This window comes from Rissa tridactyla, chromosome 13, assembly GCF_028500815.1.
Source record: "Rissa tridactyla isolate bRisTri1 chromosome 13, bRisTri1.patW.cur.20221130, whole genome shotgun sequence".
Lineage (NCBI taxonomy): Eukaryota > Metazoa > Chordata > Aves > Charadriiformes > Laridae > Rissa > Rissa tridactyla.
In genome coordinates, this window is record NC_071478.1 from 14,599,168 (window position 1) to 14,669,853 (window position 70,686).

General features: G+C 44.2%; 2 protein-coding genes across 10 annotated transcripts; one reads left to right on the plus strand and one right to left on the minus strand.

Moving 5' to 3' along the window:
- Positions 1-11,272: 11,272 nt before the first annotated feature.
- On the minus strand, positions 11,273-22,000 carry SPRING1 (SREBF pathway regulator in golgi 1). Of its 3 annotated transcripts, none has more exons than XR_008469176.1 (6): positions 21,683-22,000; positions 20,913-21,069; positions 19,510-19,661; positions 18,878-18,991; positions 17,612-17,833; positions 11,273-11,915 (listed from the first exon to the last, which is right to left on the minus strand). XR_008469176.1 is itself a non-coding variant. In XM_054219755.1 (5 exons), the coding sequence occupies exons 1-5, from the start codon at positions 21,791-21,793 to the stop codon at positions 17,750-17,752; spliced, it is 618 nt and encodes a 205-aa protein (XP_054075730.1). In that variant the 5' UTR covers positions 21,794-22,000; the 3' UTR covers positions 15,460-17,749. The 3 variants fall into 3 exon arrangements, 1 of the variants encoding a protein (XP_054075730.1); XR_008469175.1 differs by lacking the exon at positions 11,273-11,915 and adding an exon at positions 15,460-15,704; XM_054219755.1 differs by lacking the exon at positions 11,273-11,915 and having other exon boundaries at positions 15,460-17,833.
- A 43-nt stretch (positions 22,001-22,043) lies between these two features.
- RNFT2 (ring finger protein, transmembrane 2) lies at positions 22,044-53,362 on the plus strand. 7 transcript variants are annotated; one of them, XM_054219627.1, is made up of 11 exons: positions 22,044-22,096; positions 22,830-23,017; positions 25,222-25,717; positions 28,490-28,968; positions 30,121-30,197; positions 31,764-31,864; positions 34,614-34,767; positions 45,308-45,457; positions 49,910-49,975; positions 51,018-51,119; positions 53,153-53,362. In XM_054219627.1, exons 3-11 carry the CDS (start codon positions 25,635-25,637, stop codon positions 53,285-53,287), a joined length of 1,347 nt encoding a protein of 448 aa, XP_054075602.1. In that variant the 5' UTR covers positions 22,044-22,096; positions 22,830-23,017; positions 25,222-25,634; the 3' UTR covers positions 53,288-53,362. The 7 variants fall into 7 exon arrangements, with proteins under 7 accessions (XP_054075602.1, XP_054075604.1, XP_054075603.1 ...); XM_054219629.1 differs by lacking the exon at positions 22,044-22,096 and adding an exon at positions 22,116-22,375; XM_054219628.1 differs by lacking the exon at positions 22,044-22,096 and adding an exon at positions 22,419-22,469.
- Positions 53,363-70,686: the final 17,324 nt, after the last annotated feature.

A 70,686-nucleotide genomic window follows, 5' to 3' on the forward strand; every position in this document is an offset into this window, starting at 1 on the left:
GATCTCTGTCAAAAAAAAAGATAGACAAAACCCCACAGAAAATCATAAGTCAAAATGGCTTTTGAGTATCCACCAGTAATGTAAAGTTTTTTAAAAGGAAGAGGGAATAGAATGAATGAAGAACTAAAATTCTGAAACTGTTTGACTTTCACACAGGAATATGGCATCACAGATTTTTCACTGACCACCACTTTCTATAAAGGGAATTTAAGGGCAAAATTATGTGGAATTCATATGAAAGGAAAAATTGGAGAGAAAACAAAAATGGGAGCAAGTTCAGAAATTTTAGAGCAAACAAACCAAAGCAGGTCAACAAGCAGAGAAGTTCTGAGAGAGAAGGACTAGCTGGGGAGACTGGAAAACTTCGTGTCCTGTTTGACCATATTGCTTGTGCAGCCTGAGCAGTAAGTATTCATTCCATCAGCTGAGCTTATAGTTGAGTAACCAGATACCTTTGGAAGGAGATGATGTTCTACTTCACAGATCTATGAGAAATAATTCTAATTTATTTGATTATCCTTAAAGTTCCAGCTGGGATACAACAGCTGTTTCCCAGGGAAGAAAACTCTAACCTACCAAGTGACCGTCAAGCACACCAAAAAGTTATCAGAGTAAAAAACCTATTATTTGTGACTCGGACTGCATTTAAGCTGGCACCTCTGAAGTTCATCAAAATTACCTTCTCAAAAATTACTAATTAACAATTTTCCAAAACTAAAACAAATTTAGTAATGCTTTTGATAACCCTGATAAGACTTTTCAAAAAAATGTTATGGTCAACATTTTCCAGATATCCTGTCTCTCAGCTGCTAGCACTTTAAAAATAACAAAGATCTAGAATCGATTTTTTTATTGTAAATAAGTTATTTTACTCCTACAAATATGATACACTATTTCCTATATTCATTTTGGGTTTTTTTAGGGGTTAAGAACAGTGACAACATCAGCATAACAACAAATAAGAGGGAACCAGTTAGGAATAGATTTAGAGACAAATTAGGAAAAGGTTCCCTAACCATCAGACAGATGAGGTTCTCTAACAGCTTTCCAATTCTGCAGTGCTATCAAAATGGCACAACTGTTTGTTAAAAGAAGTCAGTAAATTTACTGAAGACACTGTATGCCTTGACATCAGGTGCCTGAACTTGATGACATTGGGTGACACAGCTAGAGCTAAAAACATGCAACGATTCTTCTTTACAGCCACACCATGGGTCTGATATTTGATCCTAGGCAACTGACTTAACTTCTGTATGGATCTCTCTTTCATAGGGATCTTGGAAAGCTTCACTGGATAATACTATAAGCAGGTTAGGACTCCTCAAGTATAAGTAAGGTGGGAGAAGAACAGATTTACTTACATGTATAAAAATACTTGACTAGTGCTGACAGCTGTTAATTGCCACCTCTATTATTTTTTCCCCTCCCATTAGAAAACACGGTTCTCAACAGAATTTAGTCAGAATTTATTGAATAATATTTTGAGGGGAGAGAGAGAAAAGGCGACAGAAAATGTTGCAATCACTTGCAACTGTTAAAATGTGTCTTGCTGGCAGCTTCATTTGGAGGAAAAATATAATCTCCAGTAAAAGTGATTTATCACAATGACACATCTCAACGCAGAGCTCAGCAAGAGGTACTTAATACACACACAAAAATGAGAATGAGAGGCAGAACACAGAAGAGAACAAAAAACCTGCATTTCTGATACCTTCAGAAATGACAGTCCTCTTCTCCATTTCCCAAAAAAAAGGTAGCCTTCTCACCAGGCTCCCAATCCAATCCTCTGTCAATTCCACATTATCCATTCATCTGATTTTTTTTTCATTTCAAAGGACTAATTCTTTTATGTTTGTTTTTTATTCAGAGTAAGTTAAAAAAAAAATTGTATCACATAAAAATTTTAAGAAAAAAATACCAAATATTCTAAAGGTTTAGGTTTCTAATTAAATCACAATGGAAACATCTGGCTACCATTTTTTCTCCCGGAAATTAATATTCTTAATCCAAAACTGACTTTTCCCTTTAGCATATTCATTTCATCAAAAAATCAATTTTCTTTGGAAAGAAAGGATAGACAGCTTTTGATGAGACATTTTTACACAAAACAAATGTATTAGTAAGTCCTTACGAACTTCCTGGTTAACACTGTATTTGTCATGATGGCAATAACAGAAACACAAGCTTTGCTCTCGTGCGTAACAGCCAGTTTTCACGAGGTGTTAGCAGAGGAGGACCAGACACAGCTGAAGAGGTCTGACGGCACACAGAATGCTGAGGGACGCATACCATCCTTTGCACACCGTCTTCTGGTCACGCAACTCTAGCAACGCTGCTCCTGTCTAAAGACAGCGAGGGTAACGTCGTACAAAAGTTACTAACTTTTCTCAGCACCTAGCACTCATACAACCTTTCCTTATGTAAAAGGAAGACACAAAAAGAAAGAACAATCTTTCCTTATGACATTGTCCAGGCTCACAAAAGCTTAGAGGGCGGCACAGTTAATGCCGTATACATCTGATTCTGTGATGCGCTCAGGGCCCAGACAGGACCGTTAGAGTGCTAAAATGAACTAGAAGTGTGAGACGAAAACATACTCACAGCTCCTTTCCCCTCTGTGAATGAGTTCATTAAAATATTTTTCAATGCAAGATGAAAACTGGCCAGATGACAACTCAGATTTAAGTCATCAGATGCTGTCAAGGCTTCTTAAGGGGAAAAAACCTCAGTTGTCACACTTATAAAGCTCAGCATCTTGCCAGGAACAAGATTCACTAGTATCCGACTACCTGCTAAAGAATCGTTCCATTCTCTCACCTGCAGCATAATCCTTATAACAAGGCCAGCTATTCAGTCTTGTGCCCTAAGTAAAATCATATAAAGGAAGACAGTTTTATTTGGCATCAGTTGCTATGGGTATCAGTGCATCTTGCTTTTAAATTAGCTCAGGTGTGGTTTAAACAGTAGAAATAAGGGATGTTGTGGAATTTTAGAAAGCCTGAGGACACAATTCCCTTCAGAGATCAGATTTACAGATGTTATATTCAACAGCATTTCCTAAAAAAGAATTCCTCAATAGACACAAACTCAGCTACTAGTTGCATTGGGATAAAATTACAGTAATTCCACAACCTTAAAAGTCCTTCTCAATTTAAATCACTAAAAAGATTGAGATTTATGCAGCTTGGTTCTAGATTTTCAGTTCTGTCAAAAAAAGCTGGGCAAAGAATAAAAATAGCAGCAAAGCTATGCAGTGAACACTGTCTTTGTCTACTACTCTACAGGGTGCGCTAATATAAAACAACAGAACTAGCAATAAGCAATCACAGAGCAGCAGAGTTTGTGGGAATTAAGTAAAACAAAGCACACAAATTAAACAAGGAAATCAGTAAAGCATCAGAAAAAGCTGCTATTTGAATACTGCATAGTAAACACTGTTAATATAGTAATATACATTTATTTCTTCAAATAAATCATAAGTGACCAACAGCAAAATAAAGATCAATGAAGATCTTAATCGTAAGCAACTGAAAATGACTGCAGTTGTATCTTTTGCTGCCTTGTATACAAAATACCGAAAGAATTGCCCAACAGATGCAAAAATAAACAAACTAACAAATGATTAAACCGCTCCCTGGCTGGGCTTTGTCTGCCAAATCTCTGCCTGGAGAGGACTTTTATGTCCATGTAATGAACCCTCAAAATTATGGACTTACAAAGGAAACAGCTGCTTAACCATAATGGTAATTACCCTGGTCAGATTGCAGAGCACCCAACCTTGAGGCTGTGGCTCAGGGCACCCGTCTCATGCAACACACGACGACACAGAGATGGGACTGAATTAGTGTCATTGCACAGATCTTGTAGCTGACTCATCTGTATTGTTTGTCACAAGACAGGTTGAGGAACAGGACGAAGCAGTATGTTTGGCTGATGGTGCGGCGGACGCTTCCAGGAAGCATTAAAGGCTGAGAGCGTGCTTGATACAGGCCACGTGGCACCATCATAAGGCAGTGTGGGCTATCTGAAGCGATCTGTTGTGGCCCAACTCACACATTCTACAGCTTGTGGCAGTCTTTAGCTCACACAGAGCTAGTGGGGACCAAGTTCTTCTCCCACTGCCCTCTGAAGCTCACCCAAAAACCACACTGAGACACCACCTTAGGCTCCAGAAGGAGACATACTCCCTAATACCTGCAGTATTAAGCTTGAAATTATCACTATTGCACTTCTGTCAGCCCAACATCTTATGGATCTTAAAGCAACTCTGGGTGCACTGCTGTTCATCTTACTAAGGAGTCTCATTGACCTCCACAGAAGGCGGTACAGGCCCATCTGTTTCAGTAGCACTGGTTATTTGAAGAGACTGCAGAATGCGTCCTATCATGTGTACAATATGTCCTTCTCTAGCCAATGTTACAGTTGGGGCAAACCTAGATAAAAACTAGTTGAGTGTCTTTCTCATGGTCATCTGGCAACTTGGGAGTGGTCAAGCCTAGAGAGCATGAATCCTGACTCTCAGTTTTCTATTCAAGCTACCAGAAAAAACACTGCTTCCCACAAGTGCTATTTTCCATATTTATCTTGATTGCCTATATAACTATGAAGAGTCACAAATAGAACATGCCCTAAATTTTTCTTGTGCTCATGTTATGTTATCCAATAGATGGAAGCTGAGACTCCCATTACCACAGATCCTGCTCTAAGCAGTGGAAGCCACCGAACTGAATTGGACAAGTGCTCTGGCTTGCACAGAAATTATCATTTTGACACATATATACCTGAGATAAAATCATCAACTATTTATTCGGCAGCTGACAAAGGGTACCACTTGCTAACAACATCTGCCCTGTAATTCCATACTGGCATGACCATCTTTGGCTCAGTGATCTGCAGTGTTAACTGCACAGCACCACCTATGAAGTGCATCCACGGTGCACAGAAACGTTTACGCATAAACCTCTTATTCCAGCTAAAACAGTACTCAGGCTGTAGAAGTTGCTAAAATACTCATATTCACAATAGGGTGCTTTTAAGCATATCATCTGCCAAATACATTTTCTGACAGAAAGTGATTGCTGATATGATACTAGATAATTTCTGTCTGAATGGAGTTAAGCATGGCTTGTAAGAGACCAGGACAGCAGTATTTCAAGAAGCAGACAACAGATTAGAGACAAGTGACAAGGCTGATCTCTGCAGCTGCAATTAACTGTCTTTCCTTCAGTCTCTCTTGCACAGCTCTAAGAAGGGCTACGTTTTCCTCCTGCTGATGAAGGTTGATTAGCAGTCAGGTGGGGAGAGGCTCTGGGGATGGCATGACGCATTAATTAAATCACTTCTACCAGCTAAGTGATGACACTTTGATTTATAGCAGAGCTCATTCAACTAGACACTGGCATTTCCTGGGCACCAACATGAGGAAAAGCCAAGCTGGGAAGCAGGTGGGAGAAGAGGGGATGTGCACATAGAGGAAAAAGAACAAACTGTGAAGTAAATACCTGCAGCTGATAGAGACTGTTTTTGAAACAGAGTGCTTGCAGGAGCAGTAGGAACGACCATGAAACATGAGCTGAAAATTATTTAATTCATGTGGCTTATACAGAGAGTATTTCATTTTTTCTGCCTCTATAAGAAAAGCTGCTTTAGGATAGAGTCTTGTAAAAATCTCTCAAATCAAACACAATATGAATTATTACATAAGGCACATTTCAACCTGACATACTCAGTTTGTGACTACAGACATGAGTCAGTGCTATCTTCAGGCATAACAGCAGCAATCTCAGAAAGAGGAGGTAGAAATCTCCAGAAGGCAGAGCAGGACAGCGGTCCAGAGGCCAGTTTCAGATGCTGTGGCCCAGCCTGCTCCTGCTGCATCATCTGACAAGACTGATGTCTCCTTAACACTGTGTTTCAATTTCTCCCTCTGCCAAAGGGCAATAATGTTATTTCACCAACCTTTGTAAAGGGTTACCTTTATCCAACTTTATCTATTTTGTTTAGGATTTTGACATTTGAAAAGGCTAACTTGAACAGTCTTCCTATTAGAAAGCTTCTCTTTTGGTGACAAGTCTACATATTCTTCCTTGTGAACTCTGTGGTCAAAATCACAAACCCGCATAAGGGAGAAAATACTTCTGCACCCCTGAACCCAAAAGAGGTTAAAGCATATTATCATTATTATAATTTTTCACTCCCTCTTCTGAGTCAACCATGCTTTGGTAATTCTTGGATTATTTTTTTCTTTGAAAACCTAAAGCAAGCTTTTTAGAACATCTGGGGTCTAAAACATTCCACTATACGGGTCAGCAGTATTTTTTAGTAAGACATAAGTTTATATTTTTTTTAAAACAAAGGAGGTTTGTTTGCTCACAACAGTCTGGGGTGACTTTTTTTTTTTATAAAAGCTTTTTAAAATACATGCAAATTTTCAGCAAGAGTTTCGTACCTCTTAAACTACACCAGGCTCTGTCTAGTTTCATACATGAAGAGGGAACATTTAAGGAAAACATCAAACAATGAGATTGATTCAGAGGATGCATTCCTTTTAGTCCGTATTACTATCTTTCTAGTTAACTTGTGTTGCTACAGCAGACAGTGGCCTCAGACAGGACTGAGGCCACATCATGGCAGCTGCTTATAAGATGATTTAATAAAAAGAGAATTCTTACTCTCTAAGCTTTCACTAATAAACAAACAAAAAAAAACCCACAAACAAACCACCTCTACTGATACAGCTTCCCCAGCAGTACCCAGTAGCAAAATAACTGCTCTTACTGTAAATCCAAATTCTGATCAGTAAGAGATCTCATGAGCCTCTTTGCTTGGTGCGTGCATCATGTACACTTGTCTTATCTCATTAACTTTTGCTTATCTAAATTATATTTCTTCTTTGAGCTCAAAGCCTTATGTGTCTTCTATAAACAATTTCCACCTCTCTCTCAATGCTTCATCTCATTTATAGGTGCGATTACTGTTAGACTTGATATCTTGAACTTTCCTAGCACACCCCCTAGGACCTCCAAGTGCTTTATGGATAATTTATCGTGGGAGTCAGATATGACAAAAACCTCTCCAGAAGCAGCAGCAACACAGAAATTTGGGTCATAAAGGAACACTGTAGCACACCAGTACAAAGCTCAGTGTTTAACAAGGACAAATGATATTGGTTAGTGCTGTATAACAAATTTGGGGTTTTTTGCATCTTCAGCTCTTAATAACAAAAGACTTTATTTAACACTGAATTTGGTAGGTAACTAGGTGGGGGTTGGAAAAAAAGCTATCTTGCTTTTAAACAGATCCACATGCATCTCCTTTTCATCATTAGAATAAATTTCCAGAGAGGTGAGCAGAGGTTTAGCTGCATGACTCTCATTAATGTTAACTTTATTTCAGTAATGAGGTGAAAGTACAATCACTGGAGCTAATATAATCAGAGTGATGAGACAAGTCTGCTGCCGTAAATACTGCTGAAAAAGATGACATTGACAATACTGATAGGTAAGGAAAAATAGGTGTCAGCAGCAAAATGATGCAGTGAGGGTAAAGACCTTGCCTTTAGGTATAGCGGTAAAACTTAAAACTGAGAGGAACTGTTGCACTGATGTGGATGCGCTGACACTGGTCAGAAGACTGTCTGGCAAGACACCGAACACGCCAATACTCAGCTTTGCTAGTTCCTAGCAAAAACTGAGGAAGCAGGGGGCTAGACGTCCTGTGCCCTTAAAAGTCATTTAGGAAAGATAAGGAGGATTAACGTAGTAGCAAAAAGGGAATATTGAGATAAAAGAAAACAGCAGGTGCAGAAAATCAAAAGCTATTGGTGACAGCCCCAGAAGACAATCCCAGTAATATATTGCACTAGAAAGACCTAATATAATGAAAAGTGTGAAAAGCCATCATGCCATTGCACTCCATTACTTGTTAGCTAACAGAATGATCTGAACAGAACAAGGCTGGGAAGAATTTTATAGTAATTAGCAAACCTGTTACTGCCCATTTTTCTTCTGCACAACACACGAACAAAAGAAAAGCAGACACAGCTATTAAGGGAAACTCACAGGAAGGAAAAGTGGGAAGACAGACAATGAGTTGGGTACCTCTGCAGAAATGAAAAATAATAATTACTTTTTTTTATTACAAAATTGGTATACGAGGATTTTTAGCTTTACACTAGAAAAATACACTGCAATATGAACACTACTAAATATATAGCATGTAATCATCCAAATCCAAGTATTGCTGGTAGAGAATGAACAGAGGAAACATAATGTATTCATTCACTCCATATAATTCTTGCAACATTCAGTACCACTATAAGCAGCTCAGTATAACTTTATCCAGAAACCATAAACACGGGGTTTTTTAAATCATGTGGAACTGATCCATTGCAAGCTGTTTGTACTGAATTCATGATTTTAACCTTATAGCTAAAAATGAAGTGTATTTATAATGACATGAACAAGATGTGCCCTTTTCACTTCATTTTGGTATCTTATTGACCCTTTGAAGACCGAAGCAGAATTGCTCTGAAATTGCTGATGCTCAGCAGCGAAGCTAGGTAGTAAGCCCTCTCACATTTTGGATTAAGACAAAGCATATTTGGTTTTGCCATCCTGGTTTGCGGCATTGTCCTCGTCATTGTTATTGCAGATAGCCAACCATAGCAAGAAGAGCCATGATCAATATGTCTTTGTTGTGTAGACCTGAATTAACTACATCTCACTTTCCTCTGACAGCGACACAGATCACATGCAGCTGCTGCTTCCACTATGAGAAACACGAATTCTAGAAAGCATATTCATTATCTGGTTGTTAAAAGCAACGGAGCATGCAAGCCTCACCCTGCCTGGGTTACCTGAGAAATCAACATCTCCATTTGATTAAGTGACTGCCAGCTAGTCACCTTCTCACTCTAACCTTGATGTGGCAGGACTGTGACAAGTGCATATAGTGTAACATCACAAAATGTTTCGCCAATGCTTACAAATAGATAGCTTAATTTGTTTTAATAGCCTGGTCCCTTGCAGCATTTCCACTGCAAACTCTGGTTTTGAGGACAGAATACATCAGCTCTTCACATGGAACCAACCTGAAAGCCAGCTGGGCAAGAAGCCAGGGAGAATCCTGATGAGGTCCAGAGCTCTCAGTCTTTACACAACTTACAGCACTTAATAAATTACAAAAGAATTCCACCTCCCTCACCCCCCCCCTTTTTTTTTTTTTTTTTAAGTTTTAGGACTCAGGATCAGAAAAAATGACTTTATAAAAATTACAGTTCCTTAACAGATCTTCTATAGCTGAGTATTAGTTATGTACCAAAAAAAACCCTGAATGAATTTCCATTTTACATACAGAAGCAACTAAATCCTTATAGGGTGAAGTTTGATTTTTATTTCACTCATGCTGCAGAAATAACAGGGCTGTCAGTCACCACAATGTTTTCATAGGTCTCATAATATTTGTTACTTTCTTCCATTTGCAGCTGCTACAGTTAGGTGACCATATAGAAACCTCCGTCTTTACACGAGAAAGAAAAATGAAACCTCTATAGCTGTAGAGAAGAACTCAGAACTTTGAAACTTCATTAGTCCACCTTCAGATGATAAACAAGCACAGTTCTCACTTATTTTTAAATTTATTGTGGTGTTATGAGTGAACCTGGCTCGTGATTGCTGAACACTTGGAGTTAGAACCCTCCACATTCAACACCGCTGTTGGGCTCATGTGTGACCAGTAAATCATCTCACCTCCAACTGCAAAGCTTTTATAAACAGGAATATGCACGACAGAGATAGAAGCCAGCTTGAATTCACAAACTAGCAGGACAGGAAAAAAGCATGTTGAACACCGAGCACTAGTCTTCCCAGGTGCCACAAACCAAAGAAGGAGATCATTGTTTATATCTTTTTTTTTCAAATTACTTTTAAGCACAGGGCTGGGCTTCCATACAGTGAGATGAAGGTTCATGAGCACAACTCATCTGGGCTCATTTTGAGATAATAACAAAATTTTAAGTAACTACTCAAAAAAAAGTTTAACTGACATCAGAACAAATTCTAAATATAAACTTTTCACAATGAAAGACTGAGATCAAACAGCACGTACACCTTTGTTTTTCATAAGTCATATTTCTCCCGCAGCAAGCCTCATCTGCTGTTGGCAGCAAGCTAGGACATCGTAATTAGGACAAATGCTTTCTTCAACAACCTAGAGATCTTCAGTAACTTTCAAATAGATTTAGAACTCTTGTATGCTTATCAAAGCAAAACCCATATATTTGGGATGCATTTGCGTAACAGGATCCAGGTCCAAGATCTGAGTTCTTAAGGACAAAAACAACATAAATGGGAAGATTCATACTCCGCTCTCTAGCCTGGCTGACAGCGCAGGTACCGAGAAACACTTCTTTTGTCTCCTGAAATGTGGGATGGGTATGCCTTTTAACACGCACTGCAACCACGTTAGCATGAAATTTTGCATAAATATTCAAAGCAAAGGTGGACTGAGATGCTGGAAAGCTACAGCTAGCACCAGATTAAAGTGGGGGTGAAGAGAAACTGAGAAGGGGAGAAGAAGAGTAGAGAGACGTCCTATTACCTCAAAAGCAAGGGGGGCGTGCTACACTACCTCTCTTCACCAAGAAAAGCAAAGTTTCCTCCAAGAGGGTGAATTACTGCTATGCTATTTCAACCTTCAGTAACTGCGGCTGAGACAGATCCAAGGCAAAACAGTGGAAGGGGGTAAAGATATAGGGGCCTGAGGAGAGGAGGGACAAAAAAAAGGAGAAAAAAATTAAAAAAAAGGAGAAACGAGAGCATTCAGTCACTCAGTGAGCTCAGGAAGAAAAATGAGAGCAAGTTTAGGGGTGTCGGGAGGTTAAAAAGCAGAACCACGGAGCTCTAGGGGCGGCTGCAGCCCCCCACACGGCTACTCCCCGAGTACCAGGGACACAACAGGTTAAGACTTAATTACACGTTAAAATACGGCCTTGTGCACGTTCAGCAGCACCCCGGCATCGACACCCCCCCCCCCGCCAGGAGCCCTTCGCCGCCGGGACGCTGCCTTACCTCGCTTTCCCCTGTCACAGCCGCCACCTAGGAGCCACCAGGCGGGGAGAGGACGCTCCTCCGGCCGCGATCCGGGCACGGTTATGGAGCTCCGTGAACGGCAGGAGCCCGGTCTGAGCGCCCCGTGCCGGGGCCCGGTTCGTTAGGACAGCGGCCGCCTCAGGCCGAGGCTCCCCTCGTCCCTAACGGGGGAGCTTCGTGAGGGGAAAAAGGCGGGAAGCGGTGCCGAGGGGCGGCGGCGCGGCCTGGGGGTGGTCGCTCCCCGCCAGCCCTCCTGAGCGAGCCGTGTCGGAGAAGGCCCGGCCTCGATGGCGGAGCCGTCCCTTCACACCTCCGGAGCCCAGCTGGGAGGGAGGAGCCTCGTTCACCGCGTTGTCAGAGCGCAGCTGCCCTGCAGCGTGAGGAAAGCCGCCATGACAGGCCAGCACAGGGCAGATCTCTCCCCCTACCGTGAGGGTCAGAGTTTTTTTAATTAGTATTATTATTTTAATACAACAGTTGTCAACCAGGTCACCCCACTACTGCGTCTGTTTTACCTCATAGCACCTAGGCAGACCTCTGAGGTGAGTTTATTTTGTGGGTTTGGGTGGCCAGGCCAAGGGTGCGGCAGTAATTCCAGACAGACGCTCCACACGTTTTCCGGGAGCACTATAACGACTCGTATTCTGGACTTGCAGCCTTGCCTGCCTTTCGCCAAGTGAAATCCAGCTCTAAGGGCCAGCTGCCAGCCGGGCTCCACGGGGAGGAGCGTTTATCCACCTTTTATCCAAGTGCTGTGGTAACCTCTGCTGGATGATCGTCGCCATTACACGGGCTGAGACACGCTGCTAGAAGTAAGCTTGCAGGCTGACACAAGAGTTGAGCATACAAAAAGACATCAGAAAAGGTATATTACATTCCCTTACTCATACTTTTCTGTGCATTTGCTACTACAGAGGATTGTGTTTTTTTATTTTAATGTGTATTTTTACGGCATTAGCAATTTAGATAAATTAGGCCCTTGTTCATCCATGCATGAACATGTTTATTCTCTCAGCACAACTTCTATTACTAAGCGGGTCTGTAACTGTAGTTTGCAAATAATCTACACTTCTCAGTTTGAAGATGTGGATACAGCATACCCCGTGTCATCTTACACAGATGATGGATACATTTTTATGCATATGACAACATCAATAGCCTAGGATGCTGATACAGTAGCCGGTGATACAGTAGCCTTGAACAGCACAAAACACTGCGGTGAAAGGCTCCTCAGGCCTTACTGATACCCAGTTAAAAGGAACATATAGTTCCCTCCTTACTGGAATAACGTAGCTAACTTCTTTGAAATGCTTTGTAAGCGGATGGGTTAAATGTCTGCTGGGTTTAGTTGGATAAAAGGAAGTCTTGAGACATTGTATCCTTGAGTAGAATAGATAGGGAGAGATGCTAGAATAAGCTAGTTTTGTGAAAACAAGAGTTGTAAACTAAGCCAAAAGACGAAGTGAGTATGCGTGAAGACTGAGTTCCATCAGCAGACATGGTGAGGAAGACTACCAACAACCACCAGAGGACCCTAGAAGACCACCAATGGACATGGACGCGCATGCGTCAAGGACATTTACATATATTAATGAGTTCTAGGTGATAATATGAATATGTTAATCATTTCTGGGAAATGTAACGAATATGTATATTCTGATTGCTTATAACCTTTGTAGTTGAGCAACTCGGCGTGCACACTTGGCGGAGTGATCCCCTGTGTGCTCAGTGCTGCAATAAAGAATGCCGGCTTTCTAACACTCCGAAATTGAGTCTTAGAGAGCCCTTATTTGCCGGCTTACAGTAACATGCTACTTTTTGGTGTTAAAGCAAACATGTCATACCTGTGACTTATACCCAACCTTATCCCGCTTCTTCAAATGGTGATATTTCATATCTATGTAAGACAGGTGTTACTCATATCAATAGGTACATTAAAGGCTCCAGGTGAGGCCATGGTCCGAAGTAACAGGAACTACAAATGTAGAATTGTCTTTTTGCTCTGAGGAGTTTAAAATCTAAACAGATTTTGTGCAGGACAGGAACAGAGTGCAGACAATTGACATACGATTCCCATTCATCTTGATTCCTATTAGTGTGCCTTACTCTATAGGTGCATGCAGACAGACAGAAAACGCAGGATAAATGAGAGCTGGATTTTATTGGAAGCTTCCATTGAATTGGCAAGAAATCAGGTGCTAGTCCTCATTTCAACCATTGACAGTAGAAACAGATTGATTGTAATCTCATCTATGGAAAACCTAACACTTGCCTCCCATTCCATTTGCAGCTGTAGCTTGTGGTCTTCTATCCCCTTCATTGAAATACATACTAGAAAAGCTTCCACAAGGCAAGCTTTTCAGCCAGAATTTCTTAATTTTCTCTACTCTGCAACTTTGTGTTATTTTACCATAGGCAAAACAGCAGACCACAACAACAAACATGCTTCAGTACGAAGGCATCCTGAGAATTCTCGCTTAAGACCCGTACTTCTAACCTACTAAGAGCCATGATTTCTAAGAAAAATCTGTGGCCATATGACTGCCTTGAAAATGAAAAACATCATATAGACAATATGCGTGTTGCTACAAGTCAGACTTTATTTGACCAAAAACATTAGATAGGGCTGCCTGTTTAATTAGACACAGATCAAAAATTAAGAACTAAGTACTTTCCCATCATTCCCTGCACGTTTTGAAGTTGGCATTTTTCCCCCTCTGCATATAGTTAGTTGTTTGCCTCAGGTTGTGAAGCAACGCAGAGCGCTCTTAGTAAAGCACCAATAATTCGCTGAACTCCCATCTGTTGTGGAACTTGCTGAGTTAGAAAATTCCTTTTCACCTCCTACCCCCCACCTCTCCTTGACTAGAATAACTGAAGAAGAAATATCACAGTATGGTGCTAGGTTAAAGGATCCGGTGTGTCTGCAATTTAAGGGACTAGCACAAGACAGAGCAAATCCTAAAGCTCAAGCCTGTCCACCTAAAGGAAAAGGGAACTTTAAAAAGCATTTGCTTATTAAGAGCGTATCAGAACAAAGACTCATGTTCAGGATTTTCATGCTCTAGTGAGAGATTGTAGGGTGTGTTGGTTTTTTTGTGTGTATGGTTGGACTCGATGCTCTCAAAGGTCCTTTCCAACCATGAAGATTCTATGATTCGCAGTGCTTAATGCTTTATATTCTGAAAATTGACTACTAACATAGTTTCTTAGTTCTCCAGCAATTAGAGCCTGAACACATACATGAGATGTGTTTATGGGCCCCCACCTTCGCTGTGGGAGCAATCCCTGGACATTTGCAATTTTTGTGCCCAGCACCACAGTGAGTGGGGTAGGTGGGTTTGAGGCTGACGTGGCTAGGAAAGCCTGGTGCCCCACGGCTTGTGGGGCAAGGAAAGTGGTTCCCAGAAAGCTTGAGAACAAGCCACAGTTTTCGCTCCTGGAACCTTTACTGGTGGAGCAATCCCTGGACGTTTGCAATTTTTGAGACTGGCCATAGGGAAAGAATTGCCACTACAATAAGTGAGATTCTGAGAATGCAGAAACCATGATCCCAACTCATCAACTGTCTAGTGTTGTCCTGAAGCCAGAAGGCTGCTTTTGCTTTTTCAGAACTCCAGCCCATTACCGTAAGAATTTTTATCCAATTCTCCATGTACCATCCCAATGGAGCAGTAGAGCAAGCCAAGTTGAAATCAAGCTAAGATTGCAGTTACTGCTTTGTCCTTCTGCCATAAATTACTCTTTCCAAATTGGTACAGCCAAATACTGTACCTGTTCCTCATTAGATGTCAGCTGCTGTCATTTTTCACTAGCATAATATTCTTGTAAACTACAGAAAGCAAGGAGCACAGAACCCCTTCAGTTATCCCCAGCATTGACCTCAGTGCAGATAAGCAGAGCTAGTTGCTCCATTGAGTGCTCTCATTAAATCTGCTGCCAAACAGAAGTCAACAACCTGAATCTCTTAGCTGACAAATAGAAAGGAGATGTCGGACAGCCACTAAGAACCACAGAATCACTAGGCTTTTTTGCTAGAGGGATGGACATCACTTAAACCACACAGAAGTATTACCAGCAAGCACAGATTTGGCATTCTCACTGTATCTTCACAACATGAAGCAATCATTTACTTTCCTTTCCCTGCTCAATCCACTTTTGCAAAGGGCCAGATCTTTCCGTGCACCATTGATAGAAGCATGCTTTTTTTCTTAGATTGACATGAAATAGATCTCCTGTTTGCCTCTACTTGCTTGCCTTTATTACGCATATTCAAGTTAGTGTCCCTCTATGCTCCACTGCATTCTTCAAACTTACATTTTGGTACAGTTGCCTTGTAGTTCAAGGAAAGACATGAGAACAGGCAATATCTTGGAACACAAATAAGTTTTTAATGATTTAACATACAGTATAGGCACTAGTTGAACAGCTCAGCAACCACGGAGGGAGGATACAGTTTCTGTCCCATTGAATGGGCAGTGGTCACAATGCACTTCTGATCACATCCCATTTTTCTAGGGGAGAAAGGGGCCAAGAATTCCCACTAACGTTGTCCGAATTAGGTTGGTTCTTATGATTTCTTACAATTACTGCTTCAAGTGGTGGTATCACCTGCTAAGGAATTAATACCAAGTTGAAAAAGAAAGCAAGGTCAAGCTATCAGTATCTTGATCTCAGCAGTTGTGCAAAACCATGAAATGCTAGAATACATCTCAGCAGGAATGATATAATAGACCAGCCTGATGGCCTTCCCTGAGGAAAACAGTTATAAAGTGCTGGAACAGGGGTGAAGAATCTGTTAAACACTGAAAAGAGAAGTAACCTCTGCTACCCTCTGAAGACAGCGTTTCACACTGCATCTTCACGCTGTATCATGTCTGCTGCAGCAAGTTGCCATAGGATGGCAGCAAAGGGGAGACAGATTTTCAGCTGGATAAACTACTAACACTAAAGCTTTTAAGCTTTTGGAAAAAAACAAGATTTTCAAGAGAATCTGCTGATGGAACCATTATCTCACTTGATGACTTCTGGGAAAGAACAATGAAAACAATGCAAGTGGATTTTAACAGATGGCTGATAACACTACTTTTTTTTATATCATATGTAATTCCAATAGCATTCTACAGATCTTTTGCACCAAGATACTCCACCACCGTGCTTGTTTGTTTTTATTAAAGCCTCTGTAGATTGTTTTATTTGAGTCAGGGAACAGGAAGTATCAGTTTAAACAAGGATACACAAAGTCAAAATCATGGAGGAGATGGATGGAGTTAAAAAACAAGAGAAGTGAGGCTCTGTATATAGAAAAGAACAGCCCGGTTTTGTCTAGCGCTTGGACTTTTCCCAGCGACTTGCAGGACGAGCACAAATTCGGTCAGCATTTCACAGGTTCTCTACCCATCTTTGTTCAGTGGCCTTAAGAGGGAGACAGTTTAAATTGCCACTTTAGAGAACTAGGAGAAATTGTTGGAGAACCAACCCTGTTCTAGTGCCATTCTGATCACACCAAAATTCCAGAGTAGCAAGTATGTCGAACAGCAAATCAAAAACATCATGGCTGCTTAACTGAACTCATGCAACACAGTTGTCCTCAGAGGAGGCTTGCACCATGTTCTGACATTCCAATTACTTCATACACAAGGACATCATTAAACTGAAATCCTAGAACAACTCCACCCTTCTGCCTCCTGCACAACCAGGAGTGAAGTACATTTGAATTACAGAAGGCCTGAACAAGTTCAAGCAAACAAATCTCCAGTGCTCCCTGTCAGAAAGGGGACAAGCAGAGAGCTGGCTGCAAGACTAAGACTCCTCTTTGAGGAAACGGTTGCAGAGTAACAAGGAAAGAGTTTACAGACAATAAACATCCCATCCTAGGCAGATCCCTGCTCTTTTCTCGTGCTATGGGACTTAAGAAGAATAACAACTCCATTGGAGTTCTGACTGCTTTAAACTCACTAAGAGGAACATAAGCACTATAGTGACAAATCCCAATATAATTCCTTTAGACTAAGGAGGAAAACAACCAACCAATTTTAGTCAGGATCTAAAATATCCTTTCTACCTGACATAACAAAACAGGGACTGAAAGGCATCAACAACTAGCTATGCAAAGCATCAATAGTTTCAGCTAGTAATCCATATAAAATGAATAAATAATTCATAATTACATATGTAGCGTACACCATGCATGTCAAGAAGCGCTCCAGAGAGAGAAGCGCAACAGGCATGCTTTACTCTCTAAAAGCAAAAATCCTCCAATTATTACTGTCACTCTGGAAAGTCTTGCAGTCCAGAGACACAACTGAACCTCCGGGTAGAACTGCAAAGCTACGTTGGATATTTTTCCTATGATGTTTTATAGCCTAGATCAACTCCATGCATCCTAAAATTTAGAGGAAGTATTCAAAGAACGTACTAGTACTCCAGTACAGTACTAGTACTCTAGTACTCCCAAGCAGGTGCATAACAAACTGAAGAAAGCAAGATTCAATCCCACAGAACTTAAGTCCCCCACTTACACTGTGCGCCTCTGGGTTTGTCCCCAGAAAGAACAAAAGCCATTTACACTGAGGCTCTTGTAAAGCAACAGCCGTCGTCTTGCTCTTTTGGTTTCTAGTCTCCAGTTCCTTCCCTTTGTTGCTTAGATCATGCAGCTTTCAAACAGGCAGAAGCTCGGGGGGATATTCGCCATAGCAGTATTTTGCAATTGGATCCCTATAGGTGTTTTCATGCTGCACACTCTGTCAGAAAGAGAAGGAGAAGCTTTAACAATACACACACAGTGAAACAATATAGCCCTTCCCTGAAGGCCAAAACACAAAGTGTTTATACATACGCAAAAAATTTCACAAGTTCTTCTACACATTAGAATATCATCTGTAATTAAACACCGCTGCACTCCCAACGTATAAAAGACAGTTGCTATGTAATAGCACTTTAATGTCGAACGATACCCAGAACCTCCTTTTCCAGAGACTACCTGAGAAGGTAGGAACAGATCCAATAGTTAAAAAATATATATATATATATGCTTAGGCAGTATTGTCAAATGTGCTAAGCAAGCAAGGCATAATAAGTTGGTACTTGAGATGTGTGCATTTTTCTTGATAAACCTAGAGTTCAGATACTATGGGGAAATTTTAAAAAAAAGAAACAAAACTAATTTTGGAGACATTTGGAACTATGTCCTTTGTTTGCAATCCATTCCTATTGCTATATTAAATACTTGAGCTGCATGACATCTCCAACAGCACTTTCTGAGAGGGACGACGCTTGCTTAGAACAAAACTTCTAATAAAATCGCACAGGTAACAGAAGTTCTCCTCTGTTCTTAAAAAGCAAAAAAAATTACAACATACTTTTTGAGTTACTATGCAGATGATTGTCAGCATATGGTAAGTCTAAAACTGTACCATAAAGTAAATAGCATTCTGAAGCTACTGGGGAAAACTCTCACTATTCTCATCTTTACAAGATCTTCACCGGTCATTGAACTCAGTTAATCTCCTTTTAGTTAAGTACCTCTTTTCTAAAGAGAGCGTACAACTCATCCTGCTCTAAATAGGCACTTTGCCTTTCATTTACTGCTGATGTTACAATTTCACCTTAGAAACCAGAGGATTGCCTTCAGATTACCTCTCAGCCATAGCTTGAGCATTTATGAAAATGCCGGTGTGCGTGCAAGCACAACAGACCAGCCATTCTTAGGACCAAGTTCCATTTTCCAAGGGCACATTTTGGGCATTTTTACATTTTTGAGTCCTGGACATATACTCGTGTCTTACCTGTGATGAAGTCCTACATTTCGCCAGACACAATTCAAAGCGATCTTCCACTGCCATAAAGAGGTTTTGGAAAGCAATAGCTGCCCGGTTCAAGAAACGTTCCAGAAGATGTTGCTAGAGTGGTTAACAAAAAAAATGACGAAACAAAAACAACACAAACACCATCATTCAACAAGGAGTAATCGAAGCCCACCTTAACCTACACAGCTCAAGTATCAGAGGAACAGTTAGTAACTCCACTTTGAATTCCTAGCAAGCACTGAAAGGATAACACATCACAGAACCCCGGCAGTAGGAAGAGAATCCAGAGAAGCTAACAGAACACAAGGAAGTGTTAATTGCAAAACTGATACTGGCTGGAACAGCTTTTCTGCAACCATTTCCCTTCAGCAAATGCAATTCCCCTGAAGCTGAAACATTTTGCAAGGCTCCCAGTATTTCCTCTCAAAGGTGGGAAGGATAAATATTTTTGAAGCTTTATTTATAGCTTGCCATGTGGTCCTTGCAGGCTTTCCTCATTCTTTCAAGAAAATGAGCTATCCCCTCTTAAAGGAAAAAACTCCTCACAAACAAGCGCTATTAGCCACAGAGGAACCTGAGAACACCTGGAAAGCAGGAGGAAGTGTACACACCTTGCTGGGCTGCAGGCAACAGGAGACACAGTATTCGTACACACTGCAGCAGCCGTTGGGAAGGCAGCTGTCACAGCTGTACAGCTTTGTGCTGGGCACATTGACATTACAACAGCCATTTACCAGTAGGTCCTTCCTCTCACAGACGTAGCCTGAAAAAACAAAACCAGTAGTAACAACTGGCAAGACATACTCCTTTTTATGTTCTATAGAAATCCATAGTAAGAATCACATAACTTCAGAACAGGTTTATTTACCATTTAGTAGATTATTATCCCCCTCAATTCTTTGAAATAACACTTGCACGTAGAGTTGAGTTTCACAACAGGCTGCTGTTACCTGCACAACGATTATGTACCTACTCTAATATGCTGTATATACAGCATGAGTACTTAAACGCAGAATATTTGAGTTCTGATTTCCTTTTGGCATAATTCATTGTTGTGATTGGAAGGGGGAAAGGCAACTGGTGATGGACTTCACTGGAAAAAACTACAACATATGTTCTTTCAACTGGTCTACATCTAAATAACTCTCTTTACAGTTCAATATGAAGAGACGTAGACTTATCCATGCAGGATAGCTGCAATATTTATTGTTGAGTGGAGTCCTTCATAGTATAGAAGCACAGTGTATGTCCTTCTGGAAGCTGTACTACCACAGTGTTAGACTGGGAAGGATATCTGTGATTTTAGAGACCTTAGTGAATCAGCAGGAAGCATAATTCAGGCAGTGCCAAATTTAACATTGATGCAAATCACAGAGGACATGGTGGCTTTTCTACAGCCTTGATTTCTGGTCAAGAAACATACAGAGCCTGAGCAACAAGCACACTGGGGAAAAAGGCTCCATATGCTTAAAACAAGTGGATAATTTGAAAACCTGCAAGAAATATCCTTGGGTTTACAAGGGTCAGATGAGCTTGTTAACTGTGACTGAGCACGAATTATGCCAGTCCCGAGCTGCCTCCACAAAAGGCCAATCAGTTTTCCCCAATTACTCTCCCTAGCATACCTGGACAGTAGGAATATACTGCAGGGAGGTACAAATACCTCTGCAAGCAACCACACGAAATTGAGCAGGACTCAATGTTTGAGCTCTATGCAAAGGTAACTGGAGGTTTTTTTCCATCTAAAGTGGTCCTGGAAACAATACAGCTGCATTCATAAGGTTCTGTGCCTGAGCTGAGCCCAGCTGGACCCAAGCCCGCTGTGCGCAGAAATCAGATCAGCAGTGTCTGCAGCCACAGCAACATTCAGGACAGAATGCCAGCAGCTGAGGTTGTGCAGTACGAATGCCTTAAAAAGGAGCAGTCGTTACTTGGAAGTGCCATCAACAATCAGACAGGCAAAGCAGCATTCAGCACTGCAATACGCAGAATAAATTCTTAGCATCAAGTATACCCAGTTCATCTGTAATGAGGAGCTTCCCCTGCACAGAATTCCTGCACTGGTTACTCAGCTGACTGCTGTTTCCCGAACTGAACTTCACCTTCCACATGATCGGCTGCTCATGCTCTTGCACTTGAAGGAGATTCCGATCTCTCACTGTCCGCTCTTCCTGCGAGGAAAGACAGCATTGCCGCCGTTAAACACACAGGTTCCTTCTGCCATCCCAACCCACCTGCTTTTCCCACCATTAAAAATGCCCAGTAGTCGTAAACTCCACAGCGCTGGAAACACAAGTGTGAACCGAGTGAGCAACACACTACTTGCGGGAGTTTGCTTTTTGCCATAGACAGCATGAAAACAACATAATCCAGTAAAATGAGGGCGTGCAAGTTCACCACAGGATCAGCTAATGCAGCCGAACGCGGTTACTACAACCACAGAAGTAGCATATATATTACATTAAACACCCATGGATAAACGTATTTCTCTTTTGTAAGTTCTTTCCTAATGGAATTATAGTTCACAAGAGACATTTCAGATCCCTTCAAGGCTTTTGTTCCCAGTTTTGGCTCAAAACACTGTTGCTATCGAATACAGTATCAGACATGGCACTTTTTCACTCTTATCTTTATTTAATAATTATAATGCAATTGTCACCCAGGAGTTCAGCAACAGCACTTGAGGAACAGAAGTCACCCCGGGACAGGGGATGTTTTAACCCGCCCGGCAGCGTGCCGGCCCCGGGCCCGCACCTCCCGGGGACTCGGGGGGAGGCCACTGACCTGCTTGAAGGTGCTGGTGAGGAAGTAGACGAGGGAGAGCCCGAAGACGACGCCGAGGACCCAGCGCTTCCTCAGCAGCCGCCGCCACAGCACCGCTCCCCAGAGCACCATGGCGGCGCGGCGGGCGGCCCGGCCCTGGGACCCGAGACCTCAGCCCCCCGCCGCCGCCGCGCTCGCCCGCCGCAGGGAGGGAGAGGAACGGCGGGGGCAGCGCTGATCCGGGACCGGCATCACCGGCTCCGGCACAGAGCCTCGGCGCGGCCTCCCCGGTTGCTGCCAGCGGGCCGCAGGGAGCGCGGCCCACCCGCTTCCGCCGGCGGCGGGGCGGGGGAGGCGGCGGCCGCGGATGTGCGTGCGCGGAGGGGGCGCGGCCGCGGCGGGAGAGGGCGGTGCTGGGCACCGCGGCCCGCACGGGTAGGTACGGGGGGCCGCGGCCGTCGGGACGGGCTGGGCCGGGCCAAGCCAAGCCGGGCTTGGTGCTCCCTAGAGCCTGCTAGCTCCCGCCCCCGCTGCGGCTTTTGGCCTCTTTACACTGAGGGTGGTGAGACACTGGCCCAGGTTGCCCAGAGAGGTGGTGGAGGCCCCATCCCTGGAGACGTTCAAGGCCAGGCTTGATGAGGCTCTGAGCGACCTGATCCTAGTGGAAGATGTCCCTGCTCACTGCAGGGGGGTTGGACTAGATGGCCTTTAAAGGTCCCTTCTGACGCAACACATTCTGTGATTCTGTGAATCTCCTTCCCCCACCTAACTGTGGGAGAAAAGGCCTCGTTTCTGTCTCTCTGTGTGTGTATGTATATATGTATATGTGTGTGTATGTATATAACTGTATTTATAGATATATATCTGTATACATATGCCTGTATATGTAAATACATTTATGTATATATCTATTTATCACACACACACGTGTCTGTGTGTATACACCATGACGGCAAAGTACAGCCCAGCAGGCACCCAGGGGATTGCCTGTGCAATGAGCAGGGCTGCAGGTGCCAGTCCCAGAGCAAAAAGACTGTGTGGGGCTGTGCACACATACTGGGGTTGAAGCACTAAGCGTTCCTGCTCCTCTCTGTCTTCCCCAAGGAGATGGAGAGGTGAAACTCACAGTGCTCTGGTGAAAATGACTCTATACATGTGCTTCTTACAGATGCGCCAGTTTGAGCACTGTGATCCAGGTGCCTTACAGTAATCCAGCTTGGAGGACCTGTGATGAGTTTGAAATTTGGACCATCTTGGATTATCTGAAGGACTCCTTGTATGAGATGTCTGCACCCTCTTGAGCTTCCCTCTCTCCCACCGTGGCACCTTGCACCTCTGGTTAAACCTGTTGTTCAGGTACTGTTAAAAAATGTCCAAGTGTTGCAAGATGAAAACCCTTAATCTGGAAGAGGCAAGACCAATCAGTATTGAAGCTGAGTGCCTTTTGGAGCAAAGCCCATTTAAATTCTGTCTGATATTAAATCTGTAGGACTCTGGGCAGAACAGGTGATTACATCTCACAACGTCCTGCATCTGCAGTACTTTGCATTCATGTCACTGTCCCCTTCCTGGCTGATGCCAGAGGAAAAAGGGAGTCCCCATAGAGCTGCGTGTCATTTTGGAATGTGATTTCACCCCACATTACAGTCTAGATTGCAATCTAATGACAGTCATTAGAATAGTCTAGAAGAGAGTGAAGCACTTTCCAAGCTTCAGTTACCTCCACACTGACTCTAGCTCTTAGCTTGTAGCATGGGAAGACGGGCAGATTTCTTTATTAGCAGTGACCCCAAAGCTGTTCACAGGTAGGACAGCTCTGCCTGCATGGGTCAGCCTGTCTTGGCCTTTTCATCACACCTTAATTACTGTTTTGGTTAAAAAGAGGTTAATATTATATATTAAGTCAACAGAGATACTGTCTGGTTAGGATTAAACAACATTTACTGCAGGGAAAGCATAAAAGATTCCTGGAGTACTAAATGTTGTTACTACAAATGCGGCTTTAAAAAATTTGGAAAAAAAAATCTTTAGTATGTATTTTTTACTGTTTAAAACTTACAGATCCTTTTAAAACAAATTTTGGCCCTGAAAGCACAACACAAATTGAAATGTATAGCTAGAGATTAAAAAACTGCTGGGAGTTACAAGATCAAAATTTGTAGTTAAGAGAGTGTTAGAGTGTCAGAAAACTGGTTAGAATTAGATTTCTGGTACTCATAATGTCTTCCTGCATCCTCTCCATAAAATCTGTTGAAAGCTGTGTTTTCCCTTCCTTATGTGGTTATGCCAAATTTTATTTACATAGATATGTGTGTATTTATATTAACTGTCAAGGGGATGTCCAAAGTTGGCATCTCATTTTAAAACCTCCGTGTTCTCTGTCAGTGGTGACTCAAATCCAGTGTTGTCTCAGTCCGCCCACTCAATGGCGTTCTTCAAGACTGGATGTTATAAACCAAGAGTCTTTCTCTTTTTTGTAAATGTAAATATTTGGGTTTGTTTCATCCCTTTGGAAATTCAGTACAGTTCCCTGTGTGATTTAACTGAAATACCCTTTCTTCTTTCACTGTTCTGTAACTTATCTTCAGGACTGAGCAAACTACATGTACTGTTACTGCAGGTGCACGTGGTAAACACAACTTTCTGTTTATGCACCGAGAACTGCACAATTTGGGCATAAAGCCCATAAAATTTGTATTGAATGCAATTTTGCATGGGTTAGTGGGTCACTGAAAGTAAAGAGTATGAATGAAAAGGTGAAAGTATAGGGGAAAAAAAATATTCCAGATTTGCTACTTCTCAGCTTCCATTCCTCTGCTTACAGATGGGTGCGAAATGTTCTCAGAACCATTGTGCCTGTACAGGATACAGATACAGAGCTCCACATTTATTTACATGTATTCATACCATTTGAAATGTTATAAATAATGTTATAACTTTCAATAGTCAAGAGTATTTACAGCCTTTTACATTTTATTCAGTAGCTATTGTAGTCTAACGCTGATACACAGAGTGTCTCTCTAAATCTTCTATGAAAAGCATGTGTGAACCTGGACAAATCACTTGCAAAAATAGCCCATTCCTTGGGTTTTGTATAACAAATATAACATTAACCAGTGTAAAACTATTTGCCAGGTCCTCTGTGCTTGCCTTGATGATGATGGTTCTGTGGTCTTTGCTTTTGAATTAACTTTATTTTTAAAAGGTGTGATGTGTTTGAGGCTGTTCCCTTAAAATTAAGACGCTTGAGGGCAGAGATTTAGATAACTAAATAAAGAACTTCTCTCCTTGTTCTAGAAAAAATTCCTGAAGTTAATAGGGTTTCAAAGCCATTTCCCATTCTGGATCTTACTTATGCAGACAACTCCCGAATGAGTGGAGCAGGAACATGTGATCTTCTGCATATGTGCATATTATTTATGACCATTGTGCAGAGTCTGCTAATGGCATTTTTGTGGTTTAAAAGGAATGGGTTACTTATTTAAAAGAATATTGTCATGAATTGGTTGTATTTTTTCATTCAAAATGCTTATACATTTTCTTTTTTTCCTCCCTCTCAGTTTTGCCTTACAAAGCAAGTTTCTTCAGAAGAGGAAGAAGGGATTTCATTTCCAGAGAGCATATATCGATTGATGTGTCGCGTCGAGAGCTGCTCTGTTAGTTGTCCTCAAGATCTTTATCAGAACATGTCACCACACAGCTGTACGCTCCTTGTGACTGCCACATACTGCAAAAAGGGATCTGACTAGTGCCTGCCCTGCTTGGAGATCTGTCTGTGTGCGCTTCCATTTGCCTGTTGAAAGTTGTTTCTTTACAAGTGTACTAAGAACCAAATGCAATCCTGAGGTGATTTGCTTTCAGAGAAGCAAATGATTTATGCCAGCCATGTCTCTAGCTGAATGGGTTTCACAACCCTCTGACTCTGTGGGCCTTTGTTAGTAGTCACACTGTGAATTGTTGACCTACGACGTTAATGTTGAGCGTGTTGTGTTTTAAGGTTTTGAGGAAAATGCAGAGACGGCATAGCAGCAACACTGACAACGTTCCTCCTGAAAGGTAAATCTTTTTCCTTTTTTTTTCCTTCATTTTCCCCTCCAGAGGAAAATATTCTTACTTAAGTGTATGGTGTGTTTTAGCAGATGAAATCTCAAAATTGAGAAAGACGTATACTTCCTGTGCATGTAGTGTGGCCAAGTTTTCTGCTCAAGTTTAGAGAGTTTAAAGATGGATTTACTTTTCTTCTTCATGTCCGTTATTGACTACTACCAGCTAGAGTGTTTCAGGTTTCATGATCCAGTATGGCACACATGGAAACAGTTGGCTTTGCATAGGCAGGACATTTTGGAGCTCTAGAAGAGCGATTCATGGCACAGTCCTGTGGGGCTCCTGAGCGCTATCAATCTGAAAGGATTGCTCTGCATGAACAGAGGCTATTTATACTTCTGTTATGAAGGTGTTTAAAACGTCTGCTCGTCTGAAGCTCCCCACTAATATGACTTAGTATTTTATAAAGATTTTGGGTGGCCCTTCACGTCGTCCCAGAATCTGTATCTAGCTTCATGTGTGTGAATATACAGAAGAATACCTCTAATTCATTTCTGTAATTATAACATCAGCAAGGGAGGCTTACCACTGTTGTTGTTCTGGTACTAAATGTTCCCTTGTGCTTTCCCAGGGCTAGAGCTTGACTTTTTTTTTTTTTTCTCTCTAAAGAAGAAACTAATCTAATTACTCTAAGACAAAGATGGAACTAACGATTTTCATTGCTCTGAGCTGCGATTGTAAGTGAAAGATCGTGATCACAAGCAGTCGCTAAGTATTTCTTAGTTTTGCAGGCAGAGGTGCAGCTTGATGTCATGACCACTTCTAGTGTGGTACCATTCCTAATTTCAGGGGAAAAGAAAGGCACCTTCAACAACTTCTGCATGATGCTGCCCAAGCCTCAGTGCAGTCTGTGGGTTTGTTACCAGCAGGCAAGCCTGGAGCTTGAGAGGCACAGAAGATGGTGTATGGGCCCTCTCATCTGCAGTGTAGAGCTCTCTGACTCTACAAACTTGTAAGGCACTTTAGGATCTGTTTGAATGGTTAAAATATATTCAGAATAAGTGTCTATTATTGAGTGCAGAAGATAAGCAGAGTAATGTCGATTGGTTTTTACAAATGCTTCTGTTTTTTAACAAGGTAAATACATTTTGTCAGTAACATAGACTGAGGGATTTCTAACTGTAAAATGAAATGTTGTTGCCACTGGTCTTCACTTCTGCAGCAGACTTGGAATTTCGTCCTTGTTTATTTATTTTTAAGTATGTCCCTGATTAATTCCTTCCTTCTGAAAGCATAGTCGTGTCTCCTGGTAGTATTGTTCCAAACAATACATGTGTCTTTAACGCTGGGTTCCACCCAATTTGTTTGTTACATTCCCAGACGTAAGTACTGTCACATTATGTCCCTGTCTTGTGTACACATCCCTGAATTGTAATGCTAGGTGTAAAATTGAAGATCTGGTTGATGAGTATTTTGAACCAAAAAGAGGTGTGCAATATCTTGTTGACTTAATTCCTTGCTGGAGCCTGTGGAGAGACATTGGGAATGGGGTGTAGCTATAAAAAGCCTTATTAGGAGTTTACTTAGTGGGAAGGTATGCCCAGAGGGGTTTGAAGCTATCTCCAGGGTGAGATGAAAGGCAGTGCTCTGTGCCCTGTAAGATGCCTGGTGAGGATTTTGAACCCATGGGAGAGAGAGGGTTAAGGGCCCTGTATGTGCCTGCAAGTGCTGTCTCAGCTTGTGACCACTATTTCTAAAGTTAGAGATCTCCAAGGATTAAAATCAAGAGAGACTGAAGCTCTGCAACGTGCCTTATTTGTGGGCTTTGCCTCTTGCTGAGCTTTATTTATTCTTTACTCTCCTTTTGCAAGTTAGGGAGGTATTTGCTCTCTGCCAGGCATTTTCTGCCTAATGATTGTTCTGCCTGTTACCTGTACCCTGTCATCTAAACTTTCCATGCATTCATTTCAGTACCACAGTACTGAGTACAGGTGAAGAAAGCCTATTTTCTCTTGGTATTAGGATGAAGATATTTAGGACTTTCTTTTTGGAATCTGGCTATAATCCAATGAGCTCAGGAGAGAATCAGAGCCAGATCTAATTCTGTCCAGTGCCCAGTAATTTGGGTACAACCATATCCAATTTTCCAAGAATATCAAAATAAAACAATTTCTCTTGACCCATGAGCACATCCTTCACTTGTAATATTTGTTGTGTCAGGGACACACAAGCAGCTCTCAGCGCTTCTCTTCCCCAATTTACTCTGTCTCTTTTTTGTGTTATTCATCAGTAGGCAGGTAGATCATCCCTAAATAATCCCTAGGTTATCCCTAAATAGCGACAGAAGAATTTGGGGGTAGGTCATTTCTTCGAGTTAGCTTGATAATTTGCATATAATGTGACCTGTCTTGGTTGTGCTGTGTAAAGTTTTGTATGTTTTTCTTTAAAATCGTTATAGAAGATGTTGAATTTGGTATCGGAGGTAAAGTAAAGGGGGTATTTGGGAACCCTGTTCTTTAGATGAAAGAACTGGTGCATTTTGATCAGTTCTTTAGAAGTACTCTGATTTTATCTTAGCAGTTTGGTTACTGGCCTCTAATTCTGCAACTGTGACTTTCCAACAGCAAATAGAGGGAAAAGCATCTGTCATCTAGAGACTTATGTATTCTGATAGTGGTTGAGGAACTCTTAAATGACTACAGTCAGGACTGGGCTAAAAGACTGAGAAGTTCTGTGGCACTCATTTTTGTTTAATCACTTTTTTCTAATCTTCGTCCACTGCAGAAACCGGAGCCAAACAGTCAGTTCTGAAACCAGCGTGGATGAAAGTGGAGTTTTTGAAAGTCTGAAGGCTGAAGCTTCCTCACCACAACAGCTGTTCTCAGGCCTGGCAGGTATCCCGTCAGGCACCATCACAGCCACGCCGTTCCAGTCAGGTTTGGTTCTGGGCTCTTCAGCAGGAGGTGGGGAAGTATTCATTCAGATGCCAGCCCCGAGGGAGGAAGGGACCAGTCGTACAGAAGGAGCCCCATTTCACCACCGGCAGTCGTCCCATCACTTCCACCATGGCCATCACCGGGGTTCATCTCTACTGCACATGGCAGGAGGGGACCGCCATGGGCATGCTGAGGAAGGCAGTGACGAACAAGCTGGAACGCCAGCCCCGGCTCTTTCAGAGTTAAAAGCTGTGATCGGTTGGCTGCAGAAGGGACTTCCCTTCATCTTGATCCTCCTCGCTAAAGTTTGTTTCCAGCATAAGCTTGGTAAGCATCTATCCTTTTTGGATTGTAAGTGTATTAGGGGGTGGTTAGGAAGCTTTATCGTTCTGTGGTGTCTGATACGCTTATCCCCATGACAGTATCTACAGGTAGTCTAGCATGAAGGGGACGTATTCAAATGCGTGGGATAATGCATTTGATAAATTCATCCTACTCTCAGTCCAAGCTGTTTTCATCTGTGTCAGTCCTATCTGTTTTCTGTCCTGACTTGTGGGAAATCAGTTCTGTACTTTTCCCTAATCTCTCCTTGACATTTCTGTAGGGGCTGAGGATGTTACTGAGGCTTCTCCCTCAGACCTCTTTTGAGGAGAGATGGGGAGAGCTTCCATTAGTGATTAGCAAAGACCCCCATGTAGCACGGAAGGGCTCAGAGGGATGAGACACTTGTATAGCTAGGAGGAGGGTAGTTGTGAAATCAAGCCAAAGAGCATCAGCAGTTACACACTGCAGTCCTGATCTTCAAAGTGCCCTAAAAATATGTCTATCCAGGTTTCTTTAATGGTACCTGAGTTTTTCAGCGCTTGAGTGGTCAGGCAAAACCTATTCATCTAATCCTTCTCTTATTACAAAATTGCATGTGTGGCATGTCTGAGGATCCTTACTCATTCTGGGAGTAGTATGCTGAGTTTATTATCCCAGGGAAGCCAGTAATGCTTGAGTTTAGTCCACTTACAGCTCTGCCAGTATTCCCAAAACCAGGTATTGATTCACGTCTGCAACATCTCGCTCTTTGGGCCTGATATACTGTATGGTTTGGATAGTGTGCCCTGTCTTCCATGAGCTGATGAACTGCTATTGTAATAGTGTCACGTAGCTGAGTTGTTTGCACAATGCAGCCACAACTTGCAGCACTTCTGTTCTGCGTCAGCACAGAACCTGCCATTAGGACAGAGTGTTGGTATTGGGCTGGGTGGCAAGTGCTCACTGCAGTAGCTTCATTTTCATTTAACTTAAATTTTAACTTTATATGAGTCCAGACTGCCCTGTTTTAGTTGGCTATATATTTTAATTTTCAGTGCATCCAGAATATCACCCAGGAAATTTTTTTCTAAGCTTGAAAATGCCGATAACAAATGGCTTGGGACTGCAGATCCTCCTGCCCAGCCATATATACTTTGACAGTGTCTTTCCCCGCAGGGATTGCTGTGTGCATTGGTATGGCCAGCACATTCGCATACGCCAACTCAACGCTCCGAGAACAGGTTGCTCTGAAGGTGAATACAACATCTTACTCTTTTACGTTCCCAAGCAACGTTGCTCTTTGTATACAAAACAGTGTCTATGTTGAACCTTCTTTTGCAATGTAGGGATGAATGCCATTATATGGATACAGATCTGTCAGAATAAGAGTACCGTGCTGTAATCCTCACTTCCTTTTCCTGCTTTTCCCCATTGATGCTCTCCCACAGTTTCCAACCTGCTCTTTTGTGAAAAAGTGCAATAGTAAAATGAAGAGAGGGAAAATCAGGGAGATGTAATCTGCTTCTGGTTCTGCCACAGACTGGCAGCGCATCTTCAAGCACTTCTTTGTGCCTTAGTTTCCCATTAAGTACAGCAGAGGTGCTGAAACCTATTTCACTACTTACTTAATGATGAGATTTAATTGATTAGCATTTAGATTATGTTTTGAGATGTTCAGCTGAAGGATTTGTAGATGTATAGCTTATTAATATCTTCATCATGGTCTGTAGATAATATGCTTAGAATATAAAGAAACCAGGAGATCTTTTCAGGCCTTATGATCTTCAGTGCCAGGAAAATACTTCAACAGCACTAAAAGCACAAGACTAGAATGGGTTTTATTGTAAAAATTACATGGGTGGCCCAAGTGTATACTTATATCTACCAGAAGCTGTGGAATAAATGTGATACAATGCTGAATGAACAGATAAATTGCACAATCACGTAATAGATTGCTGTTGCCTTGCACTTTGCACCTCTGTCTTTCCAGCAGTGTGCCCCTTAATCTGCCTGCCTTAAATCTCACCCTAACATCCCTGGCTGGTGAAGAGCTGTTTTCTTAATAAATCAGCTCACAAGAAAAATGCTGGGGTTTGTTTTTTTCCTCCCAGGAGTAAAATTTACTTGCCAAAATTACGCTGGGCCAAGACCCAGGACAAGGTCTTCTGCCATCCAGCTTCTGTCTGTAATGTTCCTTGTCTTTTGAAATGCAAAATTTGCACTTCTTTTGACCTTTAATTATTTCTTCAATCAAAAATTCACGTTCTAGAACCTCCATGCATTCAGATAACATTAGTATCTGCTGCATGTAGTGATGGGCTGTGTTATATTTGATTTAGCTAAGCCTTCTTGTAAGTGACTTTGGATCTATTTATAAAATACCTCTTTCAGGAAGGGTCATTCCAGAGAGGTGGCAACTCAGAATTACAGTACAATATATGGAACTGACTTTTTTTAATCTGCCTGTCAAACTGCATTTTAAATATTAGGAGAATTTAGGTATACCAAGAAAGATCCCAACTTTGAAAACTGTGTCCTGCAAGCAAGGCAGTCGTTTTCAGCAGTGTATTTTGAGTAATTTTTCTGAAGTTACTTTATTTGTGAAGGTTAGGTGAGTGAAAGCCATTTCTGCTTGTGTTTATATATGTCTTTACCTAGCAGCCTATTTTTGAGTCTTAGTCCAACGTTAATAAAGTAATTACTGAACACTTAGTTGCATATTTGTGTCCGCTGTGTTAGTCTTGCATTTTTTCAGCAGTTGAAAGCTCAGTGCAATGCTTGAGACTTTGATTTTATCATTGTTTCTTTTTCTTGCACAGGAGAAGAGATCAGTGTTGGTTGTCTTCTGGGTCCTGGCCTTTCTCACTGGAAACACCTTATACTTGCTTTACACATTCAGCTCTCAGCAGCTGTACAACAGGTGGGCAAAATTTACATTATACATGATAGAAGCAGGTGATAATTGCACACTTTTCCCCGCACTTTGAGAGGAAGTGTGCATACTTAAGGTATCTGCCGTCTTTGTCACACCTTTGTAATACCTTTCAATGGACAAAGAGAATGTGTGCATTGCTTCTAGCAGTGGACTATGCTCCGATCAATAAATGACATAACCGGGGTCTAAATGGGCCAGGGTGTGATGATATACTACAGTGTTACTGCTTGAAACATAAACATTTGCAATTTTCCTATGTATTGAAGCAGGGTGAATACTTTTTTATAGTGGGACTTCTGAGTTTCCATTTTGACCAGCAGCGGAACATAAACAGCAGGTGTTGGAAGCAAATAAGAAATTGACCCACTGATTTTCCTCTTTCTGTAATGTTTTCTTTTCGCTCTGTCAAGCTTGGAGTCTACAGGAGATAAACCGGAGGTGAAATAGTAGCGTTTTACCTCAGTGTCCTCAGGGCTTAGAGGCATTTGGATCTGAGGTAATTAAGATAGCCTCCACTTTCAAATTCTGACTGAAGCGGTTCTCAAATACAGAAAAGTTAGTACCTGTGGATTTGGTTCAGTACTAAATGACAGATAGGAAGCAAAGATACAGAACTTAAGCAAGGGAATGTTAGTAGAATAAATAGGAAGAAATGGAGCCATATCAAACGTGGTTACTTGAGAAAGTAGTTTTGATATTAGTAGCTAAAAGTGTATGAATTATCTTCCCAATTAAAATGTTATTTCTCCTACTGAAGGGCACTTAGAACTTCACACTGAAAACACAATGTGTGTAACGTGCATCTGTTGGATTATGGCTAGATGGCTCTTGGGTATGTTTTTTCCGTCATTTATTGCCCCAAATGTATTTGGATCATGGGAAAGCTGTATAGGTAAATGCTTCTAGAAAAGGAGAGAGATGAGAAGGCTTGTATGTGTGGGTCCGAATGAGAGGTGGCAAGCCATGGGATATTCTGTATAGGCCTTGTGGGAGGGAATGGAAGAGAAGAAACATGTATGGCATAAAGGTGTGAAAGCATTAGTCAAAGAATCACAGAATGGTTCGGGTTAGAAGTGACCTTAAAGACCATCTAGTTCCAACCCCCCTGCCCTGGGCAGGGGCACCTCCCACCAGCCCAGGTTGCTCCAAGCCCCGTCCAACCTGGCCTTGAGCCCCTCCAGGGATGGGGCAGCCACAGCTTCTCTGGGCAACCTGCGCCAGGGGCTCACCGCCCTCACAGTCAAGAATTTCTTCCTCACATCTCGTCTAAATCTGACCTTTCTCAGTGTAAAACTGTTCCCCCTTGTCCCATGGCTCCCCTCCCTGCTCCAGAGTCCCTCCCCCAGCTTTCCTGGAGCCCCTTTAGGGACTGGAAGGGGCTCCAAGGTCTCCCCGGAGCCTTCTCTTCTCCAGGCTGAACCCCCCCAGCTCTCTCAGCCTGTCCTCACAGCAGAGGGGCTCCAGCCCTCTGATCATCTTTGTGGCCCTCTGCTGGACCCGTTCCAACAGGTCCATGTCCTTGCGCTGAGAACTCCAGAGACTCAGGAGCTTCAGATTAAGAACTTTGTTTGTATAACAGGGCAACAGTGTGTCCCCAAGAAGAAGGTTAAGGTTAAAAGCATGAATGCGACTGGTTTAAAATAAAGGATAGATCATCTGAAATAAAAGGGTTTCAGCAAATTGAGGCCAGCCTACACACGCTGTTCAGGGCATGGTTTATTAACAGTGAACAGACTGGGCAACAGCTTCACCGAAAAGCCCCGTGCCTGCAGGTGTCACGCTTGGTATCTGTGGCTTGCTGTGTGGGGACCTGTGACTATTCATGAGGCAGGCCTGTGAAATCAGAAGTAGGTGCTTCAGTTTTGTTTCTTTCTGGCTTATTTTTCATTTCCTGATTTATTTACTTTTTGCTTGTTTCTAGTGCATGAATAGTAGTAAAGTCTCTGATTCTGTTTCTGTTTTTAGGGTATAATTTTACCTGTTGTGCTGTACCAGTGTTGTGAGTATTTTAAATTCATGTTCAGGCTTTTCATTCTGGGTTGGTTATTTTACTTTTGCCTTTTTTTTTGTTGTTTTGTTTTTGTCAAGTTTTTGCTTTCTACCATGAAGCTTTAGTAGGTAAATATCCTGAAGAGGAGCCCTGTTTTTTCAGTCTGAGCAGGGTCCAGTCCTCATTGCTGCTTAGGTCAGTAGCTCCTGCCCATTGCTACATGAAGTTCTGCTGTCCTGGACTTCCCTTCTTTAAAGGGCAAGTGTTCAGCCCATTCAATAACATTATGTAAAGGGCACTACCTTTTTGGATCTTTGGTTCAGGTAAGAGTTGCTAATTAACACAGCTCAGCTCTTGGTCTGCTTCAGAGAGGGGCGAGCTATTGTGAGAGCACGAGGCACCTGAATTTCTGACCTTTCTGCCATGTTTAATACAGTCCTTCCTTTGTCACCACTTTGTTTCACATGCACAAGTAGCTTTAGAGACTGCTGTTTGGGTCCTGTGTTCTGGCAGTGGGCAAACCTGCTGACCTCAGTAGAAATGGGCAAGAACAGCCAAAGCCAAGAGGCCCAGAGGAACCATGGGACTAATTTGCATGTCTTATTCCTGTTGCCCTTGAGAACTTCACTGAAGTTCAGTGGAGTTTCTAGGCTTTCTCTGGCTAGCAGTGGATACAGCTGGTATCAAGAAGCTTAAGTGAGGTTCTCCTCATTGGTATTTGACCCTTGTTATCCTGCCTTTCAGCCTCATATTTCTCAAACCCAACCTTGATAGGCTGGACTTCTTTGACCTGATGTGGATTGTGGGGATCGCGGACTTTGTACTGAAGTACCTCACCATCGCATTGAAATGCCTAATTGTTGCCCTGCCTAAGATCATCCTAGCTGTCAAATCAAAGGTAAGAGTCTCTTTCCTTCTTGATATACAGATGATTGTCTTTGATAATGTAATACCTTTGTGGCATGTTTGCAGCATGAAATATGGATGGAAAAAAAAAATAAAATCTCTGATAAAAATTTGGCAGAAAGTCACCTGGGTAGTGAGTTTTTGTTTTTGAGCCATCGCAGACCTGAGCAAGGGTTTGGTAATGCCAGCAAGTAGTTAAAGTCCAGAGAGAGAGGGGTAGGCATTGCTCAAGAAGGAATAGGTATTAGCAGTGAGATAACTGCTTTTCTGGTTGACTTTGTTCTAAGTCTTGTTTTCTGAGTAATCTCTGTAAATAGATATTTCTGAAGCAAGGAAGGAAATTGCAAGTACTTGTCTCTTTGGCTTTCCACTTGGGCCAAAGAAGTAACAGTATTAAATTGAAGCTACTGATGCCACAAAAGATGCCACTAGTTCTAACCATGGGTGAAGAAATTTTAACTACATGGTTAACATACTTAAATGTTTATAAAATCCTATGTAGACTAGGCCTAACTACTGAAACTTTCTCACTACATTCTTTCTCTTGAAATACTTCTTCATGTTTTTTCACTTGCACAGATCTGTCAGGGCGCTCCTTCCTCCACTTAGTAGTGTCTACATTTCAGTGGCAAATGTAGCAGTGTGTATTATTTGCATTTGGTAAAGAAACTTTCTGGCAGCTAAAGGGATGAAAGGCACTATATAGATGGAAGATATTATCATTCATCGCTGAAAGTCTCAGGCAGGGCACTTAGAGGGATATCTAAACTGGGAATAGTTTTGCTTACAAATGACATGGGTGGCAGGGGAGTTGAGCAGTTTGTTCCTGCACAGCAGGGCTATTCGAGATGGTTATTAATTTATTTCTGGCAATTGTCCAGCTCCTTTTTTTTTCCCCCCCTTCTTCCTCTATTATTATTATTTTATTTTGGGAGATTAATGTGCTAGGTCAGAGCATAATCCAGCCTGGGGAGGGAGGGAAAAGTGATGTGAATAGTCTTCCCAAGATAAATTGCAGTGTTGGAAAAGGTTCACAGCCTTTGCTTGCTTGTCTGAGAGCTATCCCAAGTACTCATTAATCCTTGTCGGGAGAGAAGAAAGAGAAGGGGTCCTTATTTGCAGCTACAGTGGGAGGCTGGTAAAATCACATCTGTCAAGGGCCTATAATGACTCAGAGCACAGATGCTTCATTTTTAATACCTTTTTCTGGATAGCAATATTTCTCACTTTTTTTAGGTCCCTTTTTGTCTTAGGATGTTGTTGACGGTCTCACTGTCCCTTGACATCTGAGACTGCTGTTACCTACCACTATGGATCTGGATTTATTTTTATCCCCTTCTCTACACTGTATCCATTAAGCCAACCAAGGATGAGATCTGGTGTAACAAATTAAGCAAGATCAAACAGGGATGGGCGAGCTCCAAGAGAACCCCAGGATGCCATAGAAATTGTAATTGGTAACCACATAGCTGAGCTCTTGCCCTGAGCCTGATGACCTAGCTTACTTCTACAGGCCAGCTCAACGCTACACATCTTATTTTTCAGATGACTTTAAGATGTAAGATTTTTCTGATAGGCACATTAACTTTGACCAAATTCTTACCAAGTTAATTGCAATCTTAATACTTGCTAGAAACAAAGTTATTCTCTTCCTCCCCATAGGCTTGTAGTAGTGTTTCTGCTTGTAAGCCTAGCTTGTAGTTTAGGAACTTCTAGATGGCTGTCACTTAACAGTAGCAAGCTGCTGGAGAAATACAAATTAAACTCACAGAGTAGAGCTAGGAGATTTATTCGAGATGCATTTACTGAGAATTTTTCTGCCAATGTAACTAGTCGGAACAGTAGCCTCTAGCTCCCCATAATACAAGGCCTGAAGTGGAGATTGCTCCACTGTCAGGGGTAGAGTTCAGCACAGCTGTGAATGGGATAGAGGTATTTAATCTTGAGCTTCCTTGCAGTACCTTCTTGCTGGCAGTCAGTGACAGATGATAAAACTTGCCCATGGATGGTATATCAGGGACTTTGATCAGTCTGTGTTCAACCTCTGAGCAGGCTCTTCAGATTTTCCTTATTTTGGAAGTTCAAAGACACTTCCAAAGCTAGTCTGGCTTTTCATGCTGCTCCTTGAGATTCTGGTCTTCTCTGAATACTGTGTGGTTTTCACTGATACTTGCATAGCCTTTCTGGTATGAGGCATCTGCTCCTTTTAAGTCTCTTACCTCTCCATATCCACTGTGATTGGAGCAAGACCAGATTCTTTTATTTTTCTTTTACACATCAAAGTCTCCATATCTCCCCTCAGTCTTCTCTGTAGACTGAACAACACCAATTTTTTGAGTCTTTTCTCAGAGATCGCTCATTCCAAATGTTATTATTCTCTTCTGGACTGTCTGCAGTCCCCCCTGTTTTCCAGACCATTTCTCCAGTCTGTCAAGACGAGTTTGGATTATAATCCTTTCCAGTGTGCTTAGTCTTTCCCAGTTTAGTGTCAACTGCGTATTTCATAAGACTGCCCTGTTCCGTCAAGATTGTTAATGAAAATGGGGAGTAGTACTAAACTCTGCTTATTTCAGTTAGATGCATCTTTTCATTTTGGCAGTGAATACATTAAAAATTTGGGGTAGAGCCCAAGCGGAGCCTTCCAAACTCTGGAAGACTCAGTTCTCCCAGTCTAAAGTACTTGGGTCATGTATTCGCAGCATGGCCCCATCACAGGAAGGGCGACATTTGGTTTAAGATGACATCAAGAGCCATCTTGGATTTATAGCATCAGTTTATGCTTTGACTGAAAAAAAAGCAAACTAAAATTAGTTTTGTCTTTGCAATCGGAATACAGAGAAGAGCAAACACGATAATGAGTGCTTGAAGTGTGAAGCATGAAGACTGCTATATTATCAGGATGCAACTAGACAAGAATTCTCAAAGCTTCAATACCTCAGAAATGGAACATCTCTGCAAGCAACTCCTCCAAAGAATGAGGGAAGATTGAAAGTTTGACAAAAAAATCCCAGACTTTCCCAAGTTCCAAACCAGCCTGGAAAACAGGGATGTCAAGAGAGGCTGAGAGACTACAGTCAGGCTGGAAGGCAGGGAAAGAAGAGCTTGCATTCTCCCCAAATAGGGGAGAAAAGCAGAAAACTGACGGTAACCCCAACTATGAGATTCCAATCTTACACCTCTGCAATCGGTGGGAGTCTGTGGGAGAAGGAGCATACCTGTGGCTAAAGGTGTCCCTTCCTCCCTCGTGAGCTGTGATCGGCGCATCAAGCTGGGTACAGGTTCTAATAGCAGCTGGGCTCATAATTTCTTTGGAAGGGGGGCTTGGCTCCCACCCTGCATGCTGAAGGCTCTCCATTAAAAAAGGCAAATAAGATCATTTGGTTCAATATAAAATGAATTAAAGTAAATTAAACTGCAGGAGCCATGTGGCCTGCAGAGGCCTCCATTGTTGTACACACATAAATGGCAGCTTTTCATTTTCACTGCTAAGGAATGACAGCTTGAGGGGGGTGGAATTAAAAATAAGGAAATAAATAATAAAAAGACACAGTTGCCAAAGATTTCCTTTAGGAAATCCCAGGTGCCTGCAAGTCTCCCGTCCCCTCCTCATGCTGTTGTCAGCAATCTAAGCTGATATCCTGGAGAATGGAGTGAAGCATGGCAGGGTGGAGGAGGGGAAAAGAAAACCAAACCAAAAGAACTGTAAGAAACTGGTATCCCAGGTCCTTTTATATATATAGGGATATATATATATATATATGTATATCCTTATCTCTACAGGGGAGAAAAATACCAGGGACACACTTTTTTCCATCAGTCTTAATGGTTGGTATATAAAAAAGGCTCTAAGTAAGAATTTTCTTTGCACGCTCAATACAGACATGCAAACAAGTTGCAAGGGGCTGCATTTCCAGAAGACTGAAAATTCAAAAGGAAAACACTAACATTTGTTTGTTGAAAACATAGTATGAAACTAGCATCGAATAAATACTTGTCAGTTTTGTTTGAAAGCTGGATCTAGACATTGAAAATGAGTTTTTTTGGCAAGGCTGGCATTACTCATGTGAAATTTTTTCTTTATGCTGTGTCAGGGGCAAGTGTACTAGCCCACGCTAGTACTGTGGACTCCTCACTGCACTCACTGCATCTTTGAACATATTTGCTTGCATGGGTTTTTTTTCTGGTGCCCCCCCCCCCTTTTTTTTTTTTTTCCCCCCCTTTAAAAGTACCATCTCATCAAATCTGGTTGGAGAAAGCTTGGCCTGTGTGTGGCTATTCTTTACACAGTTTTTCACTTGGACTTTGAGCCAGATGCCTTTTTCAGGTCCATCCCATGTTTCCTGGCATAGATGGTTACAGCTCTGCCATGTAAACTGGCATATTAAACTTTCCATACTCCTTCTGAAGCTACACCTTGGATATGATAGAAATATAAAAATGTCTTTTGCACAAAATAGTATGATTTGGATCATTCAGCCGAAGAAAGCTATCTTAAGGCAATGTATTATAGTGTCAGCTAATCTGTGATAACTGCGTATTCTGTGAGCCTGAAGCTACTAACACTTGATTTTGAGTGGCCCCAGTGCTCTTCCATGTTCCAATGGAGCACAAGCGTGTGCTTTACCGTATCACCACCTGTTTCTGTGCGCAGCCTTGTATAATTAGAGAGTTACTGTAAGGAAAATGAGCACTTACCTTATAATGATTAGAATTGTTCTGCAGCCTGCCACCATCTTGTGTCAGAGCTCAGCTCCATGGGATACCGTCGTCCAAAATCCTAGTGCCCAGCCTTTCTCACTGGGCAGACTGACCCTCCATTACGTGACTAATTGCACAAACGACTTGCATGTGCAGAAGTTCTGTGTTCCTTGAGCAACAAGCTCTTCTTGCAGTGGGGATTCGTGTAGAACAGACCGTGACATAGAACAAAGTCCATCCTGCTGGACTTTCCACTGGGGGAAAGAGGACAAGCTGGAGCAGTTTGCTGCTGCCAAAGTGCTTTCTCTAGGCCCCAGCCTCTTCCAGAAGGCTCACGTTAGGAGAGTTTCCAGAGGAAAGTTGTGTTAATTGTGGCGGTGTTGGCAGCAGCCTTCTTTTGTCATGGGGCCAGATATCTATCAATCATTTAACATGAAGTTTACATATGTTTTCTTTCATCCTGAGAAAAACAAGGCCTCTTGGAGCATTTGAGTCCTCTAGATGCTGATCAAAAAATACAGAAGCATTAAAACAAGCACTGTCGCGGACACATAGATGATATATTACAAAAAATAACTGGGTGAAGATCTTCCTTGTCTGTGCCCTCTTGTACTGTGCGATATGCAAGTTAATCCTCGTCTTCTCTAATAGTGGGGCTAAAGTGGTGTTTCAAGATAGATGATAGCCTATCCTCTCATTACCCTCTCCTTGATGGTCTTGGATGCTATTTGGGGGAACTCACTCAGAAATAGATTCACTCTTCTTGGACCACAATCTGAGCTTTGATCCTCTAGAGCCATGGGAGCTACGTGATTGTTCTGCAAAGACTTTCCCCCAATGCAGCCTGGGATAGATGTGGTGTCCCAGAGTCAGAAATGTGGGATTTATCACTTAACGAAAGAAAAAGATTAACTGTAGCATAAGACTAGGTACTGAGGAACTGGGACTTTTTTCAGTCACTCTGCCTAACACACTTTGAAAGGAAATGCTACTAAATTTTTTAAAGGAATCATTGCTCATAGGTGCCTTCCAAGTTTAACTTCCCAGTTTAAGATACCCAAGATGTGACTTTCAGAAGTGCTGTGCACTAACTAAAAAGCTCATTTTCCCCTCTAGTCTCACCTTGGAATCACTCCTCATTAGTCTGCATGGATTTTCACCAGCGTCCTCTGTGCCACAATCCTGTTTACTGCTCCTACCCAATACCTTCTTATACTGGCAATATGACCTGAAATCTCAGCAGAGCCTGCTCTCCTCCGATCCAAATTGCCAGCAGGTCTCAAAAGTTTTTTCTAGCATCTTCCTGTTTCAGAATATGTCCTAATGCTGCTGGCAACAGAACAAGTGAGACTTGGAACTTCCCTTGAGTGCTAATCACAACTTACAGTTGCCTCATTGCAACTTCTCTCACTTCTCTTACATCCCATTTTAATTCCGCTGTGTAAAATTGTGGCGTGCCTTTCTGTTTCCTTCCGTGGAGGCCACATGCACACTTACCGAAAGCCTTATGTCAAAAGAGACTACAGAGTTGATGCTTGGTTAGGCTATGTGGGAATTAGCATTGCAGCTGCAGTTGTAATTTGCCCCCTTTGGTGTGTATATATTGTGATTTAATTTTTAATTATGTGATTCCATGTTATTTTTCTGTATGACTTCTCCCGTCCATCACCAGCGTATACTGTGCCCCATGGATGAAGCAAGGTGAGGTATTGGAAGAAGCTGTTGTAGAAACTGGAAAGTTCATAGAGAACAAAGAGACCACTGGAAGAAAAAGGATGTTCTACAAGTTGAAGTTGAATGCTACACTGGAGAATTAAATTCCATCCTTTTCTTTGCCAAATAATTCGTATGTGGTTTTAGAAAAGCCATGTACATCTACAAACTGAAGTCAGTGGTTTAGCTTTTAATGGTAATGTGATCTATAAAAATTAAGTGCTTTATAAAAAGTCTAGTCTCAGACATTTCAGCTCGGACACCAAAACAACGTTACCTTAACCTTAGTCTTTCCATGTCTCAAGTTTTTGTTTAGAAAATGCAGAGAATAGCTGTCCCTTAGGTCATCAGCAATGTGAAAATAAGTTGTTTGTGTTTTTGGTTTTTTTTTTTTTTTTTAATCTTTTACTGTAGTGGTAATATCATAAAAAGACTGAAAAAATTTTAGTAGTTTTCTACTCTGAGCAGACCTCAAATAGCATGAAGTGATAGGATGCAGATCTACCATCAAGTAGTAAGGGTATAACACAATACCACATGCTCAATGAGTACCATTCACCCTCTGTGAAAAAATAGTGTGTGTTCACATCGTTACAGGCTGTATTATACTGCAAGGAAAACTGCAATTGTATGCAAATCCTGAATTATGCTCTTCCAAAATAAGTGCTTGATTTAAAAATATAGAAATTGTCTATGCGGTGAAAGAAGGTAGAGCAAATGGGAGGATTATACGCGAGTCATTGACTGTTTTCAACAAAGCATTCTGGAAAAAAAAAAGTATCAAAATTTCACCGTGTGCTATCACAAGGCTCATCAGCAGAGTGGCTACAATTAGATCCTCAGCACAGTCTTGTGCTAATGAAGTGTTTGATAACGGGAGTGGTATTCTGTCAGCTTTTACAGTAACTCACCCTACAGACCAAGCAGGGTAAGCGGTGCGCTGCTTCGGTTTAGTCAGGCTTAACTCCAGCCTGTTGCAGGGGCTTGATGAGAGCAGAGGCTCTTTTCTGGAATCAGACTCTACCCTAACCAGGGGCTGTAATTTCCTGTAATATCCAATTTAATTTAATCTCTGCAGTCCAGAAAGGTGATATACTTGCTCTGGAGGGCTGGCTCCTGCACAGTGCTGTCCTGTATTGGGGCTGGTTCACAGGCTCTCCAGAAATGGCTTTTGCTGATCTTGGAGAGCTGTTCAGTCTCTATAGAGTGTATTCAGGAGAAGATTCCCAGATTTACATGGATTTTTTAGAAAATAGGAAAAGTCACCTAACAGAGGCGGGCCTTGCCTTATCTCAAGCTGTTGTTCCAAGCCAGATGCACAGGAGAAATAATTGTATTTGTGCTTGATATAACACGCTGATCTCCCTAATCTTGATGAGAAATAGCTGAAGTACTTTAGCTGAAGTTTTCAGACAAAATGCAGATTGAGACAAAGATTTGGCTTTGAAAACCTCAGCCTAGACAGACAAGATGTAACAAAGCTGAAAAGCAGAAGACAAAAGTATATTGAGTGGACTTACAAATGATGGGTGCCACCTGCAATAAGTCACTGCTATGAGAAGGCTAAAGTTTGCTGCTGAAATTATAGGGAACAACCGTTGTTTTCTAAGCTTCTGGCTCAGAAAGAAGACCCCGCTTCTGATGCAGTCCTTTGTAGAATTAATTCTGATTTTCTAGGCACTTTTCCTCGTTTAAAAAAGGGCTGGTGTGTTGCACTGAGATGCCTGACAAACCTTCCATTTCTGTAAGCATTTACTGTAGCACTAGTTCTCTTCTAAACGATGCTCAGCTGTCTGTATTGCCTCCCTCCTCCTAGCTGTAATCACTCTAAGCTTATCAACAGACCTCTCTTAAATGGTCAAGTGGGTGGTGTTAATGGGCTGGATGGAGAGATGCATCCATTTAAAACTTAACTTCACTCTTGTGAGGATGTTAACAAGCATCTAGCTGCTAAGAAATCCTGATACCCTGCAGATACCATTGAAAACTGAAGATTTGCATTAGATAAAGGCATTATAAAAGCTCTGTGAAGGGTGGAGCTTTTTTTGGTTAGAAAATTGAAATTCGTTACTTGCTGCATGATCATTTTACAGCCACGCTCTGCCACTTCCAATTCCGCAGCCTGTCTGGACCTCTAGGGCTGCCTGTGACCCATCTTTCCTTACGTCTTTGCTGGGGGCTCTAGTGTGTTTTAGTGCCTCAAAAACTTCCCCTGTAGAAGAATTTCAGCTTTGATGCCCCAAACGCTGAATCCAGAAGTTCCATCTGATGCAATGAGAAGGAAAGCAGTGACCAGCCCAGCCTGCTAGGGAAGCAAGGCTAAATAAAAGAAGATGACTGTGAGCCTGGTGGGAGGAACAAACCAGAGAAAGCAGTTTGCTGCCTTTAGCTTGCTGGTAGCTTTCATCAGAGCTGGCTGAGGAGGGGAGGGGGGGCGGAGAACTGCCTGTGTGAAGGGAAGGAAGTGACAGCGTAGTCATTAGCAGACTGCGACCCTCTGTCACGGGGGCTCCTGAAATAAACGATGATTGTATTGAAGCACGAGGCTGGATAGAGACCTCTGTGCTAATTTAATAAATTGCTTGCATTTAGGACCCCAGATTGTTGCTGTTACATTTTTGCTATGTGATGCCACCTGGGATTAACAAGAAGGAGGGGATGGGGCAGGGGGGGGAAGAGGAAGAAAGCAGCCCAGGTCCGTTAGCAACCGCTGGTGTGACCTCACTCCTTGTCCCGGGGGGGATATGAGATCATGAGAATGCCAGAGCTCTCTGAAGGATTCGATTTGTTCGCTACAGCAGGATGGCCTGCCGAGTGATCTCATCTCTGAGACCCCAGGGAAGGGCACTAGCTGCTGCTGCTAGCCTCGTGGACTGCGGAGGACATAATCCCCACTCCAAATCTCACCAATTAACGATTGACCTGTGATGACATCACCGATGACAAAGCTAACTGGGACAACACAGCAAGATTCCTGGGGAATTTCCCCTTCTCCGTGATCTTATCAAACAAAAGAATTTTGACATGTCAAAAGCAAATCTTTCGGTCCAGATAATGTCATTGCAGATTAAGCATAGTTCTGGGCTCACAGCTTGCCCTGACCTAGTGCCCTGTCACCAGTTGTCCCTTTTAAGTAGTATGGGACAGAACATAAACAGGTCCTCATTAGGCTGGGGGGACCTAAATTAGGTAGCCTTATTTAGCCAGCTTCTCAGCCCTAGTCTTAGGTGCTTTAAAAAAGAAATTACATGGTAAGAAAAATCTGTTTCAGTTGTTGCACGTCATGATTGTAGTAAGCCAGGAGGGAGTTTTTGTTACCTTGCAGGTGTCCTTCAAGGAAGGAAAGCTCTGTAGTTGAAGTAAACACCAGAATGCTAAAGAAAGCTTTGGTGAAGGTTTGTAAGGATGTTGCCCATTCTGAGTGAAGTGTTTCAACCAGCATGCTTCCCCCCGCTCTCTTCCTTAAGGTCCTCAGGAAGGTTTGGTATCTCCGAGTTTAAAAATGCCTTAAGGGTGTTTTTTTCAGAGACTGCCTTTTTATCTGTGTACTGTACAAGACCCAACACACACACGAGTGGAAGGGGAAGGATGATAGCAAATAGGTAATTAGTTTGATTCTTTGGGATGATCTAGAAAGCTGTCAGGAAGACTGATGTCACCCTACATTTAAATCCTTGTCCCTTCAGAAGGGGGTATAGGATCAGAGACTTACCTTTCATTCTTTTCTTTGTTAATAGTATCTACAATTTACATCGTATTCATCCCTGTAAGTTTTAACCTCTGCTGCTAGCATTCTGTAGCATTGCACAGATATGCAATAAGCTGTATACCTATAACCTGCGCTAAAAGTTTAAGATTCAAAAGGGTAGAAGAGCTGGATAAATGACAGAGCAAGAGGAACACTAAGAAACAATGAAGTAATAGTTATCCTTTCTAGGCACAGAATTGAATGGCTGCAAAGCAAGCTGCATCTCACAAATACTGGTCTTTGCGCCATTTAACAGAGCGTATAGGTGGGCAGTGAACACAAGTCCTATAAGCTTCAAGCCCTGCACCTGTTAAGTGCTGCTCTTTTCACCTCCTGATAGTAATCATATCTGACTTGTTTGTTTGTTTTACAGGGAAAGTTTTATCTGGTTATTGAGGAGCTGAGCCAGCTGTTCCGCTCCCTTGTCCCCATCCAGCTATGGTATAAATACATCATGGGAGATGATCCATCCAGCAGCTACTTCCTAGGTGGGATCCTGATCATCCTGTACAGCCTCTGCAAGGCGAGTACCACCTCATTAATAACCTCTATGGGAACTGTAGCAAGAGCAGAGAAAGAAGCACAGCTGAGGGGAACAAATATACCTTTTGATTGTTGCTGTCACTTGCCAGGAAGGAAAGCTGCAGCAGCTGGGGGCACCATGTGCTTTAGTTGCTAAAAGCATTTTGCTTCACCAGTATGTGGGCATTGCTGAGCTAGAGGAAGATCTGCGGCTGCTCGTGTAGTGTTGCATCAGGCTGATGAAGTCATTGCTGCTCTCTAATACCTTTCTGTAAAGGCTAGAGGAGAATGGGAGTGGAGTCTTGTGGAACCAGTACTGGAAGAGAGGTTAGCTGTCTCCAGACTTCTAAATGCAACACTGAAAGGAAGGTTGCAGACAGTTACATGTTTCTCTCTAAGCTTTCCTCTGTCTTTCAAGGCATGGTAGGTACTCTGTCACCCGTAGTACTGAATGCAGCAGGGAGAGAGAGGGTCAACCAAGTCCTGCCTAGATAAAACAGGCACACTGTGAATAGGTGCGGCGTATTTAGAAGAGTCCCAAGTCTGCCCAGGGACAGAGCAGGACCTGAAGCAAACAATGATACACCTTTGTTAGCCCTTGAGAAAGGCCAAGTGAGTCAAGCTTGCTGCAGCCCTGATGCTCGACTCTGCTTAGGAGAAAGGGGCTATGGCTTTGCAGAGGCAGACTGAAGAACAGAGACTATATACAAGCTGAAAACAGCTCCAAGGGGCTACCGGGGCTAATCATACTATAACTCTTATGTGAGATGTGGCTGCAGTTGCAGCTATATGTTGCATAGGAATGGGGCAACGCAACCCCTGCTGTCCAGGAATTTACAATTTTTGTAGGCAAGATAGGCAGAGAAGGTCATGGGAAGTGAAGTGACTTGGTCACAGCAGGTCCGTGATCAAGCCAGAAACAGAGCAAACAGTGCCAGGATGAAAGGCACGTGAAACCAGCATAGCTCCCTGCACGCTCATCCATTCTCTCAGCTGTATGTTTCCTGCTCTTTGTGCTGTGGGAGAGGATTGTTGTCCTTTTCAAAGATTCCATTTTCTGGATCCCCTCTAGACTACAGCATCCAGCCAAGGACAGATTTCAAGCGATCTTTCTGGTATCCCATCTTGCAAAAGTTATTCAACACCTGGAGAAGAGACACTTACCTGCAGTTCCACATGTTATTCCTTACATCTGGAGAAATCATCATAGTGTGAAGAAGCAGTGGGGGCCATCTGCTCCTTGGAGAAAGGGGAACCAAGCACAAAACCACAGCTGGCAGGGCAAGGGCCTCACCGGCCCCACAGCACCCAAACAAGGCAGGCAGGGCAGGCCTGGAGGTGATAGCCAGGTTCAAAGAGTCAGGATCTTCAGGTGGTGAGGCAGGTCCAAGATAAAGCCAGAATATCAATCCACAAGTCAAGATCAGGTCTGGTGAAGGCAGCCAGGGTCAGGCACAGTCCAACAATTGTAGGGCATAACCATTGTGACAAGACAGGCTTCAGCACAGGGTGGGAAATCACACCATGTGCTGGGGTGTCCAGATCAGTGGGATTTTTAGCTAGGCGCAGACATGGCTACAGTTGAGCTAGAAACTAGCAGACACAACACAGATCAAACATGAAGTAAGGTCTCCAGGGCTGAGCTTAAATAGAGCTCCTGGTCCTATGGGCAGGGATTGGGGGGTGGAGACCCCAGGTGAAGCTCATGGGGGCCATGAAGGTCTATTAATGCACTTAGGGCACTGACACGTAGGTGCAAGATGTTCTATATGGGCTGGCTTGATCTTTCTCTACTATGAAGCTTTTCTAGGTGATAGCATGATAATCTAGATGGGAAAAGCAACCTCATTTTGAAAAGTTCTGCCCATCTGTTATTTAGGACCTCTGTGAGGAGAGAAGGACAGTTATTTATTAGCCTTGACTATAACTTAGGACCAGGGCTGTGGGGCACACTTGTGTGAAAGTGCCTTGGCTACAGCCTATGCCTTTAATATGCGTGTTTCTTCCTTTAATTTGTCTAGTTCGTTGGAGGTGTAAATGGATGGATAGGCCAGCTGAAGGGTAATAAGTCCAGGAACATGTCCCAGGTCACTGTGTGGCAACTACGTAGTACCACAGATGTGTCCTGGTTAGGATTAGACCTCTGTGTGTTAGAGACACTGCTTGGAAGCGAACTAAAAGTGTGAGCACACTTTTCCAATACAGATCATGAAATACTAGGTGCGTGCATCCCATTTACAATCAGAAGAGTCGCAGGTCTAATTCCTTGCCTAAGATACTGAAAATATACCCAAAGGAGTCCACATTAGCAAAGCCACAAACCGCATTAGAAAAACCACAGAAGCCAATTTGGCACTCAGACCTTCTGTGCTCCTGGCAAAAATCCAGGGCTCAGCTAGGGCCGCATCCCCTTTCCCTACACAAAGGACAGGCTCGACTTTCAGAAGGTTGTATACAGCGCAGCTGATGGGAGCTGTCTCGGTGTCTCTGGACTGTGTAAACACGAACCTCCGATTTTGGCCTCCAGGTCTTATTTTTTCCCTATCCTGAACAGAAGCACTCACCGGCCACGAACCCGATATTGTTCCAATCCTATTGCTAGAAAGTTGACTGGTGCAACATAGACCTCAGTGCATGGGGTGATAAATGGATGTTAAGGAGACTACTGAAAGATGCATTTTTAGGGGTATAGGAAACTCCAGAGGAAAAAAAAAATCGAAGGGGGCAAATGAACTGGGAGAAGAGGAGACATCAGAGCCAGAGCAAAGGCATTGAAGTCACGCTATAAGCAAAGCAACCAGAAAAAGCTGTGAAGTGGACTGTGGGAAAGAGCTGATCCCTATCCTTATTAGAAGATAAAAAGTCTGTAGTAGTCGGCAGCCTCAAGTGCTCGTTGCTGACTGGAAGCATTACTGGAAGGACCCTGGGAGCCTTTTTACGTGCTGACTGGAAGCATTATTGGTGCCTTCATTTGATTCCGCATGTATTGCATGATGAGCTCATTGGCATTCCCTGCAGTGAGCCCACTTAATCATGATAACAAAAAAAAAAAACAAAACAAAAAAAAACCAAAAAAAAGGCAAGCCAACTCCAGGCATTCTGGTGCCTTTGTACTGCTAGTCCCCTACGGCACTGCATGTTCTGCATCACATCTTCCCCTGCCCTCCTAGCCGCTTCTCACTCAGGCAGGTTAGAAATGGAAAGGTCCTGTTATATCATGCCCTTCTCCCGACAAATGCAGGGCTGTTCTTTGCACAATCACTTCTCCGTATCTTGTCTAGTTCATGGTGTCTTTTTCCCTGTGTTGTGCCAGCGGATAGGGAAGATGAAGCTGGCATTCCAGATTAGGTTTTCAAGCTGTTTTCCCTTTCATTAGTAGTATCTTATCTTCACTTTAAGAATGCTGAGTGTCTCCTCTCTTGCTCAGCCCCTTGATATTTGTAGGCAGTTTATCGATAGTCTTTTGGCCCCACTTTGGTACCGCTCAGACAAACTGTAAATATTTGTGTCTTTTAGTCTCTTTTCAGAAGTCATTTTCTGCAGGCTCATTTTCTGCCCTTCTCTGAACTGCTTTTAGTGTTTAATGAGGAGCCCAGAATGAGCACTGCTCTCCAGATGCAGTTACATCATGTTTGCCGGGCAATGGAGGGAGGGGGGAAGAAAAGAACCTCGTGTTGCCCCTGCTGCTGGCCATCTTTGGGAGCCTGCAAAGTACCAAGGTGCTGGAAACTCACTCCTTTCCTGGCTTTTTAAGTTTGTCACTCTTTAGGTGGGTGGGAGCAACTCAGCCTCAGTCTTTCTCGTTCCTCAGGCCATTCTTCTCTTGGTAGCACTTAATCACTGCACTCCACTAAATCCCTCTCTGCAGCAGGACAGGCAATTCCCACTCCTTCCTTCATAATATCATCTGGGCCTTGAGATGTGAAGCTGTGCGGCTCTGCCTGCCCTGGAAATCCCCCTTTTCCCCAGAGGCTGAGGAAAGCGGTTTTCTGCCTCTTCCATGTGGAAAAGACTGCCCTTCCTTCCCTCTTCCTCGAGCTAGCTGCAGTGTTTTCTAACCTCACTTCTGGGCTTTTCAGGTGCTCATTTCTCCGGGTGGGAATTTTCGACCTTTCCTACCTAGTGGGGCTGGGCAATTTATCCTACCGTAACCCTCTAGTGTCTGCTCCTCTTTCTGTCCTGGAAAGTCCCCCTGAAGTGCAGTCCATTGTTACCAGAGCTTTTTGGGCTACCCTTCTGCACTATCAATTCACATTTATTACATATTTCATGACCATTATAAAATCTTTTTTGGCACCATCGTTACTTAGGATTTTTGTTCCTTCCAAGCATCCCTTTGGAGACACTGTACCACATGTTTCCGGAGCTTCTGGACTGTACACATGCATGGACGCGCACACACGCGCACGCACATTTTGAGAAAAGTATCTGAAATAGCATGTCTTTATTGCAGTCTTTTGACATCTGTGGTCGCCTGGGAAGTGTCCGGAAGGCACTGAAGGTCCTTTGCACCCCACAGGTAAGTAGTCATACATATTAGACCAATTTCAGAGGTTACTTGTTACTGTTGAATGATGGAGTTGAAAATTTCTCAGTGTATCAGGTTCATAAAATAAAATAATTTGTTGTCCCATGGCTGGATAAGCTGGTATCCCTCGTCAGGGACGTTAGGAAGCTTTTCTCCTTTCTGCCCTGTCCCAGCTGTGGTAAGAGACTGTTGCTGATCTGGCCTGTTTTGTCCGATTGAAAGCCCTGTGTAATATGGATTAATCCACTGAGGCCAAAACTGCAAGAAACTGATGAAACTTTGTAGTGCAGAGTGTGAGAAAGACTTTAAATAGAGGTATGTAGTGCCTGCTGTGCAGTGACATTAAAGAGGCGCTGCAGTACACCGGAGTTATCCCATAGCATTACACAGTGCTGGCATTGGGATCTCTTGCAGTGAAATACTCTGGCTTATATTTTAAAATGGTAAAATCAAAGACTGTAGAGGAAAAGAACATAACATCGTAGAACTTTGTTAGAGCTTGCCTTGCTTATTCTGTGGGCTTGGGCTGGTCATTCTTCCTCAGCATTTTTCCTTTTCCGCTATTACTGTTACAAGAAGAGAAGCAACGTTTACCTTCCACATACTTAAAAAGAAAAGTGGGAAGCCTGTGGGTGCTGCTCCTGTTATTCTTTCTGCTATTGTCTAACTTGCTAATAATAATACCTCCCACTAACTAAACACCTCTGCAAATGATGCTGAATTAATCCTCTCAGCTCCCTGTTGAGCTCATTAAATTTCATTATCATTGCTCCGCAAGTGGAAGCACTAAAAGATGGAGTCAGCTCGAGGGGAAAACAAAAAACAGAGAACACAGAGCTCCAGACTCCCTGTGTTCTGTGTGCTGGTGCCCAAATCTCCCTTCCCCATACACAGTGACATAACACCGCTGTCCTTCCCAGGGCATGCAGGGAATGGGGGTGTGAAAAACAGTGTCTATGTGTATGCTTAGCTGCAAACCAGATTATCTTCAAACCCTTTAACATTGGGACTTTTTCCCACCTCTCCCTAACAGACCTATGGAGTTCGTGCTACCAGCCAGCAGTGCAGCGAGGCTGGTGACATCTGTGCCATTTGCCAAGCAGAATTCAGGGAACCTTTGATCCTTATGTGCCAGGTAAGACCCCCAAGCTTCTCGCGTCAGGTTCACCCGTTGGCATTCATGTGGTTAACTTCTGCAGCTGGGGGGAGGCACAGTTAGCCTAGGTACTTCTAAAATCATTTGCTGGGTCTTGATCTAGGTCCTAGTGGATATTTATTGCCCTCTTCCGGATAGAATCATAGAATCACAGAATGGTTTGGGTTGGAAGGGACCTTAAAGCCCATCCAGCGCCACCCCCTGCCCTGGGCAGGGACACCTCCCACCAGCCCAGGTTGCTCCAAGCCCCGTCCAACCTGGCCTTGAACCCCTCCAGGGATGGGGCAGCCACAGCTTCTCTGGGCAACCTGGGCCAGGGGCTCACCCCCCTCACAGCCAAGAATTTCTTCCTCACATCTCATCTCAATCTCCCCTCTTTTCAGTTTAAAACCGTTACCCTTTGTCTTGTGTCTCCCCTCCCTGATCCAGAGTCCCTCCCCATCCTTCCTGTAAGCCCCAGTGATTCATGATAGCTGAGCCACTCTTTAGGGGCTGATCATGGCTACTGAGATGGAAAAGGGCAGCCTTGTAGTCCAGGGGCTGCCAGTTGGCACTCCAGACCTTGGATGTGGAATGCAAGCCATTTTTATGTGACCCGTGGGGAGACCGGCTAGTCGGTACGCCAGCTGAATTACGAGCAAGTGCTACGAGAGGGGCATAGATCCAGAATGAGCCCGAAGACTGGTGCAGCACCGTGTAATCGTGGTCTGGCCTCTGAACACCTGGCCAGGAATAAAAGTAGTTCTGCATATAGAAGTTGGTCACCACTGCCAGTAACTGGGAATTGTTTTGTTTCTCATTTGGTAAACACTGGCAAAACCTAGAACTTAAGAATGGCGTGCTCTGAGTAATGCAGTAGTCCTCATCTGATGCGAGTAAAACGCTTTGAACACACCACGCTGCCATGGGTTCTGTTAATGTATCAGAGGCCAGCTGAAGGCATTGCCTTGTGGCAAGACTGGTGATGCTTCCCCAAGATGTTCTCTTCGGGTGCTTGTAACTCAGTCAGACTTTGCCTGTTGGGGCTGAAATTCTGCGTGCTGGAGGCTGTCTCTGGCTCATGTGTGGCTGCCTGCAGGAAAACCTTAGGCAGGATTCAGCCATTTCTGGGAATGGAATTGGTGGGATATAAGCTCTCTTGTGATATCAAAATAAAGCTCAAGAGGCTTTTTCTGAAGAGCTTTCACATTCCCGTACTTTGTAACAGGATTGTCAAATTAAAGTAGGTCACCTGTGCATCAAAAGTGTCTCTTACTATTCCTGTGAACATCTGTGCAGATGTTACCAAGCTGTAAGCCCCAGAGAACCTATCTTTGTATGTGCTTATCAGAGTTAAGATTTTGATGAGTAACGTTTCTGCTGACTCCCCGTGTGTTGAGGAGCTCTCAGCTTCTTACGGCTTCTAATGCTCCATCCTTGCCCTATTCCTGCTCTTCCTCTCCGGGGCTAGGTGGGGTTGTGTGCTGAACAGCCGTCCCTCCTGGTCCCCGGCTGTACCCAAGGCGGGCTGGAGGGACGGTCCTGCTGGGGGTAGGGGAAGACACGGGAGAGGATAAGGTTGAAAACTGACATTTCTAGAGAAAGGGAAAGTGGGACTGCAAAGCTACTGACTAGGACTGGGTGATGTGAGCAGGAAAAAACAAGTGCAACAAGGAGTAGGGGGAAGAAAGGGAGTTGTTTGAGCTCAGTGGAGACTTGTAAAATAACCCAAGAAATTGGGGATGGAAACAGGGCAGAGAAAACCCTCTCAGCTCCTTTGGTAGCCCAAATGCCGTAGGCCTTTTTAATGTTTCTTTCTATTGCTATATTGAGAGAGTAATAGATCATTAGCTTTGGCAAACGGAGGTACTAGTAATCCATTTTTCATACCGCATGAGTACTGCTAATCAGCTGCACTGTCCCCCTGAACGTGCCTCGTTACCTGCTCCCGTGGCTGCCCTGTTGAGCGTGACACTTAGGGACAAGACCGGACCTCCTGCCCTCATCGTGATGACACCCTTTTGTCTCCACAGCATGTGTTTTGTGAAGAGTGCCTCTGCCTCTGGTTTGACAGGGAAAAGACCTGCCCTCTTTGTCGTTCTGTCACCGTAGAAACCCTGCGTTGCTGGAAAGATGGCACCACCTCTGCTCATTTCCAGGTGTATTAAAACCAAAACATACCGACAAATGGAATAACACGTGCGGAGAGAAGAAAAAGCTGGAACATAAACGTGGTGATGCCATGCCCCTGTTTAGTTGCCTGTGGATTTGTTGTCTTAGTCTTTCTTCCAGCTCTGTTTCTCCAGGAGCCTCAGAACAACAATTGTTGGTAGCCAGAAACTTTATTCTCAAAGGCAAGAAAGATGTAGTTTATGTTACGGCAAACACCGTGGCTAAGCTACAGCCAAGGTTTTTTCTTGAACATACATGGTTAGAAACTGCCTGGGATGTTTCCTTTTTTATTGTCCTTTTAGTATAGATAAATATTGCGTGTATAAAGCAAGCATACATGAATTGCATGTGTATAACCTGGTACACTGGAAAAAAGCTGTCCTCCTCTGGCTCGGACCACTGGTGAGATTTTTCGCATTAAACGGCCCTAGCTTCCCTGAATCTGTAACTTCATAGAATTACGCTGTTGCTGTTACATTACCTTTGAGAACTCTTCCAACACAGTGCTTCAGAACCACGTGCCCAGAGTTTACTCGGCGTTGGAGAAACATCATTTCCCAGCAGCCGTGTTTTTGCAGTTGATTCCACAAATTGTCATCTTAATAAAATCTCAAGGAACCTGGGAAAGCCCATATGCTGGTGAGCTGGAAATGACACTTGCTTTTCTTGGGAGTGTTTTTCCTCTTTAATTTTCACGATCAGGCTCTCTGATTTCCTAGCGTATGGGGAGAACAGCGGGAGGCAGGGAGAGATTAAAGTCAAGTTTGATTTTGAGGTGAAAAGTTAAGGTCCTAACCAAGAGCGTCTCAGGAGTTCAGGTGTCTCTGCGCTGTGCTCCTCAGCACAGCCACGTGCGGTGAGGCTTTGAAAACCAGCGCCACTCAGCATCCAGAACATGCCTGGGTCCGAGACCGGAATAAATGTGCTCACGCAGCACGGAGCCCATAGAGCACTGTCGATACCAGAAATGCCGGGGCGTCAGTATATGCGGCCCCCTGGAGAGACCGGGTTTAGTGAGATTTAGCAGCTTGAGGGCAGAATTACAGAGAAGCGGCTGCATGGCTTCAGGAGCCAGCCTGGTTATACACAAGCTGGATAATCCACCTGTGGTGGTGGTGGAGACTTGGTTGTAACACCTCCGCTTCGGGAAAAATGCTCTTCGAGGAGATACCTTGTGTTGTTAACAGGCGAATTGACGTTCTTTATGTTGCTGCGATTTCCCTCTCTGCGGAGGGCGCTGCGGTGGCACTCGCGTGCAAATGGAGTTGCTGTTTGTTCGCTGGAGCTTTCTCTTTGGCTAAACAACCTCTGCTTTTTGCTGCGCGCCCGGGAGAAAAGTGCCTCATTAGGCAACTGTGGCATCTTCCACGCTCATTACTATGGAAATGGCCGTAAGGTTACAATCCCACTTGAGTGGATAATCAGGAAGAACTGTACCTGGGGGAAATGAGCCTGTGTGTGTGTACCGACTGCTGCCTTCCCCTCCCGCTGGGAAACTCCACAGGGAGAATTAAATCAAACAGGAGCTCACGGTAACGGGATTAAGGCTCAACATTTCTTTGGAAATAATAGTTCAGCACGGCTAGAGGAGAAACGATGAGAGGCAGAGCCTGAGCAGGGAAGACAGTCCACGTCTGGCTTGAGAGATACAGGGAAGTAGAGGAGGAAAAGCTTTACTTGCCAAAACAAAGCGATTTGATTCTTGTCAAATGGATCCTGTGGAAGTGGAGAACTAAGCCGAGGAATCCAGTCTCCATCTCTAATGGGAATAGCCTTTCTGGGATGGGGGAAGAGAGTTCATTAAGGAAGGAAGCAAGGTTTTCAGTGGGCATAAAAGTGTTGTTAAGTACGATGGTACATTCAGCAGGAAAAGGGAAAATTACTCATTCTGTGGGCAGGCAATTTATGAAAGGTTTCAGCATCAATTTTCAGTGCAATGCCAGTTAATTAAAGGGTTGGTGGTATCTGCTTTCAAAATGTTTGAAAAGCCATTTCTAATTCAGATTTTCTTCCTAAATGCTCCTGGAAAATGCATTTGCGGAAGCGTATGAAAAGGTCGGTGTCAGCCTAACACTACAGACAGCATTTGATACACTCTTTCAAAATTACTATTTTTTTATTTGGTGATAAAGAATGAAGGCAATCAAAGGGAAAGCAGGGGGAATATTTTTTGCCATTCTTGCAGTCCTTCTTTTTCTTTTTTTTTTTTAATTTACTGAATGATCTTTCCCTGTTGTCAGTGTAAGAAAGGGGGGACTGTCCTCATCATCATCCACTTGAACCACTTTGCTAAAGCCCAAGGACTCGGAAGGATCGCGCAGTCAAGGCTTCATACCAGCACATGGAAGAATTGCCCCTACCTCGGATGGTTTGGGTACCCGTCTAAGAACCCCTGCACCAGCATCATCATTTTCTAAACAACTTCTAATGATTAATTTTTCTTTTGCTTCATCTCAAGTGATCCCTTCTTAATGTTTGCTTTCCCTCCCTACAAGGCAGCATTCCGGTCCCTCTGCAGGACTCTGGCTCCTCTGGTGATGTGCTCCCATGGTTCCCGACGCCCGTGTGCTGGTGCCCCGCTGCCATTCTCCTCTATCGCAACGCAAATCCAGGGCGGTTCTTGTCTGGGCCACCTTTGGGACAGAAGGCTGCTTCTGTTGCTACTCGGATACCGCGGTGACAAAAGGCAGCACTGCGACCTGGGCGTCAGGCCTTCGTTCAGGGGAGAGGCTATGTCGGGGAGGGCGGGGGGGGTTCTCCTTCTCCTCTCTCCACAGAGAAGTGGAAGGTTCCACTTCTCTGTTCAAATTAATTAGTGCTAAATAAGAGGTGAAGCTTAATGCTGTGGATATTTATCCTACTGGATGCATAACAAAGATCAGCTTAGTTCCTGAGAGATAAAGAACTTACTACAGGCCTTTTATAGCTGTTAAATTAAACAAACATCCGTATTCTTCTGGCCTGGAGGCCACGGAAGAATCAGACCTGTGCTGTTAGCTGTGCTGTCAAACCCTCCCGCCTCGGGTGAGCTACGGTGACAGTTCTGTCAGGCAGGACAATTCTACCCTCTCCTAGAACGTGACATTTGGACCAGAAAACAGAGGGGAAACCTCAGCTCTAAGGACAACTGATGAGAAACTTCTGTTGATTGCCATGGGAAAACAGTTAGGGTAGTGAAAAGAAATTATCCACTCAAAATTCAGAGGAAATAAAAACTGGAGCCTTTTTTTCGCCATTGAACAGTTATTTTTCTTTTTTTTTTTTAATAAAGTCATTATAAATATGTACAAAGAGTCTCAGCATATGAAATTCCTTTTACAAAAGAGAGAAGCCACATCTACCATAAACAGGAGCCTTCATGAACTCGTATCAGCCGCGAGCGGACGCTTTGCTCTTGCTTTGGTGAGGGCGGAAACTTGCACAGTGACTCCGCAAGAGTTTACGTCCAAAGGGTACTAAATCGGGAATGTGCCAGGAATTGAGTATTCACTGCATCTCGTCTGTTTTGTTCTGGGAGCAATGCAGCTGGGAGCAGACTGGGAAATCTGCAGGTGTCCAAAGGACTACAGATGATGGGAAGATTTTTGCTTGTGGTAAACCACGGTCTTCAAATTGATTGGAAAGGTTACGCTGTGAATACCCACAAAAACTAAGTCCTGTTGGACTTGGTTTTGCTCTCTACATAGGTGGCATCTGTAACTAATAATGGATGTAATTAATAATGGCAGTTCGATACCCAGATGCTTTCAGTGACTGTTTGTCAAACTCCAAAGTCACTTTCTGTAAATATTAAAAAGCTTGTGAAATTCAAGTACTCAAGTATTCATGCAGAGTGAACACTGGAGAAGTCTGATCAGAGTTACATGAAAATTCACTCTGGTATTCAAATAAATATTGCCAGAAAAAAAAATATTCACTTGTTTTGTATTTTGTAACTTTAAATTTCTCTTGGAGATGGGGAAATGGAAATTCTGCAGCTTTGACTGGCAGAGTCAGCTTTTCCCCGCAGCCGCCAAGGGCAGCGCTGGCGCGTGGAAGACCGGAGAGCGCGGGAGTGTGTTTGGGGCACACGCTGATGGAGACTCTCGGGATGCAGATGGCGCGTGGGTCGAGCCAGTAGGATCGGCAGAGGGAAGGAGCGCGCAGTCTCTCATGGCGGGGACAGGGCTGCACCCGCACTGAGAGCAGAGAGAGCCTGACGAGGGCTGGCACGTTCGGACCAGGGCACGTTCGGACCAGGACCAGGACCTTGGGAAGACCAAGGCAGGGGCAGCACGTGAGGATTCCTCTCCTGCATTCAGACGAGCTGATACACTAGTGTTTTCCTGAGGATGATCAAATCCCACATTATTTAGACTTCCCTAGGCTTTTTGGATTTTGAATTAACACGGCCAGTGTCTCCTCCCCTTTTGTACTGAGAGAGACACGTTTTGCTCAGCGTACAGCAAGCCGTGCCTTGCAAAGCATTCTACAAGAGTGAGGCTGGGTTGGAAGCTTGGATCCAAAATCAAATTTGCCTAAGAATTTGCCCTAAGAAAAGCTGTGAAGATATTGTTCGCCTCATGTGGTGGCAGAATATAGCCAGAAAGTTTTGACATGGAGAAAAAATGTGGGTCCAGGATTTAATCTGGAGCCACAGGTAGTTTGTTACGTGTCTCAGACTTCGGTCAAGATCATGGACAGATGTTTTAAAACCATTTGTGGGAAAATTAAATATTAAGGTAGATGTACTATTCTGTCCTCATCGTGAACCCTTTCCATAGAATCACAGCATGGTTTGGGTTGGAAGGGACCTTAAAGCCCACCCAGTGCCACCCCCTGCCCTGGGCAGGGACACCTCCCACCAGCCCAGGTTGCTCCAAGCCCCGGCCAACCTGGCCTTGAACCCCTCCAGGGATGGGGCAGCCACAGCTTCTCTGGGCAACCTGGGCCAGGGGCTCACCCCCCTCACAGCCAAGAATTGCTTCCTCACATCTAACCCAAATCTCCCCTCTTCCAGTGTAAAACCATTCCCTGTGATCCTGTGGCTCCCCTCCCTGCTCCAGAGTAGCAGGACTACAGCGACACCGGTATTTAACCACATTGTTTCATCTTAGGAGGCAGCAGGGACAAGCGCCTGGTTCCAAGGTGCACGTGGACATAGAAACTGCCCCAGTTCAGCCCAATCTGTTTATAACCAATGTCGTTAGAAGGTACCGCTTCTGCTTCTGCAGTGGAGGGAAGACCCTTATAATTTTAGCGTGATATAGAAACAAAAATTCACAAATGAGATTAAACTGATTTAAGAAGTGCTTCTGATTTAAGTAAATTGCTTTAGTAATGGGCTCAGCTAAATGAGGGTAATTTCTGCATGCCTCCATGCTCTAAACCAGAAGCAGGATGGGTTTCTCATTCCTCATCACTGGCAACTCACTGATTTTGCTGATTTGCTGTATGTTTTTATTGGGTGATGCCTCTCCTGGGCACAGGAAAGTGTATGACACAGGAGGCACTGCTGTACGATAGCGGGGGTAGAACTGGTGTCACTCCATTATTTTTTTACCTACTGAAAATAATTCTAAGAGAGAAGAAGGAGGAATCTGGAATTAATGGGCTAAATTCTGTCTTGGGTGTAAGTAACCCAGCTGTCTGCAAGCAGACAGCAGTGCTATCTTACAATTAATTTGGCCAAAGGACTTATTTTCACAGGCAGGGGGAGAGGAGCTGATTAGTAGTCCGCACTAGCCTGCTTTTTTAACTTGAAATATGATGTTTCAATGTGTGATGGGAGCTCTGTCGGTGGAGTGCTGCTTTAAAAATTAATAAAGACTTTCCTCACAGCTACATTATGCGGCGTTCTATATAGACTATGATCTCATAACCTCCTCCTCTGGCTCGCTCACGCGCCGGCTGCTGAAACCTAAGATGAGGTCTTTTTTTTTTTTTTTTCATTTAGAGACACTCCCCAGTCTTCACGGAGGCGCAACTGCGAAGCTAATCAAAATCAATGGCTTCTTGGCTGCTGTAGGAAAAAAAAAACAAACCAAAACACACCAAGAAAACCGAGGAGCGCAAGAGGAACTGTGCTGGTTTCCGACCCGGGAGTACGGTGTAGAAACCCCCCACCGTCACCCAGCTGTTGCAATACAGCACGAACAGCACTAGGGGAGTACACAGCATGCTTGCTTTTCCAATACAAACGTCAACCAGGGTTAAATCAGGTATTTTAAAAAGGATAAAAACACCCCTTGTCAAAAAATGGAGGCATTCAAGAATAACAATTAGACCAGAAAATGTAAGGCTTTGACAAATACATACCCTCTAGTAAGTAATTCGACTTATGTACAGTGAATGCTGGCTATAAAGTGCTGGTCAGCTGTTTCTCTAGCAAAGCTTGCTTGACCCAGCAACTAATAGATGAAAGTCTCCAAAACTTAACCCTTGGTTCACGCTAAACATCCAATTTAGAACTACAAAAGTGAAGCAAATCAGGATTAACGCAGGATTTGGGGTACCGGACCTGCTCTTGTTTGCACTTGGGAAGCACCACAGATTTGGTTGTTGTTTCACGAGAAGAACAACAGGCAGCACGTGTCTCCTAATGTTTTTTGCTGAACGTTGGGAACCACCAAGGAGGAGATTGTTCCCCTGGAAGTTCTGGGTTTTTGGTTTTTTTACAGAAAAGCCCGTCCACAGAGGGTGAGGACTGAGGGAGATGAGCCAATCGCTTTGCTACTGAGGTTGATCGCTGATTTACGGGGCTTTCCCAAAGTGGGGCCTCTCTGGTAAGAACAGCAGAACTTTCCCTTCCCTTCGCTGTAACCTTGCAGGGGAATTGCCTCTTTGGGAAAAATGCTACAAGAAGTCTCACGGCTGCAGCCCCAACTGGGCAGCGCGGCAGGAAAACCAACGGCCGCGCGCGCCGGAGGCACAGAAGATGCAAGGGAAAATGGAATAATGCATATTCCGGGTGAGAAGTTTGGTAAACACTGAGAACTCGGGAGCTGGTAACTGTTAAAGGTGAGGAATCTGTGGCAGAGCCCTCTCTCTCTTGCACTGAGAAATAAATGCAGGGCAGCCCCTGCGGCCGGCGGGCAATGGCGGGGGGCTGCCTCCGCACGGGGGGTGCACACGCAGGGCCAGGGGGGACCCGCTGCCCGTCCTGTATAGCACAGAGACGCCTCCCCTCCTCCTCATCAATTATTTTCTGTTCAAATTGGACGCGTGCGATACCGCACACACAAATTTCACTTCCTCCTTTGAGTGATTTGCAGAAAGCTGTATTTTTAAGGCTCTGCCCAGATCCGGCAGTCACTAATCCAGCCCTTGCAACGCTGCTGACATCGGCTGAGGCTCCTCCGTTTGCTAGAAGAATTCTTACTTATCTCAGTAGGAGACCGAGCCGGGAAGGAGTACAGGATGCATTACCGAGAATGACTAGGAAAATGTTTTATCGGTCTCTGTGGTTCTCAGACCATCCAAACTCTATCAACAGACAAACTAGACTTAGCTACACGGTGCCCCCCAACGCTGCACGCAGTACAACGCAGGGCAAGGTTATTCGTTAGGAACAATCCGCTCTCTCGGCACAGCCCCTTCTGCTCTGTGTGAATTGACTCGGATCAATAATACCTGTGAACGCGTGCGCAGGGGCCCAAAACACATCGGTGAATATTTGATAAAGGGAGAATTTAGCTTTTAGATTGCTTAGAAACATTTCTCCTGCGGTAGTGGAAAATGCAAGGTTTGACTGGGCTTGTTCCTCGACTGGGCGAGGGTCGGGAAGCATTTTTAAAAGCCAAGGAGCCAAACGTCCTTTGCAAATTGGGTTCTTAACGTTCCTTTTTGCCTTTGAAAAGTCCCCCCCTGCCAGGAGAGGGACAACTTTCTGGTGCAAATACCTGAAGCTGGGAAAAATGTTTCTAAAAAACTGCGCATAATAATTCCTATAAATAGCGTCTGGAAGGTATCCTGAATCTGACAGGTAGTTTTGGCAGCAAGAAAAAAAAAGCGCTCAGTACTAGACTGAAAAAAGCCCTTTGACTACTAAAGACAAGTTCTCCTGTTAACCCCTAGTCTATTGATTAGTCTAGATATAACTCTCGGCCCTGGTTCAGAGGATTTGAGACTGCTGCAGTCACCAGCCAGGAGAATTAGCAGCTCCGGAGCCGCGGGAGATGCTGCACCCGGAGGCTTTGAGGCATACGCTGCAGGGAAAAAGAGCTGGGCTGGCTTTGCCACCTCGGCGAATGCTGCTTCCCAAGCTCCGAACCGTCAAAAGAAAAAGAACTGCCCCAAAGAAAATCAAGTTTTATAAAGTTCTGGGCTAGATTATTTGTTTTGTCTTCATTTATGCAGAGATTGAAAGAAAGAAATAGAGAAAGAAAGAAAGAAAGAAAGAAAGAAAGAAAGAAAGAAAGAAAGAAAGAAAGAAAGAAAGAAAGAAAGAAAGAAAGAAAGAAAGAAAGAAAGAAAGAAAGAAAGAAAGAAAGAAAGAAAGAAGGAAAGAAAGAAAGAAGGAAAGAAGGAAAGAAGGAAAGAAGGAAAGAAGGAAAGAAGGAAAGAAGGAAAGAAGGAAAGAAGGAAAGAAGGAAAGAAGGAAAGAAGGAAAGAAGGAAAGAAGGAAAGAAAGAAAGAAAGAAAGAAAGAAAGAAAGAAAGAAGGAAAGAAGGAAAGAAGGAAAGAAGGAAAGAAAGAAAGAAAGAAAGAAAGAAAGAAAGAAAGAAAGAAAGAAAGAAAGAAAGAAAGAAAGAAAGAAAGGAAGGGAAAAAAAATAGCACCTTCTCAACAAGTAGTATTTTTTGCTATCTTGTGTATAAATATTAATAACCAAAATAGATTTCTCCTTGTCCCGTGTTTCAGAACATCCTCTTGGGGAAACTGTAGCACCACAGAGAGGCAGTTTAGCCCCAGACAAATATTAAATGTAGCACCAGAGAAACTAAAGTCATAAGAAAAGCTTATCTCACCTGGTGCTATAGCGCTTAATATATACACACACAAACTGTCTGTCGTCCAAGCTGCGAAGCGCCTGTCCCCCACCACCACGGCTACGACATGCCCCTTCCGCAGCAAGTTTGGTCTCTCAAGACATGATTTAACTCGGGATGTATGGATTACTTTTCAGCCTGCTGCACTGGAAGGAGCGTTTACCTTGCCATGAACCAGGCGCGGTGGAGAAAATGCTAGTGTTACAGCAAGGACATCACTAATCTTTTGACTCAGACTGCAGGAGCATGAACGCTCAGACCACCATCATCTACAAGGAATGTTGCTTACGTTCTCAACAAGGCATGCACGTTTTAACGTATGCATACAGGAGGGTTTACATTCTTCTATATATAAGCATGTATGTGTCTCTGGTTTGCTGCTGGGCCCTTGAACAGCTCCTTCCACGCAAATCCTTCTTCACGTTGCCCAAAGCACTTCCAACATCTTCCACGTCTTTCTTTATCTCCACTCTTCACAGCTGCTGCTCAGGCTCTGGATTCCCTGTAGGAAAAGGGGAAACATCTTTCTCCAAGGGCACAGGGTTTTCTCCAGCCTAAGAAAGCAAAAGAATTGTGTTTGGTTTTAATTATATTGATGCATCGGTTACAATAAAAGCTTCTTTTAAATTTATGTTTGAACCCTCCTGCTAAATTTACTGACGAGAAGAGGTATATAATTTATGGGGAGGATGGTTTTGTGGTTCAACACAAGAGATGACGCCTTTATTCCCATGCTACTGCAGGATTCCTGGCGCGCCCTCTTTTGCAAGGCTCGTTCTTTTGGGTGCTCCGTCTTCGTTTACATCACGTTAACAAAAATGTTAACTTTTAGGGAAGCCATTAATTTTGTTACAGGTAGGCAACGGGGCGCGTTGGGTATCACAAGAGACTGGAAGAACTCACTCGTTCCTGGTTCTGCCACTGATTAGATTTGTGGCCTTGGGCAAACCACTTCTTTCAGTTGCTGCTGTAAAATGAGGGCAGTAATAACTTATTTGCCTCATAGGTGGGCTGCAAGCCTTAATTAATAAAGTGCTCAGAGAAAGGCACCCATCTAAGTGCAAATTAGCAGGAGAGGTGCCCAAGGGGCATCTACTCTAAAATTCCCATTTCCCACATTTATACCTAGGTTTGTGGGTACCGGCAGTCGCTGGGGCGGATCCCCGCTGTCAGACGGCGCTGTCTCGCTCGCAGAGACGGGGACAAGGAGTGATCTTATAAAAACCTCAGCGGAGAAATCTCTGCCGGCCTCCTGGATGAGGTGATTTCACCCGGGTGGGAGAAAGGAGGGGGGAGCAGCTGACTATGCAACTGCATCAGCTATGAAGTCAGAGTGTAATTAGGGCTGGCAAACAGCTTTGGGGCAGACTCTGAGCGGCGTTACTCCCCTGTAAACCCGCAATCCCTTCCCTTCCTTCTGTTACCACAACTCAGTGGCGCTGCCTCTGCGCTGCCCCGAAAGCTCCGCTGTGAGGACAGCGGGCAGATCCGGGTGCTGCAGCGGGCTCTGGGTAACCCAGAACCTCCCTGGCTCAGCCTCCAAAGATTTAACCGGCTCTGCTTTATCCCAGCTCCAGCTGCTGCCGCGCACGGGATGCGGCAGTTACAGCCTCTCCCTCCCCCGGTTTACAGCCTTGCTTTCCAGTTTCAAGGAATCTGAAGCAACAGTGAAAATCGCTTCAAGGACTAAAGCCAGAATGAGTCGTCTAGACTTGAAGCACACTTTGATTTGTCTGGCCGTGATCAAGGCTAGCAGCTAGCCACGCCGTTCTTAAGGCTTCTCTATCTGCACGCACACAGACTTAACGCACCCGCTCTCTGGAAGTACTGGAGGTATTTTTAAAGGTTTTTTTGCAGAGCTACTTAGCTTTTTTGGCAGAAGGTAAACAGGAAAGGCGTTCACTACTTGAGAAAGTGCGAACATGGTACTACTGCCTACACAAAAACAGCCAAGAGAGCACAGACCCTCAATAAACAGCTGGCAGCGCGTAGCCGGGAGGCTGAAACGCGTCCCCGCTGGGTCTCCTGGCTGCGCGGGTGGGAGAGAGCCCCCCCGCAGCCCCCCGATCTCCGCCCGCCCTTGCAGGACCCCACACGCAGGCCTGGGGCAACGTGGAGCACGGACAGACAGACAGACAGAGCCACAGATTTCTCTAGATTTGTGAAACGTGGCGAGGAGGAGATTCTGGGCACCTGCCCTTCTCACAGGAGGTGTCTCCATAGGCAGGTCTTCTCCATTAACCCCACCGGCTCTGCTGGGGTGGGGAAGCGGGGGCGCAGCCGCAGCTGACAGCGGGGTCCTGAGAAACGGGGCTGGCGATACAGGGGAATATAATATAATATAATATAATATAATATAATATAATATAATACCCATGATGCGGTTGCTTACATTCAAGGGGGCGAGATAGTTACTCAAGTTACATTGGAGTGAAGACTTCAGGAGTTGATTAAAGGTTTTCCTCCAAAGCAAAACCGTTTAATCCTTATTTATTATTTCTCCTGTAGCAGCACTTCCAAATGCCAGCTATGAACCCTTGTCCTACTGTGCCATCTGCGGCCCGCAACAGATCATCCTTGCTGTCATTATATTTTACAAACTGTCTCTCTGTGTCACTTAACGTATAGAAAATCTATAAAAACCTGTAAAAGTTGATAAATCCTCAGACGTCTTGAACTCTGAGTGATAAATCTGCTCTGGGGCAGGCAAAGAGCTCCGCACAATGTTTATGCATCTCACAAGCCCCATTCTAAGAGCTTAAATGGCTCTTAAGTTTTGCATCAGCCTCGTGCCGGCCTCCTGCATAAAGGTGAATTTCATGGAAAGAATAAAAGAGAACCCCAGAATCCTGGCCTTCGGCCCATCTTTCAATAAAACAATTTTGAATATCCTAAGCTGTGTTAAAGCCATTTCTGGGTGCATATTGGCTGCATTGCCAGTATCTGACTCATTAATGGAATATACTTTGAGCCAAATTCTGATCTCATTTACAGCACTGTAAATCCAGGGCAACCCAATCGACTTCAGTGGAGTTACTCCAAATTTCCCACAATAGGCACTCAGCAGATAGACAGATCAAAATTCGGTACTTTGGGTCTGAAAAAGGCTGAGGAAAGCCAAACTACATCCCATTTCTAATCCTGGGGTGGATAGTGAGTGGGAAAGAGTGCCAGCATATCCCCTCTGCAGAGCTGCCGAAAAATTGTTTGGTTTATGTGTCATTTGTACAGTGTTGAAACTTTGCGGGGGGACTGTCCGCTACTATCAAAATTTTTCATTTACTTGCACAAAAAGGAATTATAGCTGTCTTCCTATATGAAAAATGTGGTGTCTATTGAAGACATGGATTGACGTGAAAAAGAAAGACATCACTTGCTTTGAAATTTTTCATGGGAACCACCATTCCCTTTGGTGATGTATCCCCCCCTCTTCCTGGTCATTTAGGGAGATGTGGACCCTGCTCAGGAAGTTGCCCTTATTCATTGCACCTATTAAGCGATAAGGTTGTGAGGTGACAAATCATGTTGGCTGCTATTTGCAAGACCATCTCAGCCAGCCTTGACACATCCCATTGCTTTTAATAGATACGGGCGTCTCGACTTCTCAATTAATTTGGACTCTCCAGCCTTAAATCCTACAGTTTTATCACACAGTTTGCTAAGCTGGTGTTTACCAAAAAAACCCCACACAAGCAGCTTTTTCTCTGGGCTGCTGAGTCGGATGGGCACGAAATGACTCAGGTAGGGGGTCTCTAGTCTCATCTCAGCATTTCTTTGACTAATCTTTATTCAGAGACAGGACACAAAGCCGTGCTTGGGTACCACCTGCATAAAGCCATAGGAGAATCTGAGCTCCTGTCCCCTAAAGCACTTGGCAAAGGGAGTTCTGCTCACGGCTAACGTGTCAGCGTGTAACTTCTTGATTTAAATGGATTACACAGGCAATTCGGTTGGCGCACGTTCCACTCCTAATAAACAAATAACAGTTATTGATATATTTAAACAACAACAAAATATTCAAGGGCTTGGATTGCTCAGGGAAAGCTTGAGGCAGGGACAAAACGAGGTGCTCTCACTTCCTTCCTCACCCAGCAGCAGGTTAATGAGAAAACAAGGGCTGGGCAAGAGCCCTGTCAAATTCCCAAGCAGCCTGCATCCATGTGCACTCACACTTCATTAGCATCTCTGCGGGAGATGGAAGGGGAACTTGGAAGACCAAAAAATAATTAGGAGGGGGTTCAAGAGGTAAGACGAAAGAAAAGTAGAACTACTGGGGAAGAACTCGGAAGAATGGTGTGTCCGGGAGATCCCAGCACAGGAAGATCAGATGGGGTAAAGAAATATGTTGGGGCTCCAACCTTTCCACAAAGAAGTGGCCTGCTTGGCCACAGCCCACCTGCGGAAAGAGGCATTTCTGGACTGCTCTTTATTTTTGAAAACTCTGCTGCTTGTTTCTTACAAAAGTTAATGCTGAAGATTTTCCTTGTGCAACTTAATTGTGAAGTTGGGGCAAGGGCGGCGGGGACCTTTGGCATTTTTGGAGTAGGATGCTTGCCACCAGCAAGAGCAGGCTCCTTCTTCCTTATTTATCCAGGAGGATAAACAACAGCGCTCGCCTCTTTGTGTCAGGGATGCACACAGGGCGCAACACGCTGAATGTTTGTCCTCGTGCAGAACTGCAGCGCACTGCTGAGCTCGTCGGCTTAGTCCTGCGCCAGCCGTACTGCCTCTGGTCCTTAATTTTCTTTGCACTCCTGCACAGCTCAGTGTGACATCTCCAGAAATCTTATCAACCCAATTTTAATACAGATAATTAACTGCACTGAGACTTTGGACAGAGCGGCTCCGCATGAACCTCGCAGCAAACAGTGGGGGGAATTACTGGCAACACAGTGGGCACAGAACCAGGCTGGTGAAGCTGGCAGGGACAAGTAGGGTTTGATTTTAATACACAGCCACTTCTGAACTAATAGAGCGAAATACAAGTGACATCGTATGCCAAACTGGCACATGACAACTATACTTCATGCCCTGGCTGGGTATTTCAAGGTGATGTCAGATTATGTATTATAAACCCACCATTTGCAAAGCATTCATCCCCAAATCCCAAGCACGGTCCACAGATACGAGTTGGTCACACGCAGAGGCCCTAATCCTGCTGTCACTGGCATCACCTGGGGGCTGTGAGAGCGGCAGAAGTTCCCTGGAGCACAGGATTATTCCCTGAGCTGCGCTGTTGTGTAAAGCCACGAGGACCTAAGGGAACAACTACCAACCTTCTTCCTCAGAAACACTACGTACGCTCACGGCAGCCAACGCAAAACACCGCTACCACTTGAAAAAGCAGGAGGGGAGCTCAAGTAGTTAGCCAAGCTGAAACTGGCCTTTTCCTCTAACTTCTCTATTCCTTCTGCAACCACCGGAATCACGAGACCAACGCTGACTTTGCAGCACGTTTATTAAGCGTTCAAGTTATTCTCCTCTGATGAGCCGTTCCATGAAATCCCAAGATCACAAGTGCTCAGAGCCTGGACTTCCCATCTTGTTGCAGAACAATGTCATTATCGCTGCAGAGTGTCTCTGGGGGTGGCAGAAAAATACGTATTCTGTTCAGAAATACTCTGCTGAGTTAATAAAACTGTGCTCTCTTACCACATCTCCGAGTCTAACCCAGCTCGCTGCACTATCACTGGGCTCTGAGACACTGCAGATAATCAGATACCTCCACTGGTGTGAGCAAATTACTGTTTGGGATGAACAGAAAAGATTCTTAATGGCGAAAATAACCCAGAAACTGAGGTGTAGATGATATATTTAATTATTCTGGAGTTGCACTGTATTTTCAGCTGCGGCTTGGTCACTTGCGCCTTAACAGCTTGCCAGGAGTCAGACGGGTCAGTCCGCTGTGCATAGGGGCAACCAGGAGACTGCTACTGGCTTGTTATTCTCCCACATCTGGCCTCTTTATCCCTGAAACTGCTTCACGTCACACACAAGGATCTTCTTTTCAGAGACTTACATTTGTATTTGTGTCCATGAAGCCCCAGAGCATTTGGAGGCAGCTCAGCACGTCCTGTCTGCGGCAGCCTTTGAAGCTGCGAGGAAGGACTGTGCATGCTGAAGGAGCTCGCCTCCATCGCGTTGAGGATAATGCTTTGCTTTTCCATTGCGTCTTTATCAAAGCAATTTCTAAGCAACTGGTTATTGTTGGGCCTGAAGTGCAGAAAGCCAGACAGAGGTGAGGGCAGAGTCAACAGCAGAAGAGGTTGGGAAAGAAAACACTATCTGCCAAACCAAAGCTATGCAAACCTTCCCAAAAACTAAAAATCCAAATAGCCTTGGCCTCGTGGGACTGCCGGGACGTGTGGGCTGAGTGTGTGCACGGCACACGGGCTTTCTCTGCCAGCCCTTCTCACCTGCTGCCTTCTCTACACGGGATGAAGGCCCAGACTGGGCAGGGAGGAATTTCCCCGGGTTCTTTAGAAAGAAAAGGACACTTGAGACACTCGATAAGGGAGATCACTGCAGTCTCCCCCTTGGATTTCCACTTCTTTTGAGCTCAGAGGCGCACTCAAATCAGACGGGTGGGTTTGCTTCCGAACGCTCGAACCAAACTTGCCCCACACTGACGGGATGGGAAAGAAGATGTCTAAGCTCTGCTCCTGACCACAGTCCCAGTCCCTAACCCCTGTCCCACCACCAGCACTGCCTCTTGAAGGGCTTTGCTGGCCACAGCTCCGCAGACACCATCCCAGAACCTCTACGCTGATGATGTTACAGGAATTGAGGCTTTGATTAATCAAAAAAAACAGTTTTGTTCTGGCTTTGTTTTCAAGGAAAGCTTTCCAAAGGTAACCAGCTCAACCTGCTGACAGACGCAGCGGTTGTGGCTCAGACAGACAGAGGACAACAATGTCCCCCCACGCACACACCAGTGCATACACACACACACACAGTGCTGCTGGAAAACCTTATTTTTAAACTCTCTCAACAACCATACTTTTTCTCCACACTATTTAATGGTATTTCATGCACCTAAAAAGCATGCAAGACATTCTGCAATGGAAGACCTGATTCCTGACAACTAAGGTCCGGCCCGAGAGTTGCAAACAGGTAAGCTAAAATAGTACCAGGTCAGCCACAGAATTGGTGGCATTTTTCAACTGATTTCAAGCTCTTGTCTGAACCCTGTCTCAGCTGGTGGGATACGAGCGTACGCTGAAAGTTAGCCATGCACTTAAGGTCTTTCCTGAACACAGACAGACATTCACAGGTATCACTTAAAGCACCCAAAACAGGAGCCCTTGCTCCTCATGTCTGTGAGGAGAAATCCACGTCCCAAAAAGCACTTCAGAGCTCCCAAAATCCCTGAGATGACCCCACATATGCTCAGGTATTGCCTTAGGCTGGAGCCTTACAGTTTAAGGTACTTAAGACAATTACCGCCCCCCCCCTTACAAGAGCTGTGAGCAGCTTTCCTCCCCAAGTCTTGTGAGATGCCTGGTGCTCCCAGGGCAGAGCTGTCCCCACCAGCCCAGGAGGTGTCACCGGGATGACAACAAGGGTTACAGGACCAGGTATGTCCCACTTCCCTGCTGCTGGTTTGCTAGGTGGCTCTGGAGCACAGTGGGGGCTCTAGGAACCAGAGTAACTGGACTTGGACGCATTTCCCTGGGGCTTGGGACTGCCCTTGGGGAAAGCCTCTGGCACTGAACACCACATTATCCGAACAGAGCCAGGCACACACAGCCAAAGTCCCAGGCTGTCCTGCTGGATTGTCCCATGGTGACATCCCGCCACCCAGGGACCTTAGCAATGGGTGCCCCGCAGCACTCGCGGGTCTGAAGCCCAAGGGGGGATGGCAGGACCCGAGGGAAGTTCCTCCACTCACAAGAGGGCTGGAGGTTTGCAGGCACGGGTGTGCGGCCGGGCCACGAGCCTGCCAGCATCCTCCACCGCCCAATGGCCAGCAGTCCGGGTGCTGCTGGCCCGCCTGGGGCCACAAGTTTAGAGGCAAAACTGGCCCGTGAGAGCACAGATGACCCGGGATGGGGGAGGCGCAGTGCTGGAAGCCAGGAAAGTTTCAGGAAGGGAAAAGGGGGTGTTTGGGGAGTCCTGGGAAAGGGGGGAAAGGAGAGAGGAGCCAGAGGAGAGGGAGAGGGAGAGGGAGAGGGAGAGGGAGAGGAGAGGAGAGGAGAGGAGAGGAGAGGAGAGGAGAGGAGAGGAGGAGAAGGGGCGAGGAGACAGGAGAGGTCGGTGCGACCTGTCAGTGCCGGCACCGGCAGCCCGGGGCTCCGTGCGCTGCCACGGCCGCCATCCGCCGCCGCCGCCCGGCGGGTACCGCGGACAGCGCGCTCCGCCGGGCCGGGCCCTCCCCGCCCGTCCCGGGCCCCCGCGGCCGGATCCTGCCCCGCCGGACCCCCCGG

Bases quoted from the DNA above. Each gene is read 5' to 3' on its own strand.
- SPRING1 (XM_054219755.1), bottom strand. From the start codon at position 21,793: ATGGTGCTCTGGGGAGCGGTGCTGTGGCGGCGGCTGCTGAGGAAGCGC. The intron at 19,662-20,912 runs GTATACTTGATG...TTGTTTTTTCAG, and splicing joins CCTCATTACAGATGAACTGG to GCTACGTCTGTGAGAGGAAG. The intron at 18,992-19,509 runs GTGTGTACACTT...TAACCACTCTAG, and splicing joins GTTGCCTGCAGCCCAGCAAG to CAACATCTTCTGGAACGTTT.
- RNFT2 (XM_054219632.1), top strand. From the start codon at position 23,414: ATGGGAAGACGGGCAGATTTCTTTATTAGCAGTGACCCCAAAGCTGTT. The intron at 25,259-25,655 runs AAGGGATTTCAT...GTGTTGTGTTTT, and splicing joins AGTTTCTTCAGAAGAGGAAG to AAGGTTTTGAGGAAAATGCA. The intron at 45,458-49,909 runs GCGAGTACCACC...TCTTTATTGCAG, and splicing joins TCCTGTACAGCCTCTGCAAG to TCTTTTGACATCTGTGGTCG.